This window comes from Nannobrachium achirus (assembly GCF_963921795.1).
Source record: "Nannobrachium achirus genome assembly, chromosome: 13".
Classification (NCBI taxonomy): Eukaryota; Metazoa; Chordata; class Actinopteri; order Myctophiformes; family Myctophidae; genus Nannobrachium; species Nannobrachium achirus.
The window spans coordinates 15,477,972-15,550,060 of NC_137833.1; the positions used below are offsets into that span (position 1 = coordinate 15,477,972).

The 72,089-nt window shown below is 41.9% G+C and overlaps 4 protein-coding genes across 4 annotated transcripts in view; 3 read left to right on the forward strand and 1 right to left on the reverse strand.

Moving 5' to 3' along the window:
- mtrf1l (mitochondrial translational release factor 1-like) overlaps positions 1-2,972 on the forward strand; it is a gene marked incomplete at both ends in the record, with an annotated part of 10,598 nt that extends 7,626 nt beyond the window's left edge. Inside the window, 3 exons of the mRNA XM_080740587.1 lie at positions 963-1,080; positions 1,288-1,424; positions 2,769-2,972. Of these exons, the coding sequence (XP_080596713.1) occupies positions 963-1,080; positions 1,288-1,424; positions 2,769-2,972 (459 nt within the window). The remainder of the gene's footprint in view (positions 1-962; positions 1,081-1,287; positions 1,425-2,768) is intronic.
- A 2,455-nt stretch (positions 2,973-5,427) lies between these two features.
- desi2 (desumoylating isopeptidase 2) lies at positions 5,428-34,955 on the forward strand (the record flags this gene model as incomplete). Its single annotated transcript, XM_080739951.1, has 5 exons — positions 5,428-5,607; positions 23,348-23,420; positions 24,961-25,054; positions 29,320-29,461; positions 34,629-34,955. Exons 1-5 carry the CDS (start codon positions 5,560-5,562, stop codon positions 34,953-34,955), a joined length of 684 nt encoding a protein of 227 aa, XP_080596077.1. The 5' UTR covers positions 5,428-5,559.
- Positions 34,956-42,604: 7,649 nt separating this feature from the next.
- On the reverse strand, positions 42,605-46,312 carry LOC308297172 (adrenocorticotropic hormone receptor; the record flags this gene model as incomplete). Its single annotated transcript, XM_080740588.1, has 2 exons — positions 42,605-43,335; positions 46,132-46,312. The coding sequence occupies 2 exons, from the start codon at positions 46,310-46,312 to the stop codon at positions 42,605-42,607; spliced, it is 912 nt and encodes a 303-aa protein (XP_080596714.1).
- A 17,814-nt stretch (positions 46,313-64,126) lies between these two features.
- The window catches only part of LOC308297173 (high-affinity choline transporter 1-like), a gene marked incomplete at both ends in the record, with an annotated part of 18,366 nt that continues 10,403 nt past the window's right edge, over positions 64,127-72,089 (forward strand). The window contains 3 exons of the mRNA XM_080740589.1: positions 64,127-64,310; positions 65,868-65,981; positions 70,488-70,643. Of these exons, the coding sequence (XP_080596715.1) occupies positions 64,127-64,310; positions 65,868-65,981; positions 70,488-70,643 (454 nt within the window). The remainder of the gene's footprint in view (positions 64,311-65,867; positions 65,982-70,487; positions 70,644-72,089) is intronic.

The following is a 72,089-nucleotide window of genomic DNA, read 5'->3' on the forward strand; positions in this document are numbered from 1 at the left end:
ACTACTCCTTTAACTCACTGAACGCCATAAACGTCTTATACGTCTTTGGACCTCGGTGCCATAAACGTCTTTTACGTCTTTTTAATTAATCAAAAGTTTTATCATTTTTTCATAATTGTAATTTCAAAAAAATCGCTCTAGAAGTTGGCCATATGCCTCCGTGACCTGAGCGATACGGCCGATTTGACTGTAGCACCAGTGTAACACAGTCCGGCGGAAAATCGGTATAGCCGAAGATTGGTTCCGGCCGTTTAAATGTTATCTAAAACGTTCGTTTATACACTTTCCCGTGCATCCCTGACGAACTATAAGTACTCAAAAAACGCAGAAAATTCTCAGGATTCCAGCGGTGCCATCCATTCTTCTCTACCTATCCTTGATCGCGATCGCCAGGGTTCCGAAGTGTGTAGCATGCTAGCTAAAAGGCCTGGCCAAAATGTAAACAACAGGCCCAAACCAAAAAAAAGATGGACGTCTTCTTCCTTCTTCTGTTAGTTGATCAGATAGTAGGAGACCACCCTCTGGTGGTTTTCAAATGGTATTGCACTCCAGATTGCACACAGGGCCCATCACAGCACACACATATGATGATGATCAAGACATCTTACACATGTTCTATTGAAGCCCAAATCTAATGATAGGATATATATATATAAATATACATGTTTTCCTTTGTAAGAGGGGTAGTGTGGCTTTCGATAGAAGCATAGATTTATATATGTAATTTAAGTACAAAATATGATTTTGGCCCCCATAAAAAGGCAAAATTAAGCAAAATGGCTGGCACCAGTTTTGTAGATTTTGAATAAAGGGTGGCATTATTAAGCTGAAAAAGGTTTACCATCAGATTTGATGCAGCCTTTATTTTTAGTCATGGTCTTGGTGAGTGTTGATATTGCTATGCGTGTCTGCAGGAAATGTGGATGTACATTTTTGCTGATCCGTTGACTTTCCCTCCTTAGATCTCTTTCACTATAAACCCTAAAGACCTGAGGATAGAGACCAAAAGGGCCAGTGGAGCTGGAGGCCAACATGTCAACACCACAGACAGCGCAGTGAGAATAGTGCATCTACCTACTGGTAATAGTGTTCAGTACTGTACAAAAATGTTTAACAGGATTGAATAAAACGATAGCCAAATGTATCAAACATGGAAAATGTAATTCAAAATGGTGCTAATTTTGCCAACATGGCAGTGTTGGTATCATCTTGTGAGACAATACATAAATGTATTGATAGAAATGGGAAACTGGTAATGGCAGTTTCTCAAATAATTTGTGTGTGTAGGTGTGGTGTCAGAGTGTCAACAAGAGCGATCACAGATAAAGAACAAGGAAAAAGCCATGAAGATGCTGAGAGCCAAACTCTTTTCCATGAGACTGGAGGAGGAGACCAGCAAACGCTACAATGCACGCAAAGTACAGGTGGGATAAGATACAAACATACCACAAAGTACAGGTGCGATAACATACAAAACAGAGATATGTTTCAGAGCACCACTGGGATAAATCCAGGTATAATGCAAAGCAGTGGCAGCTGGAAGCTGGTAAATTAAATAATCACAGAGGAAGAGAGAGATATGATCAAAGTGCAAAATACATGCACATCCTAGACCGACTAGTTGGGGTACTGTATCAAACAGCTCACTAAGCAGAAAATATAAATCAAATCTGCTTTTAGTGACTTTTTGAACACTAGGCTTCATGAGACGTCTACAATAAAATCTTTGCAAACGAAAGCTACCTGGTGTGCAGATTTATGGGAGATGGGAGAGATAAACCTTATTTATAAATAAGTCTGAAATTCAATTCAAGATTTATTTTACTATATACAGCATGTATTGATCCTATCTAACTGATTCATTTACGGAATGTCTGTCCGCCATCTGTCCGCATGCTGACATCACTGATACTAAACAGTGTAGCCACCATGGTAACAGCCACATGCTGAAACAATGCCTGACATCACTGACTGACATCACAGAACACCATATATGGGCATTAACGGGTGAAACAGTCTGCATGCTGACATCACTGATATTAAACGTGTCGCCACCATGGTAACAGCCGCATACTGAAACGATGCCCAAATAATGTCTGTCTGACATGATGAAATAAGTGACCAAATTTGTAGATGACTGACATTACTGACTGACATCACTACAGTGCCCAAATGTGGAGATCATGACATCACAGACTGGACTTGACACGGAACACCATATATGGGCATAAAAGAGAGCCAGACAGAGATAAGAAATCTCCATATAATGTATGGGCATGAAAGGGACATACAATACGAGCATTGCACAACTGGACGTCAATGGTGACTATTCTGCCCAACGGACACTGGTCTGGGTTCTCCAAAATTACTTCTGAGACCCCTCAGGGACATTCAATCCCATACTGTGCATTCATATACTGTGCACACCCCCGGGCACAGGATTAGTTCATGATAAATTAACAAATGCACCTGTAACCTGACCAAAAAAAGACGAGACTTGAAGCAATAATATTGTCAGAGGAACTCTTCTGAGATCAGGACTACATTGGACACATGTAATCTGGGGGAAAATAAAGGCACCCAATTAAAATATCTTTCGTCAAAGATTTTATCACTTGAAAGCAGACCATTCCTAGTCCTATTTCTGTGGTATGCTACCAATTTAACCAAGTTAATTTTACCGTTCTCAATAGACTATAGTGTTTTAGGAATTCCAAAATACAATACAGTAACACAATTACTGCTTCTTTTACTTGTCCCTTCTCCAGATTGGTACCAAAGCCCGGTCTGAGAAGATACGTACCTACAACTTTGCCCAGGACCGGATCACTGATCACCGTCTGGGGAAAACTGTGCATAACATCAGGGAGTTCCTGATAGGAGAGGAGCTCCTGGAGGAAATGAACTCCTCCCTGGAGGATTTCTCCAATCAGGAGATGCTCATGGACCTCCTTGGAGAAAACGAGTATTGACTGACTGTCAGTTTCGACAAGATAAGATAAACCTTTGGATTATAGACAATGAATAGTCAAGGATCTTTATAGTGCGTCAGGGTGCTTCATCTGTACTGGAAATTTGATGGTTCCAAACGCTGGTACAAACTGGGAAAAGTCCTTGACTTCTCTCTTGAAAGGAGCACTTATTTCAGGAATTATGACCTGCCTTCATTTTACGCAAAGAATTTGTGCGTAAAAGCCTGAAGGAAATGAACGGTTTTCTATGGCAACACATGGAATGGAAGCTTCGTGGTATTTACACTGACCAAAGAAACACGGAAATAACTTATTCTGGTCTTGTCGCAGTACAATAAAATTAAACCATAAGGGGATCCTGAGATTATTTCACTTTCCTATGAAACAACATGGTGGTTGACTCAGGAGAGAAAACATGCTGGTGTGTGTAGTGGTGTAACAAAGGTCATCAGAGTCCATATAGGCTGTTGTGCTAGTTGACAATAATGGGTATGCAGTTTTGACAGGCGTATTAAACACTTTCATCCTTATTGTAGAAAAAGCAGATCTACAAGCTCATAACGGACTATAACATTTGACAAAGAATTTAAAATTGAGCTTATGTGGTTATTAAGTCCACCAGGTGGCATCAAACAGAGAAAGAATCTACATCTCAGAGTCCAATCATCTCACAAGTTGATCTGGACAGTAGATGTAAAAAAAAAAAAAGAAAGAAAAAAAAAAAAGTTAATACAATTCCTAGGTTGGCTGGGGTCCCATATATGACAATGACAACACACTCCCCTCTCGGAAGCCAACTATTTCAAGGGAATATACACATTTCTATTACATTATAAAAGATCAATTACATATAAGTAAATCAACACATTTGTTGATTTATTTTAGTTAGCTGAAATATTTATCTGCTGGGAAAAGTATTTGGCTTGTACGATTGTGTGATGAAAATAAAATCACGCCCATCCCTTCACTTTACTAAACGATGTAGGTCTACTAACAACACTGTTTGAGGGCAAACCAGCCATGTTAATCCATTAACTGCTCGAATAGAGTTAATTAGCTCAAGATAATCTGTATAATAATTCTGCTCAGTGGCCTTGTGGTTAGAGTGTCCGTCCTGAGATTGGGAGGTCGGGGTGGTCATACCAAAGACTCTAAAAATTGGGCCGAATGCCTCCCTGCTTGGCACCTTGTATCAAAGGTTGGATTGGGGTAAGTCCCTGCAACTAGCGTCATGTCCAGAGGGTGTACTTGTACATCAAGCTGCCTCTCACACTACAGAAACAGGAGATAGGCTCCTGCCCAATGGGCCTCATGACTCGGCAAGGTTTACTTAATCTGTGTCCACTTTGCAAGTTGGAGAGGTGGAAAGTCTGGTGGTGCGAGGCTAGTTGGAGAGTAGAGAGAATATGCTTTTGTTTACCTAAAATGTTCATGTAATATACAGATCTATCTAAAATAAATTGTGTAAAAGTTTCTTCTGTAATATAATTCAAAATGTGAAACTTTCATAATTTCTAGATACATTGCGCATGCGGTGAAATATTCAAAACCTTTTTTGTTTTCATAAAAAAGAAAAAGAAAAAAAAAAGAAATATATATATATATGGCATACAGGATACAGCTCATGAATATTAAAAAATCATATCAAAATATTACAATATGCAAGACTACTCAAAACAAGGATTTATAATAGAAATGTATTATCGTGAAGTTTCCGCAGTCAGTGATGATTCGGGGTGCTATGGCATCGCATCGGCATGATTTTTTTTTCTTCACAATATTAAATATATTTTTAGATGGATCTGTATATATATTATATTCAGGTGCAGGCTCAGCAACTTGTTCCAACAAGAGTCCATCCTTCAACTACATATCCCAAGCACCAGTAGTACCAAGGTTGACTAATTGAAAGTGGATTCATCGTGCAGCTCTCCTCGCCCACTCTTCCCCCTCTCTCTCTCCGTCCACAGCAGTTTTCTCTCAACAGTCACATCCATCCTTTGAGCCAAGCGCTATACCGTTAGCCACGGAGGATACATTACTATCAAGTGAGGGAATATTCACACGCAATGAAATATCGGATTGGAAGTCGCTCGGGAAAATGACTTTTCGCCATTTTCGTGCTAATTCCTCAGCGAGAAATACTCACTTTTCATCCCAGGAGTGTCGCTTTCACTTGGAGCTTTGCAGGCTAGGCTAGGCTAGCGAGCCAGTTCATCAGCTGTTCGTTGTTTTTTTGTTTATTTATGTGGGATTTGCTTTCGGACAAGCCGTGTGGATGCTGGACGAACGCGGTAGTAGTGGACTTGTCAAATATAACGGGCGGCTTTTTACGTCTGACCATGTTTATGAACTGTCGAGCTGACCAAGTGCATGTAGTCTTTTCAAGAAACTAGTAGTGAGAGGGGAAAGGTTCTGTATGAAAGAGGAGGGGGCTGTGAGTGAAGACAGAACCGAAGAAGAGGAAGGAGAGCTGCTGTTGTGAGTGTGGAGGAAGGCAAGAAGAGACAGCAAAAGAAGACTTGTTGTGGGACTGTAGTGTAGAAGTCACACCAGAAGAAGAGGCTCATAGAGGAACACCATCCTGATGCCAGTGATGGCAAACGAGCCGATCATTCTAAATGTTTATGACATGGTAAGTTGCCCTGATTCTGAAACATGATTATCTCACGACCGTCATGGATGTGGTTCAACTTGGTGTTGAGCAGTTTAGCTATTTTTTGGTGTACAGTACAGCAAGGGTCTTCAACAGCGCGTCCGGGACCCCTAGGGGGTCCTCAGAGTTCCTACAGGGGGTCCTTCAAATCTTTGTGTGATAAGAACTTTACTTTTTCTTCACTAACCACTTTAACCCCAGTATCCCTATTCTGTGTGGAACATTAGCCAAGAATAGCCTATCTACAAGCTCGAGGCGTTGTGAGCTTGTAGACCTGCTATTCTTGGCAAAGAGGTTTGGTGTAGAGAGAAAAGAAAAGCAGACTAAGTATTGACGGTTCAAGTCATTCAATGTCTAAAAATACACATTAAACCAACATCCTACACTGATGATATTGCTGTCAAACAAATCTAAGCTTTCTCAGAAACAATACGTAGTGGGCGTCCCTGCTTTCTCTCTCAGCTAAGGGGTCCTTGGCCTGAAAACGTTGAAGACCCCTGGTGTACAGCATTTGAAGAATCAACACGGAGGATTTTACTGTGTGGCATCATTCAATATAGAACACACACACACACGCACGCACACACACACACACACACACACACACACACACACACACACACACACGCGCACACACACGCACACACACATATAGATATGAAATATTGTTGTGTTGTGTCGTCGGTGTAGTTTCATTGCCGTATCAGGAGTGGAGCAAAATGACTTGGGAACACTAAGCTTCTATGGCCAAAACAGTGAAGTCAGGTGAACAGAAAACAAACCACTAGTTTAGTCACTGTTCTGCCCAAGAAAGTACACCAGTTCCAGTTTCCACTCAGCAGCACACATGCAGTGCTAGAGACAAACTTTACCTCTGGTTCAGTGTTTTTATGAACCAATTACAATAATGATGTTAAAACCTGTGAAATAATAATAAAGTATATTATTGGATGTGAAACTAAGTCAAAACCAGATTGGCCATGACAGACACCCAGACTTGGCTGTTACAAAGGCCACAGGTTGGCTTTTACATTGGCCAGAGGTTGGATTTGACACATTGTGGTGTCATTTAGTAGTATCGAGGGTATGCGCAAACGACATGCATAAAGTGAATGGCAAATCGAGTGGCAAAGTGAGTTTAACGTTGTTTAATGCAATCAGAGAGGACCTTTCTGTTTGGGTGTATTTTTTGCCACTCAGGTGTTCCCGCATAACTTCCGGGCATGATGATGATGAATTCGCCACGCGCATAACCTCTATTGAGTCAGTTTTCCTGCAATAGTGATTTCTCCATTGATGAATCACTGATTGGTGCCGATTGCTTCATTGCAAACTGGCTTGAGTAACTTTTTACTTGTTGTAATACAGAGTCATTGAGTCAATATTTTTCTGTACTGTAGTAATTATTGCCTAATAAAATCATTTTAGGCATAATTTTAAAGGCTAGACCACACCAATGCAACTACTTTCAACTGCCATTGAGGATAATGGTTGCAAGGAGTTGCATGCAATACTTGACACCTGCAGTGTGATGTCATTAGAGACAACCAACCGTGACTTGACTCACTGCAGTGTCATCATGTTGGTGTGACCTCATTCTGTGGAACAGGACTGAATAGATCTTCATGGGCCTCGAGGAGAATTTGTCTTGTACATTACATACAAGGAGACCCAGCCAGGCATGAAAATTATAGTATGTCTCATTTGATATGCTCATTGACTATAGCTTATATATGTTGAGATGCTGCTGTTGGATATAAGACTGTAAACTAAGTAACTGACAGGATAGGAGAGGCAATAACATGTGATGAGCTGTAAATAGCCATATTTGAACTAACGATTTAAGAGTACACAGTGCAACCCACTGACATTTCTGTTTCTCTCCTGTTCTACTATATCTCGCTCTATCTGTCTGTCTATCTTCTGTCCACCTACTGTCTCTTTCTGTCCATCTGTCTCTCTCTGCTGCTGTAAGTGAACGTCTTGGCAGTCCATTATGATCCCTACCAGAGGAGATGTGTGCACTGTGCTTGTCTGATGGATGAGGAGGGGGAGGGCTGGGGTAAAGAAGAGGGGTGAACTACACATCTGGTCACTTATCCAAGCTGGAGAAACACTCCTCATTTCTTTCTCTCCATGTTTCTTTTCTCTTTCTCTATTCACTTTTGCCAACTTCCTTTCCGTCCTCCCATTCTGTCTAGTCTACCTGTTTTTCACCACCAGCCATCACATTAGTTAATTTAACATTCGTGTTAGTGACAGCTCCTGTCCCGTTTCACTGAATGGCTAAGCCCACATGAGTGTCACTTTTCCATTCTAAAGCATATGTTGCAACACTCACTCACAAGCACATGAAAACATATATATTTTACTCTAATGCTGCTAAAGGAAGATAATGAATCAAAAGCTCAGTTTCAGCCAACAAACATAAAATGCACACATTACTGGAAGGAATGTACTTTTCTACAATTGTGTTTCTTCACACGAGTATTGTATTTTGTGTCTGTCAGTCACTGCATTCTAAAACCATGTGTAAGTGCACCAATATGTGCATGTGACTGAGTTCTTTTAAAAGACCAAAGATGCTGCTTTATTTTATTAATATTTTGGTAATGTTTAGTTAGATGCAAGATTCATGACAGTATTTCTCAAGGGTTTTAGCTTGGCACAAGCTGTATATAATATTTTTTTCAATCCACTCCATTTATAGACATGCTGTCTCTATGTCTATTAGCAGAGAACAGAGGAGGTGTGAGAAGTAGCGGGGCGTTGAGAGAATGAGGAACGGAGACACTGACTTACAGACACAGACAGACTGATTGACTGACTGACTGCTGCAATTGACGCTTCGCTTGAATGGGTTATTAACTCATTCCCCGCCTCCCCCGATAGTCCCGAGAAAATCCCAATGTCGTTCCCCGCCAGGCCCGATAGTCCCGAGAATTTGCTTTTATATAATGTAATGTTTAATTACACTCTCCCCCAGCTCGTGACAATTTTTTATCCTTTTATCTTACAGAGAACCTAAAATATCACACATCAAAGTAAGTGTGTTTGAAAAAAATCAAACCTCGGTTCGAAGTGGAGCGGTGAATTTGAGCAGCTGTACCCTATGTGAGTGAGTGAGTGAGTGTAAACTGTGCCTGTGAGTGAGTGGTGAGTGTGCCTGGCCTGCACAAAACAGCGCCCCTCCTTTAACTAGTGTGTTGTGTGTGGCCACTCAAGGTATTGCCAGACTACGGACGGACGGACACAGCCAGCCAGCCAGCCACATACCCACGGATATACCTGTTCATTGGGAGCGCTTTCACCGCTCCAAAAAGACTGTAATAATGTATAAATTGCAATACAAATGCATATAAATCTCCCCATAACCCACAGTGAACTGGCACAGTGACGCATTTTGCGCACACAAGGCTGGCGGAAAAAAAAGAGAAGAAAAAAAAAGTGTGAGAACAGCTGTGTGTGTGTGTGTGTGTGTGTGTGTGTGTGTGTGTGTGTGTGTGTGTGTGTGTGTGTGTGTGTGTGTGTGTGTGTGTGTGTGTGTGTGTGTGTGTGTGTGTGTGTGTGAACATCTCTTAGCTGGCTGGTGGTCCACGGACCACTGTCTGTTTCAGTGGTCCCCCTGTCCTGATCAGCACAGTGCTATCAGAGTCTCTGATTCAGAGATCTGTCTCTCTCTCTCTCTCTCTCTCTCTCTCTCTCTAGATACAAAATAATTATCGCCAATTCGCCATATAAATGCTTCTAAAACATACCTGAGAATGATGATGGTTGATTAGAATCCACAGGTTATAATCCATATATCCAGGCTATAATATATTGTTTTGTAATGGTCCACAAGCAGCCAAGCAGGCCATTGGCGCCAGGCGGTCCTTTGCAAAGGGGGGTCCCTGGTCGGCTTTCTAACAGGGGGTCCGCGGGCCCAACGCTTCGCTCCGCAGAGCAGTGGGAACACGATAATCAACTCTTACAAAATCAATCAATAAAACTGCCCGATTACATAAAGTTCACGACGCGATCCAGTTGAGTCAGAGACAAGTGAAGTGGTCCCTGGAAGGGGGTCCGTCCTCTCATTACCCTGCCTGGTCTCCAGCCAACACTTCTCACGGACCACCACCAAAACTCCCACGCTCCCCCACCACGCTCCTCCCAAAAAGCAAGAGATCAACTAGTGTCGTTACTAACGAGCAAAGACGCAGAGGAGCTGTTTAGCAGGGCAGTGCAGAGGATTTTTTTAGGGGCAGGGGGAGACATTTTTCCAACATGTCCTAGAATGTGAAAATAGCAGATCTACAAGCTCGACTTTGATTGATTGATTGAAGACTTTATTAGAAGTTTGCATAGGAAAAGGTACAGTTTCATGACGGTACAGTTCACTGGTACAAGGTCTACTAAAAGGAGATCCATGAAAAGACTAAGCTTATTTCCACTGGAAACCATTGAAGTATCTCATATAAAATTGAATGACAAGCTCTCAATGTGTCACAGTCTCAGAGCGATGTGTTGAGCTTGTAGAGCTTGTAGATCTGCTATTTTCACATTCTAGGACATGTTAGAAAAAAGACTCATGCCCCCTTTTATGTCTATTTGTGTGTGTGCACCTGTACAGAGCAAAAGACAACCAGCAGACACACAGAGACAGAGAGAAAGCGCCCCCAAGTGGGGGCTCACAGAAATACTCACAGAAATACTGCAATATAGTATGTGAGTTTTTTGGTCAGATATAGCCAATAAAAATATTTTTCTCTGCATTTTTCTAAACAGAAAATTCTAAAAATAAATCCTATTACATAATTACATTAGTACACTTATCTGATAATGCCTGAAGCCATAAAGACACATCTCAAGTGAGTTATCCACTTGAAAACAGATCATTCACAAAAAGGTCAATAACTCCAATTATTTTGAATTTCCACCTGGATTTTGAAAAAACAAGGGGTTTGAAATGGCCAAAACTCTAGATTGCTACATCGTACATACAAAAAAATATTTTTTGGAGAGACTAGAGGATGTCCTCTTTTAATCCATGCACTGTATGACATTTTCGTGCAAACAGGGAATTTAGGAAAAATGTCTAAATATGAAGAAAATGCTTAAACAAAATGGCAGGGGAGCCTACAGTGAATGTTAAAATGGCGGTCAATGTGTTAAGGAAGACGGGGAGGAGAGAACATGGAGGAGAGAGAGATGGATATGTCCTAGGCCTAGAGCAAAATATAACTTACAATGAATCTTCCTGAAGATCACTGGGAAAACAGTGTGAGAAATGGAGAGGTACAGAGGGAAAGAAAGACAATCAGATACATGCACAGCACAGTCTAGCCTGCAGAGATCAGTGGGTAAAGGAATAGAGGAACAAGAAAACCATTGTTTCTATCTAGCCGCGAGTTAAGTGCCTAGAGAGAAAGGGAGACTAGAGATAGAAATACTAGGATGAATTATTATTCTGCCATGTCCTACTGCTTAAACATATAAGAAAGGCTGAAGAGAGGCTCCTCTTTTCTGCCAGCTTGCTGAGAATAATGGGAGTCGGCAGTTGGGAGGAGTGAGAAATGAAGAGTAGCCACGCACTAGTGGCATAAAGAAGATCCATCCACGCCTGGGTCAGACATTAAAGGAGTAGTCTTCTATCAATTACACACCCTATGTAGCCTTTAAAATTTCTAACGTATATTCTATTATCTAATCTATATTCTATTGCCCGGTCAAGGTTCTCACTAGTGTTGAACCCAAAGCTTTACAGTGTCGGACTTAAGATGCTTCAGTGGATGCTCTGCCCCATATAATAGAAGTGATTGATTTAAATTCATTTCTGTAGGAATGTAATTGATTTAATCGAAAACACCTTTCCTTGATTCTGGTGACTGATATTGTCCATCTGATAATTATGAGAGAGAGAGTTAGTTCATGTTTTCAATGAATCTAACATGGTTAAAATGAAGTTTGAAGTTAAAATGGGTTTATGTAGGAAGGGGGTGTGTCTGATAAAACATAATATTATAGATCTAAATACTGAATCAAGCAACTTAAAAACGGTCTGGGGTGCTCACAAAAGCCTGGGTTGACCTTGAAATGACCCCAAAGGTCAAATATGTTTTCAAAATGAAATATATATATTTAATTTGCTGCAGGACGATATCAACCTAATGATCCTCATGCACTCGCACGAATGTGAACATTTTAACTGGAACACTTTCAGAAGACAGGCATGCAGTCAGCAACTGATTGGAGAAATCAAGAATGAAATCAAAACATTGCACTCAATTGGGACTTGCCGACTGGGCAGGTGTAGACAGGTTTCACTTGCCTACCGTTTTATTTAGTTTTTTTATTGTCCTGGGCAATCAAGCAGTGTGTTAACTCATTCTGAGCCCAGGACATTAACGGATTAGGGGGTCCAGAGTGCCCCCTCCCGGCCCCATTAACGGCCGCTGTCTTATTTTGAAGGCCAGAAGTCTAGACCGGAAGTACTTCCGGTCTGACGTCATCGGATCGTGCGCCGGAACCGATGCGTGTCCACGTGGAGTTGTGTAATGGCCGACCGGGAGCTTTTATAACTGTGTAAAATAAGCGAGCATCTGCCTCCATCCTAGCTTCTAAAGTGTAGTTTTGAGATAATGGACATTAAAGATGAGATCGGCCGTCCACCTCAATGTTATGGGATGACTATTGTGTGCTCGTGGAGCCGTGATGATGACAAATCAGCGCGGATTTCGTCTCCGGAGCGTCGGCCATTGTACTAGGTATTTTTACTCGCCGTTACAGTAATATATTACTTTTCCCGCGACATCGCGTGGATGGCACTATAGATACTCTATTACTTTTCCCGCGACATCGCGGGGTTGGCTTTTAATGAGTTAATAGCAGCCACCCTCGTATATCTGCATTGAGGTAACCTCGCGTCACCAGGCTTTCTCGAGGGAAAGCCTGGTGTTCGTTTACAACGGGCGGTTTGATCCGGTCTAGGGGGAAACCAAACCACAAGCAGAAGAAGATGCGTTGCTTTGTTTTGGTTCTCCCCGTTTGTTTCCCCAATCCCTATTAAAATGGTCAAGTAGCCTCGTGTAGTCTTGCCAGTCGCTACGAGTTGGACTAAAAGATGCATATACCAAACTAATTTTTCAAAAGCAAAACTACTCCGCATCAAGGGGTTTATTAGGTAGGCCCTAAAAGTATGTCCTTGAGCGCAGGGGAATTATTTGGGGTTAAAACTGAATCCAGTTTGATCTTTCCGGCCAAATTGTAGTCCTTTGAGTACTGCAACATGACGTAGAGTGGTTTCCGCTCCCGACCGGATAAAACCCAGAAAAGTGAAGGGATCCCAGTCTAGCATTGAGAAATCAGAGGTGTGATGTCTAACACGCATGTAGTGTTTGACTATTTTACAGGTAATAGCTTTTACACATTTATTTCACATAAATGTCACGTTATTTCAAGAGCAAAACATTTTTGTAAGTTCCTGACAGTGTGTGGGTCCTTGTCTTTGATGTCACTATCAGAGATCTACTTCTGAATATACGCACCTGTCGCCAACCTTTGAGGTGTGTGCATCAGCCTTTTCTTTTTTTAACACATTTATTTCACAAAATACAAACAAAAAGGACTGACGACATAGCAGACTACGTATTCACTCTCTCCCTTCCTCTCATTCGCTCAATCTCTTTACTCCTCTTACACGCACAGCGTTGCACACACACAACATGAGATGACAGCTGTCCATGTCAGTAGACCTTTTCACAACAATGCCGCGTGTCCATAGAACAGGGAGGAAGAATAACAGCACAGACCTGCCTTGAACATTCTGTGTAAAAGGTGTTCGAAACGTATGGAGGGAGAGAAAGAGGTGTTAACTGAGGTTGTGAGAGAGATGGAGATATAGTTCAACAGACAGAAAGAGAGAAAACCCTGCTCTGTAATGCTTTTCTCAGTCCTTTCCGCCTTTATCAGCTATTGATTTGAACATTTGAATGTGTGGGGGAGATGGATTGACTTGCTGGTTAAAATAGTGTGCATATTAAAGGGCCAGTTCACCTCTGGGACAACCAGATCTTATTTTATTGTTGTTTGGGACACGATCAACACAATCCTGAGTTATTCTTTGTGTTCAATCTGTGTTTTGAGATATTTTAGTATTTCAGCATTTTGCATCATATGATGCAAAATGCTCATCATTCATGCTGAAATACTAAAATATCTCAAAACACAGATTGAACACAAAAAATAACTCAGGATTGTGATGATCGTGTCCCAAACAACAATAAAATAAGATCTGGTTGCCCCAGAGGTGAACTGGCCCTTTAACTGTAGTCCTGGGTTTTCACAAGGTGGCATACCCATTTCCCATTCCAGTTCATTGACCCATAGCTTGGTTTGATTGGCTCAGAAGCAGATTTGAAATGGAAACATGTGAAGGCGTCAAACTATAATCATCTATTTCTGAGATCAGTGCAGATCCACAAAAAAATAAATAAGGGGGAGGTGCATGATGGCCGCGGCGTGAATGACAAAGTCGTCAAAATGCTAGTCAAGTGATCTCCAAACTAAAATGCAGTTACAATTTCTAGATAGTAGTAGAGTAGAGTATAGCGGCCACCGCAGATACAATGGTTCACAACCCGAAATAAGCGGCGGTCGAGTTGGAGGCACTTTATTTCATGCCAAAAATAGTGTATTTTGCAGATTGGGTGGGGTGCTGAGAGGTTCACCATAGACTTTCAACAACGCAAAACTACCTTTGGTTTGGTGAGTAGTGAAGTAGTTTTGTTTATTTTGACTGAAGTTGAGCGCTCGTAGGGGCTGAGAAAACGCGGTCTATTCATTTGCCGACGGGTCTGTCAGAGTGTCACTGGAGGTGACGCGATGGACCAGAGCTAGGATTGGCATATACACATTCAGTGAAGGCAGTACAGAACTTTGGGGAAACACCCCAAATATTATGTGCGCTGCGCGCGCCATGTTTCAAAAATCATATATTGGGAGTTTGAAAATAATTTTCAGGCTTTAATCCCTGTCTGCGATACTTTGTTATCTATTTCTGTCTCACATCCGCTCTCTAATATGTATGTATGTCTAGGCTGTGCACGCTTGCTCATACTGTACCTACCGTATACACAGGCAGGTAGACAGGTGGTAAATAGATAATGAAGTGTCATTAAGCAAGGTGGCTTAAACACTCAGAGCTGTCCAGGGAATCCACTTAACTTGGATAGGATCCAAAGAACTGTAAGAAACATTGGGAATTCTGAGCATACTGTAGATACACTTCAGATAGTGCTGTTCATCAGCGTCCAAGCCATAGTTGATTATGATTAGCTCTATTATAATAACTTCAGGTTCTCCAGAAAGAGCTGGCTGAATAGCAGCTGGACCTAATTATAACCATCAACTAGTTGAGTTGTTGCAGGTTCCATTTACAGCACCCCATGGTTTCTTTTTATATTTCAGTTCAGGGGTCTGACCCCTTTGCTGAGAGAGAGATGAAGCAGGGACCCCCAGATTCCATATAGTTGTCAGTGAATTTTGGATTCATGTCAATTTGTGTTATCAGATATTTAACCACTTGAACCATCAATACTTAATTAACTTGACCTTTCACTCTGTACTTAGTGTGCTCTTTTTTTGTAGATCGGCTATTTTTGGCTAAAGTGGACATTAGGGTTCAAGTGGTTAATATGTTTATGTATTTGTGTTGATAAAAACATCAATCAATCAAACCCAGTATGGTAGATTAATTTATTTCCTCTGACACAGACAGTGTCATAAGCTTGGTCAGTTGTGCAGTCACTCAGTGCATTTGGAGCATCTTTAAACATGAGATGTCACCTGATCTGATCTACCCACATTGTCAGGAGATGTCAGAACCAGGCGGCTTGCTCTGTAGAGGCCTTTTAGTCAGCCAACAACGGGGTACGCAGTCAATTAAATAGAGTGCTAAGAAAACAAGTGTGTGTGCAAGGATAGCAGATACACATCAAACCTAGCATCTCGTTACAGTATGTGCATCCTCTTTTAAGAGAGATACCGTACCGTCTATCCATCAATCTATCTAATACTATATTTTGATTTAGTTTGCCCTGCATTTCCACTTAATTTCAATAGTAAGTGGACTAGGGATGGGAGGATAATCAGGGATGGGGCTGGGATCAATTTACCTTTTATTTGCAGAGCTGCAAATCCGGCAAAAGTTTGTGCAGATATATATATCTGCATAAACCTTCTATATTTGGTAAAATGTACTTAAAATATACGTACTTGATACAGTCTTTTTTCACTCTCTATCAAATGTCTTTGCCAAAAAATAGCAGATCTACGAGCTGCAACGCGTTGTGAGCTTGTAGATCTGCTATTTTTTGGCAAATGTGCCGCCCCAGGATAATGGATTTTGATTATTGTGATAATATCGTAAATCGTCATTTCTTTTGTCACAATAATCGTGATATGACATTTTCATATCGTCCCATCCCTAAAGTGGATGGACAGGAAAGGCGTTAGAGAGGCCAACACTTTCTCACCTCTAAAGCGTCATACAACCGACGCGTTGTGAAGTACTGTACTGCGTCGGACGATAGACGCTTTGGGATTTCCTACTGTGTCAAGGGTTGGACGCATTGGGTATGGCCAGTGGTCTAAGAAGAAAGAAAAGAAAAGTAGTTCCAGCCACCCGACGCTACCGCTCACGCCACTATAAACGACGGAGCCGCGCCGTCTCAGGCGCCGATGAACGCAGAGAGACGCCGCCGAGGGAGCGGTAGCGACCGAGTCGCCGCGGCGAACGGTGTGAACGGCGCATGAGCCGACTCAGCGGCGTTACCGAATTATGTGCCGTTATGGACAGAATAGTACATTTTGACCAGGGGACTGCTTCCGCGTCCGAATACGGCTCAAAGAAGGGACTACGTTATCATCCACGTTGTCAAAGATAAAAGCACAAAAAAAAAAGGAATTTCCCAGTCGTCTGCTTAGCTCAGTCGGTAGAGCATGATGACAGCTAAACCAGAGACCCGGGTTCGATTCCCCGTGAGCGGAAAATATTACAGTAAACACATGTCGGCGCATGCGTACTAAGACTCTCCGTTCTCGTCCTCTCCGTTCTCGTCCGACCGTAGGCGCAGTAAACGTTCCAAAGCGTCGCACGGGTGAAGCAGAAAGCGAGTTGGGAACGCGTCGGGAGGGTGACACAAAGGGGGTGAGAACGGGTTGGAGAGGCTGACATGCAGAAAATGGCCTCGGGTCGGATTCGACCCCATGCCAGCTTCAGGAAGGACTTGCCTTATGCAGTCTTACCAGGTGAGCCTCCGGGGCAGCGCTGCTTTTATGCATCTTCTACCACACAGCCACACTGTGCAGTGGATCAATAGTCTATTATACTGACTGCTGTCTTGGTCTCTGTCCCACAGCCTCTTGCTCTGTGTAATTCATTCATGCACACTCTTTTCTGTTCATCTCTCTCGCTGTCTCTCACACACACACACACACACACACACACACACACACACACACACACACACACACACACACACACACACACACACACACACACACACACACACACACAACCTTACCTCCTACATGCTGAGTAGTAGGGTGGTTTTAATGGGCTTTAAGGTAATTAGGGCCTGTTAAGATAAGCTCTTACTTCACAACCAAAGCAGAAGGAGCAGAAGGCGGGGGGGGGGAGAGAAGAGCAACACAAGCAGCTTCTGTTGTGAGAAGCGTAGTGAGCGCTTGTTGGCACCAGACCACCGGCCTCTGTATTGTCTTTATTGACTTATATGGAGTGGTTCCCGCTAATGACAGGATTACTTTTTCCATAGTTTTTTTTTTCTTTCTTCTTAGACACAACAGACCTGACATGGAGCCATGGACACCCAGTGTGCACACTGCTGCTTGACCTTTTCACATGATTTCTACTGTGTTAACTGACACGCTAGAGCGGCACCCACTGTGAGTGCAGACTGTGCAGTGGGTAACACGTATCAGAAAAATCCTCGTGGCAATGTTACCACCTAAGCTTATGCTAAGAGTATGCTTTTGGATTCAGTTAGTGTGTGTGTGTGTGTGTGTGTGTGTGTGTGTGTGTGTGTGTGTGTGTGTGTGTGTGTGTGTGTGTGTGTGTGTGTGTGTGTGTGTGTGTGTGTGTGTGTGTGTGTGTGTGTGTGTGTGTGTGTGTGTGTGTGGTTCACTCGCTAGAGTAGCTTGCATATAAATCAGGGTTTAATTGCTGTTTGACAGGGTAATTGGGAGATTATAAAGGGGGACTACCCCTTCCCCATCCAAAGCATGCATGCACGCATGTACATTCAAGCTAATGTAATGATCAAAAGAAAAGGAATATCCGTCCTGAACCAATGAATCTTGCTAAGCTCTAACCTACTTTTGCAACGTTTGAATCAGTCACAGGCGTCTGCCAGTTGTCTCATATGCGTCTGTTTCCTGTTGCACAAGACAAATTTACAGTCAGTGCGTGACTGAATATACAGTTAGTTTCTGTACCGCGTTTAGAATTGGCATACACTGCAGTTGCAGTCAGAGTTGCTGTTTCAAATTCAATGAAATTGGTCAAACTAGAAGCTATGAAGGATGTTTAGACAGGATTCTCAAGTCTACAAATCCAAGTTGTTCACTGCTGCACAATGATATCATGTAAAATTGGCAGTTCTACAAGCTCACAGCGAAGGCTATTTTCAAAAATAATGATTTATCTAACTATTAATTTAGCGAATGTCTGTCCATCCGCCGTCTGACCGTCTGTCTGCATGCTGACATCAGTGATACTAAACCGTGTTGCCACCATGGTAACAGCCGCATGCTGAAACAATGCCCAAATTTGGAGATCAGCATGCTGACATCATCCATGGTAACAGCCGCTTGCTGAAACAATGCCCAAATCTGGAGATGAGCATGCTGACATTACTGATATTAAACAGTGTCGCCACCATGGTAACAGCCGCATGCTGAAACAATGCCCAAATTTGGAGATGAGCTTGCTGACATCACTGATAATAAACAGTCTCGCCACCATGGCTGTCTGTCTGCATGCTGCTGACGTCATACTCTGACATCATAGTACTGACATCATAGACTGATACAACGGGTATTGCACAACTGGACGTCAATGGTGACTGTCCTGTCCAACAGGCACCGGTCTGGGTTCTCCAACATTACTTCTGAGACACCTACATTCAATCCCTCATATACTGTGAGTGTGCATACCCCCCCGGCACAGGACTATTGTTTTATATGTTTCTTAGAAAAGCAGCTTCCTATGAAATCCCTTTTGTGATTTGTTACTTCCTCCTTCAGGCATGAGCAGTTGCTAGCAGACAGGATTAGCAAAGAGGATGAGAAGTGACTGGTGTACTTAGCTGACCTTACCTCTCGTAGAACACTTATGTCAGACATAAAGACTCCACACAGCTACGTATTGATCACCCAGAGGTGCAACACACAGTGCCTGATCAAAATGCCTGAAGTGTAGTCATGCAAAAACCCCACTATCTTTGAATATGAATCATGAATAATTGGACGCAGCTCTATCACTTTTAACACATGCCAATTGCTTGTAACATTAGTGGTCTGATCTTAGAATCTGAAGCATGTTCTACAGTTCTACTTCATTGTTAGTCTCTCTTTATGAGAGCACTGTTTAAAATGTCTCAAGTACCAATGCACACATGTTGCACATTAGAGTTGTCCATCCCTGATAAATCTGTACTTAGCCAGACAGAAAAGACGCAACTGTAGTTCACGACATGTATCTAGCTTGCACCAACCATCCTGACTCTCACTCTGCATTAGTCTGGGTAGAGACTAGAGAGACACATTCAGAGGAAATTACAGTGCGGCACTCACCAATAATAACATTCTTTATTTAAAGTTTTCAATCAATTTAAGATAATTGGAGATCATTTGCAATGCAGATCTGTAATGATTCTACCGTTTATATCCTGGGATATCACCAGTATCAGCGCAGATCTATCTATTTGCACAACAACAGATTGGAGGCAAATGTTTTTTACAAGCAGCTCTGCTGTTATTTTCTGTTTGCTACCAGGGTACAGTGTGGCTTGTAATGTGAAGTGTTTGGCTGCTTCCATGGAATTCAGTTGGGAATTCTTATAGCCTTTATTTATCTAAGGTATGCTGCTGATCTAAGAATTTGCTGAGCATGCATGGAGTTTCAGCAAGGTTTTTCTGAAACAGTCAACACTCATTCTCACCTGGGAGCCACACAGTACAGACATACATTGTCAGGTACTGTTGACCACTGAGAGGCTCCACTGGAGCATTTAGTTTTACTTTTTTGGGGCGGTGAAAGCTCTGCCAATAGACAGGTATGTCTGTGGCTGGCTGGCTGGCTGGCCGTTTCCGTAGCCTGGCAATACCTTGAGTGGCCACACACAACACACAAGTTAAAGGAGGGGCGCTGTTGTGCACACACACACACACACACACACACACACACACACACACACACACACACACACACACACACACACACACACACACACATGCACACAGATCTAGAACACACATAATGTAAAAACATAGATCTAGAACACAGAATCAAAAACATAGATCTAGAACACAGAATCAAAAACATAGATATAGAACACATAGAATCAAAAACATAGATCTAGAACACATAGAATCAAAAACATAGCTCTAGAACACATAGAATCAAAAACATAGATCTAGAACACATAGAATCAAAAACATAGATCTAGAACACAGAATCAAAAACAGATCTAGAACACATATAATCAAATCTAGAACACATAGAATCAAAAACATAGATCTATAACACATAGAATCAAAAACATAGATCTAGAACACGTAGAATCAAAAACAGATCTAAAACACAGAATCAAAAACAGATCTAGAACACATAGCGCTTCTAGGGCACTATTGTGCAGACTAGACACACACACACACACACACACACACACACACACACACACACACACACACACACACACACACACACACACACACACACACACAGGGTATAGCTGCTCAGATTCACCGCTCCACTTCGAACCGAGGTTTGATTTTTTAATTTTAAACAGGCCTTGCTTTGCGGCAAATCATTACGATAGAGTTTGAGTAGTACTTGTTTTCTTTAGAGTTGTTCCGATATCGATTACGAGCATCTGAAAAACTGCCGATACTGCCTAAAATCCTGGTATCGGCAAGTATGGCAGTCTTTGACATTCCGATACCGCGTCATTTATCACGTGATGATATTTCATTTACAGTAATATTTTGAATGTTTCAGTTGATGTTGCACGACTGTTTTATACTCTTAACCTGGACCCCACTTTGAGAACCACTGTCAGAACAACTGTCAATGGACAGATTATTTTTAAAATGACACACAGTGACTGACTGGTATCAGATCGGTACTTGCACTCGGTATCGACCGATACGCAAGTTATGGGTAGTGGAATTGGTCTTGGGAAGGAAAAAATGGTATTGGTACATCTCTCTCTAATTGTCTTCCCTGCTGTTTTTCTCCTGACAGTCCAGGGAATTAAACCAGCCATGTGGAGGTCACAACACCCTGTCTGAATCCTTACAGCTAAGACACTGTTTGAGCCCAGTGCTGCTTTTCAAATGCTGAACAGTAATTCCTGGAATGTAATTGAATTAGCTGTGATTTTTATGTGTTAGCTGCTTAAAACAAACAACCCTATATGGTCTGACTATGCAGTCCTGTAATGAGATGCTCTGCTTACAGAGACACAGGCCATGGCTTGTCTATTCTACTTTAAATGAATATCGAGTTAAATGTATAACAAAAGAAAATAAACGAATATCTTATAGATTATATAATATTATGATATTGTATATTGCCCACAATTGCCCAGCCCTACACACCCTGTCCATTTCCCATCAATGCAATGAATGAACTCTTCCCAGCAACAACCTGGCCAATAGCACCGCTGCTTCCAAACACACAATGCTGAATGGTGATAAACGCACTACACAGAGAAGATGGAACCTAATGACAGAGATCAATGCAGCTCTGATAAATTATTTATTTTCTGTGTGTGTGTGTGTGTGTGTGTGTGTGTGTGTGTGTGTGTGTGTGTGTGTGTGTGTGTGTGTGTGTGTGTGTGTGTGTGTGTGTGTGTGTGTGTGTGTGTGTGTGTGTGTGTGTGTGTGTGTGTGTGTGTGTGTGTGAGATCAGTGAGCATGTATAGGCTTATAGTTACATATCATGTTACAGGCAGGCTCACAGGGAGACAGAGATGAGAAGACACAGTTGTTATCCGCCGAGTTGTGATTGTTGTGAGGTCACCTTCCTGTTAAATCTACAGTACATGTTTGTTTTAGATGAGATTGGATTAGTTTAGATTAGATAAGACCTTATTAAAACCTCGAGGGAGAAATTGTCTGCAATGGTTACGTTATCAGGTGACAACTGACAACAACTAACAACGGCACCAAAGTGCCAAATTAGTTATGTTATATTATTCATATTATTGTACTTGTATTGATTTGCTACTCTATGCTATTTTTCTTGTTGCCAGGAATTTTACTCTTAAAGTGGCTAATGCAGGAGTCTTCAATGTTTTCAGGCCAGGGACCCCTTAGCTGAGAGAGAGATGAAGCAGGGACCCCCACTACATAAAATAAATTGTGTTGCAGATTTAAAATGTTCATGGATTTCTTATACAGCTTAGACTTGTTTGACAGCACTATCATCTATTGGATTAATATATTCAACCACTGGAACTGTCAATACCTACTAGTCTACTCTTCTTTTCCCTCTACACCAAACCTCTGTGCCAAAATGTAGACGATCTGCTATTTTTTGGCTAATGTTCCACTAAGAATAGGGATGCAAGGGTTCAAGTGATTAATGTAAAAAACATGATCCAATCACACAGATTTGGCGGTCCCCCTGTAGTAATTCTGAGGACCCCCTAGTCTTGAGCCTGCACACAGAAAAGGAAATGAGTGACAAATAGAAAACCCATCAAGTTAATAAGTTATGTACATGTACAACCACAGATACAATCTGTCATCATCATCTTTCTTCCTTTTTTGCAGTTTTCTTTTATTGTTGTGTGTGTGTGTGTGTGTGTTTATGTGTGTGCGTGTCCTATTGTCCTAATAATATCGGTATACCGGTAAGACATCCTAAGGGCAAAAATCAACCTCACCCTAAAGGGCGAGGTCGCGTACATGGGCGTGTTCACGCATCCGCCATTCCGCCTGTGTGACGGCAGACTGCTGGGCGAGCGCTGGCACTTTGGCGTAGGATCAACTTTGACCAAAACAAATGCACAGACCTGGTTGGTTGGTTTATGAGGACAAAATGTGTCCATATCTTCATAATATGGGCATAAAAGGGACAAGCACGGAATTAATTTGCAAGTGTGACTATTGATCTCCATATATGGGCATAAAAGGGATATGATGTCAGACGTCATAGGTCTACGTCTACGATGTCAGACAAGGACAGAATTTGCAAAATCATTTTGATATCAGAACAGGTCACCTATATCCTTCTGCTGAGCTTGGATGAGCTGTCACGCACTGTGACGCACGCACAAGTTCTGCAGGTTTTTATAGTAAATGCAACCTACGGTCGCAACAACATGGCTACAGATGGAGTTCTGCTTCATACTTAATCAATTCTCAATGCCCCCTCTATCCCTTTCCTGTCGTTTCTTCCCTAAATCTACCTCTCTCTCCCCCCCAACAGTATTGGGTCAATGAGTTTACCACCGCTCTGGGCATCGGAGTCTTTCACTCAGGAATCGAGATCTATGGCAGAGGTAAGGTTCTGTTTATTCTACTCTGATCTATCACTAGTGGTGGTAGGGCTGTCACGATTATGACATTTTACATATAAAATAATTGCGATTAATGATTTAATTGTGTTTTTGTCGTTGACAATTACTTTTCTGTTTGGCTTTTAAGTTGCACATGGTAGATATGACACATAAGACATAACCTATATATACAAAGAAACTACTGACATATTTAACAACTTTATACTTAAAAAAGAACATTGAAAGTGGAAATAGCCGATCTACAAGCTCACAACGCGGCGACGCATTGTGATCTTGTAGATCTGCCATTTCCACTATTTTTGACTTTTTTTTTTACTTTAAAAAAATATATATACCGGTAAACATTTTTCAACATGGAAATTATTATGAAAAATAATCGCGATTATGTCAAATAATCGTGATTATGTCAAATAATCGCGATTATGTCAAATAATTGCGATTAGAGGCACAGCGAATACAATTCCCGGCACTGGCGGGTGCCTCGATGCTGCCGCGGCAGGTGCTGGCCGTTACCTAACCCTAACTATAACCCTAACCTTAACCTCAGTAAAACTATGCGCTGACGGTCCTACCTGCCGGTCCGTGCGGCAGCTGCCGGTCTGTGCGTCGGCTGCCGGTCCTACCTGCTGGTCTGTGCGGCGGCCGCCGGTCCCACCTGCCGGTGCGTGCGTTCGAACTGCCGGTCCTGTTCTGTGCCTGTCGCGGCAATTCCGCGGCAGACGCCGGTGCCGGGAAGTGTATTCGCTCTTTCTGGACGATTATGTAATAATTGTGACAGCCCTAATTGGTGGTGCCAGCTGAATTCTCAAACCTCAATGCACCTTTCTTTATTTGACAAGTTTCACTTCCAACATCAGCCAGCCACTAAATGAAAATACAATAAATTATACTTAACACAATATGACTGCTGGCTGAAAGTGTATAGCTGTCCTGAATTCAATAATTGAGAATAACTGCTTAATCATCAGGCAATGGATTATGTATGAATAAATGTATGAATTAATTGATTCAATTTGGCCCCAAAATACTTATATATCCCTCCAATTACACATGTTGAATGTGAAGAGTAGGACCCAGGTGCTACTTCCGCCCGATGGGGGCTCCCCTCTGGCAGGTGAGCCAGGAGTGGTACAATAGCTCAACAGAAATGTGTGGGGAGGATTTGGGAGAAAATAATTGTCAAAAAAATAAATAATCTTTATATTACATCAGAGTAAGTGATCTACTTCCGGGTCATCACCAGTATGTATCGCTAACTTAATACCAAACCACTTGGCCAAGATGTACTATTATGTACTAAATATAGCTTAAAAATTCAAACACCCATGTCACCTTTGCAAGATGTCATTTCCAAACCTCTGTATACAGTTGTATTTGACCATTACACACCACGCTGCCGCAACATGGCGGTGAGGGCCGCTCAGCGGCCTGAACTCTAGACTTTTGGGACGCAAACTTCTAGTATGATACACTTATACATCGTAAAATTGTTCCCATATGTCCATGTGTACATTGTGTTCAGAGTTTGCCTATGGAGGACACCCGTACCCATTCTCAGGGATCTTTGAGATTACACCAGGCGATGCCACAGAACTCGGGGACACCTTCAAATTCAAGTGAGTGTTCCAAGTGACTTACTGCAAATCACACACTTAATTATACTGTTAGTGCATGTGTGAGTATGCATTGTGGACAGATCACACCCTGTGAGTGCACGTGTGAGTATGTGGACAGCAGGCAGTGAGTCAGTGAAGCCAGTGAGTCATTCCATTTGACAAATTCTGAGTCAGAAGACTATAAAAAGGTTTAATGTAAGTGTTCTGTGTTTCGTAAATTGTAACTTCCTGTTGATCATCCCAACCCATTGTCCCTTTCATCTCACGTCTCTCTGCACCTCCGCTGAAAATATCAGCTGCCTCATGGCATGCCTCCTGGCAGAGACCTCTCCTGAGAGCACTTTGCTATAGGAATTATCTCCGGAAGGCTGAGAGGCAGAGAATATGTTGTTTTTTGGCCCTGACCGATCAGTGTTCTATTTACCATGCATGCAGCTAGTAGGCCAAGGATGTCACTTAGACCAGCGGTTCTCAAAAGTAGCAGCTTCGCCCCCAACAAGAAGTAGCAGAAGAGAGGGGGAGCACAAGCCATTGAAGCCAACAACACACACCTTCTCAAGCCCTTGTACTGTAAGCTTAGCAGAGGCTTAGACTTTTACTGTTCATAAACGATTTCCTAGGATTATGTTTAATATCAGCGGATGGGACAAATTCATGGACCACTAGTCCATTTGGTTCCATCTGTACCCTTGCGGTGTTAATTTCGATTGCGACGCGACCGCCTTGCTCGAAGGAAAACCAGTCCGTTCCGCTCGGAGTGGGGAGTTCATTCCAGACAGACAGACAACCATACCAGTTAACGCGAGTTGGATCACGAAATTCTTGTTGAAACAATAGTACTTTAACAATAAGTTAAAGTACTACTAGCAACATATTCTGGCAAATGCTTATGGGGGTTGGTAGGCTACAAATAAATGGTCAATTTAGATAATTTGTATTCTGGGGTCGCCAAAAAATCCCTCCTATGGGGTTGTGGCTAGAAAATGTTTTGAGAACCCCTTAGCATATGGGTATTGGGATAAATATATCCCTGGCCTATGGGATATATTTTATAGATACCTATGGTATAAAATACAATTAAAGAACACATGCAACAGAGCGCACGCTGGCCTAGCGGTCCAGGGGCATAGGCCACATAGGCTCTGATGCCTGACAGCGTGTTGCGGGTTCGAGTCCTGATCCCGACGACATTTGCTGCATGTCATTCCCCATATCTCCCTGTTTCCTGTCTACCTACTGCACTATCAATAAAGACAGAAAAGCCCACACAAATATCTTTAAACAAGAAACAGAAGAACACATGTAATGTGTTCTTTGAGTCACCTCCAAAAGCATTTTCATTCTGCCCATAGGGTCATCACAAATGTGAAACGTTGCAGTATGTCATATAAATGCTATTTCCCCCTTACAGCATCTTTGGGGGGTTGGCAACCCAGCCTGGCTCTGTGGAGCGCCCCTCTCTAGTTGTACATTGCTTTATGTGTTGATCTTATGTGCTGCTCTCATGGCCAGGTGTCCCTTGGACAAAGATTCCTTGGGACAGATATTCAGTTGAATTATAATCTGTATTTGTAAAACTGTTGTAGTCTGTTATTTAGTCAGTGAGTCATACAGCTTGTACACTACAGTCAGAGTGTGTGTGTGTGTGTGTGTGTGTGTGTGTGTGTGTGTGTGTGTGTGTGTGTGTGTGTGTGTGTGTGTGTGTGTGTGTGTGTGTGTGTGTGTGTGTGTGTGTGTGTGTGTGTGTGTGTGTGTGTGTGTGTGTGTGTGTGTGTGTGTGTGTGTGTGTGTGTGTGTGTGTGGTATGCGTGTGACAGAGGTTCTGTGCTGCTGTGTATTATTTCTGCTCTAGTTGATCCACCCATAGCTCAGCAGAAACTGTGGTGCATGCACACACACACACACACACACACACACACACACACACACACACACACACACACACACACACACACACACACTTGTGCTCTTTCCAAGTAAGTCAGTGGAGCATAAATGTGGATGCTCCAAGACAAATAGCTGTATTGTCCACTCTCTGTCAAATGGATCGGCTCCAGCAGTCCTGTGATCAGCAGTCTGACATGCTGTATTTCTCTCATGGTATGAACATCAACATATCAGTGCTCAGCATGCACAGAAATATTATGACCATGAAATGGACTGACCACGTGAATCCAGGACTGCCCCACTTGGACTTGTAAAAAAATCACACCCGTGTGAAGTGGAGCTGTGTGTGTGTGTGTGTGTGTGTGTGTGTGTGTGTGTGTGTGTGTGTGTGTGTGTGTGTGTGTGTGTGTGTGTGTGTGTGTGTGTGTGTGTGTGTGTGTGTGTGTGTGTGTGTGTGTGTGTGTGTGTGTGTGTGTGTGTGTGTGTGTGTGTGTGTGTGTGGATCATGTGTACCGATTTTTGTGACATTTGAAGAAAATATGTAGGAAAAGGAGCAAAAAGTGTGTTTTGGAGAAAATTCAAGATGGCGGAAAATCTATCATGGCGCAAATGGGCGCCACGCCCATTTGCGGGGAGATGGGGAGATGCGTCATGACCCAAGGAATCCAGGGAAAAAATATTTTTAATTTTCCGACCTACGGTTCAAGAGTTACAGGCCAAAACGTAAAGTGGGGTGTTATGGCGCCACCATGCGGCCAAATGACACAATTATTTTTTATTTAATCCTTGAAATCATTATGAACCTCCTCTCCAAGTCTTGAAACTCTAGCCCCTATGGTTTGCGAGAGACAAATAATTGAATGTGAGTTTTTGCAATTCCCATTATAAGTCAATGGGGAAAATTAATTCACTAATAAATTAATATCAATTAAACTATAGAACCTTTCTCTTAGAAAAGTAATAGCCCACGATTCCCGAGTAAGCCGGTCGATTTGACATATGGCGCGAGTGTGTGGTGGCAAAACTGTGGGACTAGTGGCGTGCCGAAGTTTAGGAAGTTCAGGCTACATACACACACACACACAGACAGACAGACAGACAGACCCACACGGCCACGTATAGGGAGCCTGTGCTTCACACAGCTCCAAAAACGAAATGCATAGCAACAGTAGGAATGTCATGATCGTAGAGTGGTGTCACACGTGAGATCAAAATTGCGACCGTAGGAATATGGTCAATCACCCTTTCATCTCTTATACCAGGGGTCTTCAACGTTTTCAGGCCAAGGACCCCTTAGTTGAGAGCAGGGGTGTAGTTGGCTGGATTATTCACGAAGCTTTCCCGGAAGAAAAAGATTCCATGATTGGCCGCTAGTTGCGCTGTTTTCCCCCCGCGAGGTACCAAAAAGATTTTTTCTGCACTGGACCCCATTCATTTTCCTCTTTGATTTTCTAACCTTAATATCGTCATAAATACTTTATGGTTCCTGTCGCTAGTGAAAAACTGCCTTTCAATTACCATTATATGCATTTTGTGCAAATATGGTCCCATTTATGTTAAAATTGATGATAAAGTTGTGGGGGGCGTGGCCAACTAAACTGATACCAGCCGGCTGTGTTCTTCTTCGTGTGCTGTATTTCGGGAGGCTTCGTGTGCTGTATTTCGGGAGGCTCCGACCACATTCTCCCATGTATCCCTGCGGTTGCACGTGACCGTTGGCAGCCAGTAGCATTCCTTATGATTCCTGGGGTACCATTCAAACAATGATGGCGACACCCATACAAGGGACAAAAAAGTGTCATTTTCGCCGCATAGAAACCAATGGCTTCGCATCGTCCATATATTTTTTACAGTCTATGGTTGAGAGATGAAGCAGGAACCCCCCACAACCTGCTCATAGATTCCATATAGTTTCATCGTTTGACAGCACAATCATCAGTGTATTTTGGATTCATGTAAATTTGTGCTTTCAGATATTTAACCACTTGAACAGTAAATACTTAATAAACTTGACCTTTCACTCTGTACTTAGTCTCTTTTAGTCTCTTTCACTCTGTACTTAGTCTCTCTCTTTTCCCCCTCTAGACCAAAGCTCTTTGCCGAAAATAGCCGATCTACAAGCTCACAACGCCTCGCAGCGCGAGGCGTTGTGAGCTTGTAGATCTGCTATTTTTGGCTAAAGTTCTCAGAATATGCACACTAGGGTTCAAGTGGTTAATATAAAAAAGAAGAAAAAAAGTTTCTATCACACAAACATTTGGAGGGCCCCCTGTGGTAACTCTGAGGACCCCCTAGGGGTCCCGGACACCCTGTTGAAGACCCCCTGTCTTATACCTCTCTAACCATGTGCCTGTCTTTCTACCTCCCTCTCTCCACAGAGAAGCCATTGTGCTGGGCAGCACAGATTTCACAGAGGAGGACGTGGAGAGGATCGTAGAGGAGATGGGGAAGGAGTACAAAGGCAACGCCTACCACCTCATGCACAAAAACTGCAACCACTTCTCCTCGGCCCTGTCAGAGGTGCGGCATGTGCATACACACTCCACCACGATGGCTTTCATGCTCGTCGCGTGTCGCCTGCCACCATTCACTTACGCTTTATTTTGAAGAGCCCCGGAAGCTCCTTGCGTGTGCACGTGTGTGTACGCTGACGATCCAGGAAGGAGAACAGTTTATTTACAAACGGACGTGAAAACTTAAATCCTAACCGGGGCCGACCATCACGGTATAGTGTCGCCGTGAAAATAAGCGGATCCTTGGTGTTATTTGCACCTTATTCAGAGATAAAGCCGTTTTTATGTTTCAGTTTAGAATAGGAGTCAATGGATAATGGTCGCTCTCCGTTGCTTCTGGCTGCGTTGCGTCATGAGTCATGACGTATGCAGTTTTTTCTTTCACCAGCACCCGTAGCAAGCGTCTGAGATGCAGGTTACCATGGAAATCTTATCTCGTCTGTGAACGAGTTTGGCTACCGGGGCAGCCAAATTGTTAATGTGCAACAGGCTGTTTGAATTTTAGCCATTGACTGCCAAATGGATTTAGTTTTTGGCTGTTTGACAGCCAACAACAGTACATAACAGATGTATTTGTCATTTTACTTCACTCAACCACAACCACACTTTCCAATTGTGAACAAGAGGACATTCTGAGTGGCTTATTCAAATCATCATTTGAACTATTTTCATCACCCACAAATATTTTATAGCACTTGAATAACAAAATCATCATGTCAGACGTCATAGACTTCATAGGTCTACGCTCAGCAGAAGGATATAGATGACCTGTTCTGACATCAAAATGATGTTGCAAATGAATTCCGTCCTTGTCTGACATCGTAGACCTATGAAGAATAGGCCTTTAAGGTACACTAGGCATCAGCCCTGTCTGGACGCAGGAACGATGCCAGTTATGCAATACCAGTTGTACCCATTGTCAGAGTACTTATGCCTAACAGGAAATGGGGAAAGAGGTGGGGAGTGACATGCAGCAAATGCCGTCGGGATCGGGACTCGAACCCACGACACGCTGTCAGGGTACTTTAGAGCAGTACGGTAAACAGCAAACATTTTTGCTGCTATAATATGAAGGGGGCTTAAGGGCTTTGAGTAATGAGCTTGGAGTCTTAGCATCTGGCACAGACACCAGGATTAAGACGACACAAGCCCAGACTGTAATATGTTTTACCAAATAGCTATCGATATTGTGGGGATGACTTACTTTTAAATCATGCCTGTATACAGTATACTAACCTAGTGGGTAAAGGAAAACAATTAAATGGCTAGAACAGTTTGGTAATTTGGGGCAATTACATCACTTTACTGTAAGGCAGACTTTTAAAACCAGAAAAGAATAACATTTCTATGTCAATATAGTTTGCCAAGCCCTAGCCCAGAAACTGAGAGCCAGCACACATGCACACACGCACACAACTAGATTATAGGCCCTAAGGGGTTGCTGGGGAGAGAAGGTCATGCAGAGAACATGAAGGCTAGGGCTGCACGATTTTGGGAAAATATCTAATTGTGATTTTTCTGACTAATATTACGATTTTATTCGCGATATTTATATATTTATTTTAAGGTTGGATAAGTGATAGTTTTTTGGTTAAAACAAAATGTTTTTTTTTGTTTTGTTAAAAGGTTGATATAATACATTATTTAACCAAATAAAATCACTTCACTACCTTAAGTCAAGCTTCCGAAATTTGGCAATCATGCAAATGGTTTGATTCAGTTCAGTTATATTTTCAAAAGATTCCCTTGTATTTTGCTTATTAGCAACGTTTTTATATTCAGAAAGATCTCAGTAATGGTATTGTCTGCCTCTCACTATTGTCAAGGAAGAAAGTACCGTATGTCGCTGCCTTGCTTTCATCAAGGCAAAAAAATGCACCCTAAGACACACCATAAGTTTCACATGTGTGCAGGGGACGGAGGAGGGGAGCCACCTTCACACAGAAATCACTTTTGCGATTATTATGCACCTTTGCGATTTGCTAATTGCGTGGTTCCAAATCACGATTTAATTGTGCAGCCCTAATGAAGGCCCTTTTTTCCCAAACTCGGTGTGGCTTCTGGGTACTGAACAGGTCAAATAATACAAATAAAGATCTATACATAATATACAGATAGCAGGTACAGCATGTACATGATATTTAAAACATTAGCAGCATCATTCATATGCAGGCGTGTGTGCATGTTCTTCTAGCGTCCCTATTTTGGGTGTTTCTTTATTGACACTTTTCTTTCTATTCCATACCCGCTTGTGTTGATTGACGTGTACATGGATTACATCACCACTTGCGTCTTTGTCCAAATAGCAATGAGATGGAGCGGGCACGTCAAACTGGTGCGTGATTTGCAGTTGCCAGGGCAACACCGGACAGTCATGGCAAAAAAAGCTTGGAGTTTGGAAGCAGTGTGTGAGAGCACAGTCAGTGCTGATAGAATGTTGCACAAGGGACTAGGCACTATACTCTTTATCTCTCTGGAAGGGGAAATTGTGCAGGAATGTATTATCACCCACAATCTAAGATCGTCATATCACCCACTCCTACTTGCACCCTAATATATAGTCAAGCATACACAGACAAAGATAGAGCTCAGTAGGCACATGCTGACATTCACCAACACATCATAGACACAAAAACAAGCGAGCATATATAAACCTACACACTAAAACACAAAACGTACATGTCTTTATAAACATAAACACAGACTCAAACGGTCTCATTTGCTCTCTCACGCACGCACACACGCATGCACATACTGTACACACACACACACACAAACATAGGCGTGCATGCGCGCAGACAGGAAACCTTAGGTGGTTGTGCCCGCAGGGCTGGGACATCATGTTTACTCATGTAACCTCTCAGACATGCAGCGTTTGAGCATGAGAGAGAGAGAGAGAGAGGGGGCAGCTGGAGGACAGGATAGTGAGTGGGATACAGAGAGAGGTAGGATAAAGGGAAAGAAGGATGGGGAATGAATAGGAAGGATGTATATGTGAAGAGGCCGCTTGAAAGATTTAAGATAGTGTGTGTGTGTGTGTGTGTGTGTGTGTGTGTGTGTGTGTGTGTGTGTGTGTGTGTGTGTGTGTGTGTGTGTGTGTGTGTGTGTGTGTGTGTGTGTGTGTGTGGGTGCGTGCGGGTGCGTGCGGGTGCGTGTGTGTGTTGAATGGGAGGGGGTCTCATGTTTATTTATGTCTGATAGATCAAGCATGGCGGCTAATTCCCCAGAGAGAGAGCTGTGTTTGATGTGTGTGTGCTCTGATGATGCTTTTTACTGTCTGAAATTAGCATAGTATGCTAGACATGCACAATAAATATATTATCATGCCTACATTTTGTTTGACATTGACAATGTGTGACTTTGCTCAAATGTTCCTCTGTTCTTCTCTCCTCTACTTTACTTTATTAGAATACTTTCCACCATTACACAAAAAAAACGTTATTTTCCATCTCTTCATTTTCTTCCCTTTCCATGCCTCCTCTCTTCTTTTCCTTCCTCCTTCTCTATTTTCTCTCCTCCTCTGAACTGCATTTTATTGATTCTGAATCGACATGCAAATCCACTTATTCAATCCGAAGCCCTTTGAAACCTTTGGGTAAATTGAGCTCAGACTCGAGTGAGGACTGCTTTCTGTTGCTACTATTTCTCTTTGCAAGAATCTGTACAGCTTTTAAATGAATTAAATTAAAAAATGTAAATGTGACTTCAGATTTCGGGTGATTAGCTAACGATTAGCTAAGAGATGAGTTTGACTTGACTGGAATGTGAACAATTTGCTTATACCCTCTCCCTCCTTTTCATTTAAGTAAGCGGTTATGTAATACGTGATTAAAATGTGTTTGTGGTTGTAAGTGAACATGCTGGCGCCCGGGTCTCTTAGTCTGTGCTCTTATATCTGAAGGAGGCAGTAAGATGATTCAGTTTAACCGGCTGAGGGATCAAAGACCAGGGTTCTTGGAAGTCCCTTGTACCATAATGGCTTTAATAGCATTGTCTGGTTGTCTGGAGGTAAACACCACTGATGGTTCCACTACTAGACCACTAGCCTTGGCTTCCACAGAAGAAGGCATCTGCTGCCTGGACCTGCATGCATGGAGGAGAGGTGAAATAAGGGGAGAATCAGGCAGGCATTGAGAAAGAAAGATTGAGAAAATGACTACAGTATTGCTGTCTGTAAGACACAAATGAGAAAAACGTAGAGAAAGGAGAGAGGCTGAAAGATGAGAGATGAATGATGATCTGACAGATATCTGACACCAGCCAGATTAGAGTGAAAGGTCACGAAAGGACTCTGATGGAAGGACTCGCGGAATGGATGGAAGGAAAGTGGATGGATTGTTTGTGGATGATTGAAAAGTTATTAGGAACCATAGATGGATAAGTGGATAGATGAATGACTATTGTATGAATGAATAAATAATGCATGGAAGAGCAAATGTCAATACAAATGGTCAATGGCATTCCGCTCTTCTCATCTCAAAGATCCATTCCAATGAATTAGTTTTATAATCTTGTGTTATCTTTTACAGGTAATATATGACTAAAGCCCCTTAAGAAAATATCTTAAAATGTAATACCTAGTTATTTGAATGGCATATGAATTAATTAGCGTCATGTCAGTTGATCTGTTCATCAGTCAGTGAGGTAGGTCATTGTAGATACTCAGAAAGATGCCTCCAGTATTCCTTTTGAGTGGATGGTCTAAATAATGGATATCTGATAAAAAAAAATGACTTGCCACAGACAGATGAAGCGGTCAATAACATACAGTACTGTCTGTGAAAATGCACCTTAAGTTCTGTGTAGTTTCTTTTTAACAACTTCAAGTCTTGGTATAAAACATAGGCATATCATTTTATAATCAACTTTTATTTTAAATGCATTGTTTTATTTCTCCTTCAGCCAAGTTAGGTTTTGGTCAGGAGGGGGCGCCAGAACATTGGGCCAGAGAAAACTACACTAACATAATATAAATATAAATAATATTAATATTTCATCATAAAACTAAAATAATCAAAACATAGGCTATATCTTTGGACTGGATATTGAAGTCACTTAGGAGAGATCCCTTTCTCCCCTGTTGTGATTGATGACTCAAGCTCGACCTGGGTAACTCCACCTATCTGGACTTTAAGGCAGATTCAATCATTTCCCTCTACTTCCCCTCTCACCAGATCCTGTGCGGCAGGGAGGTCCCGCGCTGGGTGAACCGGCTGGCCTACTTCAGCTCCTGCGTGCCCTTCCTGCAGAGCTGCCTGCCCAAGGAGTGGCTCACGCCGGCCGCGCTGCAGTCCAGCGTCAGCCAGGAGCTCCACCACGGAGCGGCGGGCAACGGGGCCGGAGGGGCAGGAGAGCTGGAGGAAGGGGAGGACCCGGCGGCCGCCATGTCGCCCTGCTCCTCTCCGCCTCCTTTTCCTCCCTCCTCCTCTTCCTCCAGCCCTTCCTCCTCGTCGCTCCTGCCCCGCCACCAGCCTCCTCATCGCTACCAGCCCAGACGGTAGGGGGGGGGCATCTGCGCGGGAGCGTTCGGGGTCGGGGTGGGTCAGGGACAGGACAATCGACATATCCCGACATCAGCCATGTGTGTCTTTGAGAAGACATTGAGCCCACTTGCCTGCTTGGCGGGTGGCGGGGGCTTCTTTGGATGAGATGCAGGCTGAATTGGGGTGGGTATTTGATTTGTAGGGTACTGGAGAGTGACTTTGTGGATTTAAACAGTGTTTATTTTAATCTGCCCCTTGGGAGGTGTCATGTTGGCTTTCTAGTTGGTAGAGTAGTTCGGTTCTGTCAACGGAAAGCCACAGGTTTGAACCCTGGGAAACAGATTCTGTCCAAGTGTCCTAACTGTCCTTCGCTGGTTCATTTCATTGTGCATCTCTCTGTATAGCAGGGGCAGATGAATGCATAACATCTTTAGAATAAGACTGAGCATGGGTGTGCTGGTCTGTAGCAGGGGAGTGCAATCCTAAACGGGACAAAGAAGCTTACCTTTCACACCTGAAGCTGACAAAAGAGGGGATGAGGAGGTCGTGATCAACATGGACCAACAATTCTGTGGTCATACTGTAGTAAACAACCGTATTTGCAGCAATTTATTTCTTGAGACGCATATGGTGAGCATGAATATGTCTGGCTCGGAGGGGGGGCTTTGTCTTTTCTCCAAGCTGTTTATACATGGAGGGAATATTGGAAAGCCTCCCCTAATCACAGAGCTGCTCCTACTTCCCAGAGCTTCTCCCACAGCTCTCAACTCAAGGGCCTCTCTTCCTCCTGCCCTCAATCTAAGGCTGTGTTTGACAAGGAGTTCCATAATCTACACAACTAACATGCAACTGACAAAACAAAACCATAAAGCCTGATTCATATTTTACGGCGGCATTACGTTGTCGCATCGCTCGCGTGTCGAAGGTATTTTTTTGATGCACGACACCGTTATGCGATGGACCATAAATTAGGCTTAAAGGAGTAGTTCACCCAAAAGAATTACTTTTTTTACACATCCCATAAATACTTGAATTCATGGAGAGTTTTTAGTTTTTGTCGTCCTCCTGAGCCAATAATCAGGAGTCTCCTACCAGAAACTTAGCTGGTCATCAAATTATTGGCTCAGGAATGCGACAAAAACAAGGCCTCCGTTAATCCAAGGCTTCACTGGGTGTGTAATTGATAGACAATAAGTAAATGTTTGGGAGAAGTACTCCTTTAAGACCCAGGGGATGCTCCCAACTGTTGCCATGACAACTCAGTGGGATTCCTTAGTGAGACAGCTTGGTGCTATAAACTGAAACCGCTTACCTGAGACCCCAAGCCCCAAAAACCACGATTCACAGAACATTAAGGCAACGTGAATGGGAAACGCAGCTCGGACAAGGGCAGAAGGTACGGTTTCCCAAACAGTGGTTCGGGACCCATTTGTGTTTTTTTTTATGGGTAATTATAAGTAATGATTTATTTATTTTTCCAAAAAGTTAAAAACAAATCCATTAATTAGAGGGGGACACTTTCTTTTTTGTAGATATTGTCACTAGTTACGGTCCTGGGGAGACCACAAAGTTTGGGAAGCACTGCCTTCACGCAACAGTGTCCAAACTTTGTCTATTTGTTCCTGTCTGACCCAAGAACAGAGGTCGACCTAAATTCTGTGATACAAGCAGGCTGGTTTTTATTTACCGTGTATACAACACCTTGGGCTGTTGCGCTATTAAGAACTGTTGGTTCTTCCATGATCACATGGGTTGTTAACTTGAACACAGCTGGTTTATTTTTGTCAGTTTTTCAGTGGTTTGCTCGCAGCAGGTGTCCGTCTCCTCCAACGTGCCTCCTCTTTTTGAGGCGGTGCATTTTGACTATGCTGCCTGTAAGTTGAACGTGTCTCCGATTTTGCCTTGACGTGGCTACAGAGGAGACGGGCACCCTCTGATCAAACAATACAACCAATGCACATAGCATTTCCAATAGTTAAGTCATTAAATAATTCTAGGTCTAAATGGGTTGGTCATGTGAAGCCAACTGTATTAGCTATCCTTCTTCATACATCTATAATCATACAGGTTTCACATGCTTCTATGCACATACTGTACACACACACACACACACACACACACACACACACACACACACACACACACACACACACACACACACACACACACACAGCGACATAATTGCATACACATAAAAGCAATGGCAATGTGAAGAACATGCACGCACAATCACACACAGTACTATACTCGGATGCCTTCAGACAAATGGAACAGTATAAGAAGATGTGCATTCTTAAAGGAAGCACATTCACACCTTAAAACAGTGAAAACTGCCCCCCTGTCCCTCCTTAGGAGACCAGCCTCCTACCAGCTACCATAGTCCAGCCTGCGAAACATCAATGTTTTTTTGTTTGTTTGTTTTTTCATCTGTGTGACTTGTTTGGGACAGCACATTTCTGTTATTATGGAGCAAAATCTATGCCAATAACAATACATAGCATTTTTATCCAGTGTGCTAAATATCCAATAAAACCATGTATTACGAAGTTACCTTTTTTTTTTCTTTTTTTTTTTTATATAGAGGATTAAAGCTACAATCTGGGAGTTCTGCTCGTTGTCGTCTTCTCTTGTGTGGCAAGAGACTGGAGATTATCTCCACCTGTTCAGAATGGCAGGTGTTCTTGCTCTGTTTGTGTGTTATGTTTGTGAGTGTGTAGCTAATCTCGCAAACTACTGCACCGTTGAGCATAATTTATTTTGTACACATGGCAGTAGGGCAAGGAACCTGTGTGTGTGTGTGTGTGTGTGTGTGTGTGTGTGTGTGTGTGTGTGTGTGTGTGTGTGTGTGTGTGTGTGTGTGTGTGTGTGTGTGTGTGTGTGTGTGTGTGTGTGTGTGTGTGTGTGTGTGTGTGTGTGTGTGTGTGTGTGTGTGTGTGTGTGTGTGTGTTCGAATTCATAATCTCTCACCAACTGTCCCTCCAGGCTATGGAGTGGAACTAGCCAATCAGGTGCAAGCTGTCTGTCCCAGGGAGCGTGCGTAATCCGATACCACTGTTTTACAATTCATCAGAGAGAGAGACAAACACAGACCACGTGCACCGCACGACACTCAGAGATCATGGGCACCGATGACACACGCACAGTCGCACACATGGAGAGACTGGTACCTACGACGTGCAGTCGTCCACGACTAAAATGATTAGTCTAAAACAGGGGTCTTCAACAGGGGGTCCGGGACCCATAGGGGGTCCTCAGACTTACTACAGGGGGGCCGCCAAAACCTTGTGTGATAGAATAATTATTTAAAATGAACAATAACTTGAACCCTCGCATCCCAATTCCGAGGAGAACTTTAACCAAAAATAGCAGATCTACAAGCTTTCAACGCCTCGCAGTGCGAGGCGTTGAGAGCTTGTAGATCAGCTATTTTCGGCACATAGGTTTGGTGTAGAGGTAAAAAAAAAAAGAGCAGACCAAGTACATAGTGAAAGGTGAAGTTTACAAGATATAAATGATTTAAGTGGTTAAATGTCTGAAAATACACATTAAAATGAATCCAACATAGACTGATGACAGTGCTGTCAAACAAGTCTATGAATCTATCTATGACATCGATGAAAATCTGCATCACACATATAGAGGGGGTCCCTGCTTCATCTCTCTCTGGCCCTAGCCTGAAAATGTTTAAGACCCCTGGTCTAAAATGAATGAAACGCTCAAGAAACAGCCCAAACTGAGCACAAGGCCAAAGACTCTTAAAGCCATTTGGAAATGCTTGATAAAATCCACTTTAAAATGCTGCAAAACATAGATATTTTGTGACAATTCATCCTAGAGTAATGATGCGTCATGTGCGCACACACCAGACCCTGGGAGGGGGAGAGACGCACTTTGACGTTACCGCATCAGACAGCGTACCTCCTGGTAGCTGATCTTGCTGTGAACAAGAACATTTTGTAACATTGCTACATGCAATAATATCATCTCTGACATCTATTGCTGCTATGACAAACCATACACTCAAATACTCAAAGCAGCTATCATAGGCATCAACAGCTTTATGCTCCAATATTACGAAACCACATTATCAACACATACACCCGTGTCTAGGACAGATTCTAATCGATGTAGGCCAGGCCATGACCTACTGAGTCATTTTACCCACACAATGTTTACTGTAAGTGCATGCGTCCAACAAGGAGCATGCTTTTTTGGTTGACGCAATGCCACATGTCATCACTACCAGTGTGACATTCTTACACGTCCCTGAGTAGGTGGTCAAAATGACGTGTTACTCATCTGCAGTTGGCTTCCACCTGTCCAGCAGCGCAAATGGCGTCAACTGCAGTGATTACATTACACTTTAAAATAGCATATAGGATTGTGTAAATGTTGCGATATGACGGTAGGCTCACAGTAAGCTCCTAGCACTATCTCTAGAACCTGGAGAGGTGCGATCCAACAGAGTGGTCACAGAGAGCATGGAGAGTGTTTCCGACCATGGCAAATGTGACAGTGTGACAGCCCATTCCCACTTGGCCAGATAAACAGATAAAAGATATCTGTCACAGATATTTTGTGTCTGTATCTTACCATCCACTTGAATGGAGACAGATATTTTGTATCTGTTTATCTGGTCCAGTGGGAATGGGCCTTTACTGTTATATGCTACCTTAAAGAAGGATCAAATGTTAATTAACTACAATAAATCCCTGATTTGAGCTTTAATACAATTTATTTTGTGCTGTTAATCAGTAAATACATTTGGTGTCATGTAAAATGCGACCTTGTAAAATGGAACAAACTCCGTCATATGAAAGAAATCTGTGAGAAAAAGAACGTGTGCTGTCCCAACTTCAATGTGTGTGTATGAGAGAGAGGGAGAGTTTGAGAAAATGGCACACACCCTTTTTAAGTTAATCCTTTATTTTTTCTTTAACCTCATTGGCTTAACATCTTGCCACACTGCTATGGCTATACCTTTTCTCTTTTTTGTCCTGTTCTTTTTTTGTTGTTGACAAAACTAAGAAGGTGTTAAAATGATGTCCTTTTTTATCCCTTGTTGATCTGGATTCTGGCCTTTTCCTGTTTTGTATATATATAATATAAACTCAGGACTCCAAAATGCTTTGTTATATAAATAGTTTTTATTGTCTTTTCCAGACACACACCCTTGTTTTGTTGTTTTCTTTGTTGCTCTCTTTCCTAATGCAGTAGTCCTTTTCCCAGAATGCACATTGGCAGTGCATTTTTGTACTCCTGACTTTGATAAAGGAAAGAAAAAAAGAAAGCATTTGTTTACAACTTGTATGTATGTTTATATGCGAGCATGTTTCTCTTTGTTTGAGATTTCTGTGTGTTTGCATGCGCGTGTGCGCATAGGCTTGTATTTTATGACAACCAAGAAGCTGCCATCTGGTCCAACCTCCCCTCCCTACCACACACACACACACACACACACACACACACACACACACACACACACACACACACACACACACACACACACACACACACACACACACACAGTAACAGTTATACATGCTGTACTGCACTCATACTGTCTAAAGAAATCCCATTCTTCCATCAACTTTATACTTACTTATGGATATTTGCAATGCACTCATCTTGGTTAAATAGTGGTAGCCTTGAGGCTGATATCACGCTTGTGCCTGGAATGCTACCAGTCTAATACCCTGATGTGGTAGGGAAAGTCCGGGAAACACCTCGACTAACCGGACGCCATTCGGGAGGAATGTTGGAATTACACACTGCGAACTTGAACTCTGTAAAAAGGCACATTTTGACACCGACGTCAAAGTAAAACTCAACATTTCTTATTTATTTTGCGGCACACCCACGAGGTGTGAAATCTGAAATGTCCATGATGAGCCATCTTCCGGATACTGGAAAAAGTTTTGACAGCCGCTAACTTTTCTGTTCTAAAACAAATCCAGCTGTCTGGGAAAAAATAGTGAGTGACTGGTGGATTTCCTTCGCCACACACGTTACAGTACACATACAGTGTGTACACACACACACACACACACACACACACACACACACACACACACACACACACACACACACACACACACAGTACATACTCTTACAGCTGATGTCAACCCCTCACCATGTGGTGGCTGTGCCTGATGATTTTTACTGTACCCGCTCACTGAGCTCTGCACTGTTTTCTTCTGCCGTTTGTCTGTCACCAAAAACAGACAGACATGAGGGAGGAGGGCCAGGTTTCCCAGAGTTCTCATGGCTTCTGGTTGTTCTGAACTTAAGGGGGAGTTTCAAAAGTCGATGGAATACGATGTAGTACAAATATAGTAATTGCTTATTTTTGCTAAAACAAAAATATTGCACAGATTTAGCTGTTTTACTTCTGGGAGAAAACAACAGGACACAGAATAAGAACATCCTGAGCTGTGATAGACTGGGAAACCTTGGCCTTACATCCCTTCTTAACCCTGGAAAACTGACTTCAGATGTTTCAAAACCTTTTGTTAGAGCCTTCAGTGAAGCTGAACAGATTTGTATCCTGTTTTAAAGTCATTAAAGAAAAAAATATATGGTTTACAACATTATTTTGTGTGTCATGGTTATTTATTTTATCCTAGTTTTAGTTTTAAACATGGGGAAAGGAAACCGGTTGAATGAATATGATCAAGCAGGATACAGATTTGTATCCTGTTTTAAAGTCATTAAAGAAAAATATATGGTTTACAACAATAGCTTGTGTCATGGTTATTTATTTTATCCTAGTTTTTGTTTTTAACCTCTGGAAATGAAACTGGCAGAATGAATGAATATGCACAAGAAGAAGAAAATGTATGATTTATATCTTTTATGCTCACATAATTACACCACCAGTGTTGGGGAGACCAAAATTGCACACGTCTAACAGTTGGATTTTTTTAAAGATTTGTTTTTGGGCTTTTTGCCTTTTTATTGATAGGACAGTAGACTGACAGGAAATGGGGGAGAGACAGGGAGGGACATGTGGCAAATGTCGGCCGGATCGGGAATCGAACCGGCGACGCCGACAGGCATTGATGCCGAAATGGCAATGCCTCTATGGTATGCGCCTAGGCCACCAGACGCCCCAGTTGGAATCTTTTATAGGTGATCAGGGGTGTCACACCAAATTCTGGGCCCTGGGTACTTTAACTATTGAAAAATAGCAGATATACAAGCTCACAGCGCAGCACTGAGTGCCACGCTGCAAGCTTGTAGATCTGCTATTTTTGAGAAAATGTGTGCAAGTCTTTGAATATTTCAAATCCTTCAAAGGTTTTTTGAAAGACCTATGTTTCTTTGTCAGTGGTGCTCAAACCTTTTCATTTGAAGGACCCCCAAAATGATATGTATTTGGCCACAGACCCCCATCTCAAAATATTTATTTCCAGGAACCCCCCCTGAAACAAAATTTGAGTTAACAAATGTTCACTTAAAAAATACATATATTCAAAGATTTGCACACATTTTCACGACTTTTCAAGAATCTACAAGCTCGCAGCGCAGCAATCGGTGCCACACTGAGCTGTGTATGTCTGCTATTTTTCAATAGCTAAAGTATAAAATAATTAAGGCCCCTCCACCTTGGGCCCTAGTAACTCAGTCCCACTCCCCCCCCCCCCTTGTGACACCCCTGTAGGTGATTAGAGCCTTGTCTCAACAGTCTCAGACACCGTGTCCACAGTGGGCTCCGGGGCCTCTGCTGCAGCTCTCTTCTTACAACAAGGTAATGCTTCCAGTAGCGCCCTGGGTCCTTGACTCATAAATAAATAGAGGAAGGGGTCCACCAGAGGGCTGAGGTAGAGCAATAGGTGAGAAACTAGTCCCAGGTAGCGTACCTCCTCTTGAAAAGATAACGACTCCAGCAGCACACTCAGGATGAAGGGGAGGTATAGCAGGGTGTAGTTGGTGCATATGATCATCAGTCCCAGTGCCATACGCTTCCTCTCCACCGTCCGGGGGGTGGACTGAGGGCAGCAGTGCAGTGCCCTCCAGGAGTCCAGGGCAAAGAACAGTAGGAACGGGAACGGGGCGAGCAGGGCCACGGCGAACCAGAAGTAGTAGTGGAGCATGGCGAGGGCCAGCACGGCAAAGGGAACGCCCCAGATAGCCATGGAAACGATGGCATTCCTCTTGAGTGTGGTGAAGCAGCCCTGGCACTGCGGCCAAGCCACCAGCAGATGGCGCTCCTGGGCTATGCACGTCATGAAGGTGACGTTGGACACAATGCCGAAGAAGAAGAGCAGTTGGGTTGTCATGTCACCAGAGTCCTTGGACAGTAGGACACTGGTGGAGGCCACCTCGGGCCTCCCAAAGAAACTCAGGACATCAGATACCAGCAGGCTGATGATGTAGATGGGCACCTTGTTCTGACCTTATGTGGAAAACAAATGTATTCAGTCATTTACGTTCAAGCATACATTCTATGCTCAGGGTTCCCACGGTCATGAAATTCCTGGAAATATTTTGACATTAGATTTTTTTTTTTTCAGTACTGGAAAAGTTTGGGAATTGATCAAGGGTCCTGGAAGGTCCTGGAAAAAATAGCTATGCATTGTCTTTGGTTATTGATTTTGTTAATACCTCAGAAATTACAAATTAAACAAGGTGAAAATAGCCAAGGTGAAAATGCTATTTTCACAATAGAAACGTGTTATACAAAATTCCTCAACTCTTAGTGCTCGTCAGGGTGCCGGGTCCCCAGTTAAAATATGATTATTTCGGGGGTTACAGCCTGAAAAGGTTGAGAACCACTGGCATACACTACCTGTCTGTGGGCATTGCGCATAGGAGTAAGCGACTTGTTATTGAGTTGAATTATTGTTATATAGTCCTGGAAATTGGGTTAAATATTCTGGAAAGGTTTTGGAAATTAATTGGTAAAAATGTGTGGGAACCCTGTATGCTCATTTTGCAATCTTGTTTACAAAACACAGGATGTGATGTATGTAGATGTGCTTTGTACAATCACATACTGTAGCGTATACGAGAGTGTTATCTTGGTGAGGAATGATGGCCACAAGGGAGTTAGGGGGTTGTAAATGCGTCATCAGTATTTCCTTTGGTTCTTAGGATGTTTCCACCTTTGACCTGATACACCCTCCCTAAAGGCGCCAGCTATAGGCTGATCAGACCTGAGCTTGTGTCCCTCGCCCAATTAATCATGGGGGAGTTGCCTTGATGTTGAGTGGCAGACATCCCAAGGGACTATACATGGCAGCGTTGGCAGAGGTGTCCTTTTTCCCTGAGTCAAGCCTAAGCTGACTACCGGTACATACCTCCTGTCCTGCTACTCCAGGGCCCATGGGGTCTTTCTTCGTCATAAATAGCCGCAGCAAACATACATTTAATGCTAATTTTGGAATAAGTTGATCATTATAATTTGGGCAGGGGTGAAAAGGAGTTAGTTGTAAAAGCTACTTTTGGATTCTCAAGTCAATACAATTCAAAGGAGCTTCATTGGCATGAGAAAACATACGTTTACATTGCTCTAATAACAGTTGAAAATGTGGAACATAATTACTGTATACAGTCGGAGGGGGTATAGCATTGCTATGTCACATGTTTCTCATGTACTTCTATACTACTTACTGTATATTGGTAATTCTACTTTGCACTTTGAAGCTGTTTTGAAAAGTGCTATACAAATAGGGTTAGTTCATTATTACTTTCACTTAAAGGACAACTTTGTTTTTTTTACAACAAGGGTTCATATTTTAGATGGTCATTAGAGAAAAGAAAAGATGAGTGTTAAAATGTTTTCATTTACTTCTTTCTATTGTTTTAGTGATTTTAACGATTTTGATTTGCATTGCAAGTGGCTAAATATGGACACAATAAGTCCATTCCCAAGATGCACCGCAATCTTTCATGGGCGGATGTGACTTATGGGGACTGGTGTAAATAGTAACACAGAAATTGCTGGCTTATCGTGTCTAAAAATACATATTTAGCCACTTGTACGCATGCCCCCACCCACTGAAATCAAAATACAAAAATCGCTAAAACAATAGAAAGCAGTAAATGAAAACACTCATCTTTTCTTTTCTCTAATTACAAAAAGTATAGTAGCCAATAACTTTTTGAAAGGCAAGAATTATGGAGTTGGATATGCTGAATGCCATATATAGTACATAAGGTTGATTTAGGATATTCTTATAAACTTTAAGAAAAGATGGTCACCACTTTGGAGATTTGATCATATGTATTCATATTGATACAAACATGACATGTTAAGTGATCAAATGGGAGGGCTATGAACGTTATTGAGATTTTCAAGTGGGCCCTGATCCAGAAAAGGTTTAGGACCTCTAACTTTGTACTTATTTGTTCATTCTACTTGAGAAGGTTTGAATCACCTCCTTCTAATTGAGTAATATTTAAAGTCATGTAATTGCACTTCTGCCTGAGTAGAAAGGTCTTTGTTCTTGTTCCAGGTTCTTGTCATCCTTCCAGCCCTGTCGCCCAAAGCTTTGTAATTGTTCGTTGTTTGATTCTGTTTAATTAACACTGACAGAAGCCAAGCCATTTTGAGTTATGTAGTAGGCTACTTTATTCCTGCGTCATTCATTCAGGTAATGCGACCACTAAGCAGCACACAACCACACATACGAGCAATGTATGTGTGCTTACTGGGATCTAATCTTGCTTCTGAAGTGTTTGGCAGCCTGGCGTACAAGTACACCCTCTGGAGAGCCTAACAATAGAACACACCTTATGACCCTAACGACAAGGCTAGCATTTCCTAAACATACAAAAACAAACTGATGTTAAGTTACATGATGATGATTTTTCTATACTGGGTACTGTGTTAAGGTTTGATGGCTCCAATAGTTCATTAAACCTTTTTGAATTTTATTATTCAAACAAAAATGACAATTTGACACACACACACACACACACACACACACACACACACACACACACACACACACACACACACACACACAAATATGTGTATCAGATATGCTATTTAATTTATCTTGGAAATAATCAATTTTTAAAGGAGCATAATACTAGAAAAGGGGAATGATTTGTCAATCTATATAATTTTAGAACCCTGCAGTATTGAGTCAAGGATTATGAATTATATGAACTCTATATATGAACACACACACACACACACACACACACACACACACACACACACACACACAGAGAGAAAATGTACCTTTAACTAGATTCTTCATGACGTAGATAGCCAACCCGATGGCGGGCAGACCTATGCTGAAGGTCAGCCAACCAATCACCTTGGCAACATGGTCTAAAGGGGGCGTGGTCGTGTTGGTTGTGTTGTTGTTGTTGAAGAAAGTGACAGCTGATATCACTGTGTTGATGTCAATGACTGCCATACAGGTGTCCCAGTGGTTGAGATTAGTGTTGAGATTAAACAATTGTTCAGCCGAGGAGAGCTATTGCTTAGGATGATGTTATTAATATGAGTGTACAGAAAGAGCCACAGTACACGCAAAGGGAATACATTTGAAATAATATATCGATTTAGTTGTAGGCTACCTTAAGTATATGGCAGGTATCCAGTGTCATTTGGAATAAGAATGATACACCACCAGTCTCCATGCAGATTTGGTCACGTTGAACGTTTTTGGAAATGATCAGCCCACAATGTCTAAAGTCTTTGCGCACATATTTTGTGTATTTACGGCATCATGGGTTCCAAAACTTCCAAATGTTGTCTTTTCCCATTTCAACCGCTCCCCTGTCAATCCTGCCACTGAGCATTAAAGAAGGAAAAGAATAATCAATCAAAACAGTACTTGAAAGAAAGTTGCTCCTGTATCATTCAACTCTTCATGAAAATCATTGCTGTAGTGTCCACAGGATTGGGCATCATAACTGTTTGTCAACAGGTCACATTTGCTTGTAAACCACCTAAACAACAGGACCCCGGAAAAAATGCCTCCCATTCCACCCCACATTTTTAGATGAGCTCCCTTCTTGCACAATACAAGTCCTCCAGCATGCTCCCGGTCTGCAGCTTTAAATCAAGGGGCCACCGGAGCGATTGTGGAATCTTCATCAACAGCTTCCAACATTCCCCGAATCAGTCTGACCGCCTGGCTTGTTCCAATTGATGTATTTGTGTAGTCATCTGTCAAATTCGTCCATCGCTGTTCCCTTCATCCTAGGTTTTACAGATGCAACCTGCCATCAGACAGGTTGCGAGATGAGTTTCGAGTGCTCTGTAAATATGTCAATGCCATATGCAAAGTGCCAACATAGGCTTATCTAGATGTCAATACATGTAATTAGTCCTAGACAGTGTGTGTCGGTCGGCCTATCAACTCACATTTGCATCAAATAGGCTTCTGTGGGCTTCTGTGCAACTGACTGTGCAAACCTCGTAACTCCACTCTCTGTCATGTTTTTGTTTCATGTTCTTCTTGGGCGAGTTTCATGACCCTGCTTGGGCCCATGAAACATTAATTTATTGTGCAGTTATAAATGAGGAAATAAGCAATATTTTCAAGATTTTTCTCATTTCCTGATGCATATACTTTTCAGACTTTCAGTCTCAAGTGGATGTTTATTTATGGAGTTGTTTATAGCAGCTGTATTAGAAGTTAGACGTGTATTTTCTTATCTGCACAGAACTGGCTGATAAGGGTTGACTGGGGCCTTTGTTTCTGTGTTCTGCATGGATCAAACACTGTGTTGATTATGAAACATAAAGAGAGCATTTGCATTGAAGTCCACAGTTCAGTGTTCATGTGGATTTGCTGAATGTATAGGCTCTTCCTTGGAGTGCGTAACGACATTGAAACCATGTGCATACACTTTCTAATTATTTTGTTATTATTTTATTTGTGTATGTTACACTGTATCCTTGTTGTGAAAATCATTAAGCAAAATCTCTCTAATTTGTTTATTTCACCAAGGCTCTGATACGATGTAAGAAGACTAGCTCAGTTTATATGGCTGACTTAGTAGAGGCCCTAGGAGGGGTCCACGCGCACCCCCCTTATTCTTTTTTCTAGTTTGGATTTTTGGCATCCTTAGGACCTCTAATATTGAGATTTTGATGATCCCAAGAAAAAAAATGGTCCCAAGTGTGTTTTTTTCAATGTTTTATTACCCCTATGACCTCCAGGATTGTTGACTGGAACCCCGGCGAGACTGTCTTTCGGAGTCTGTAGCTCGCTCAAATTTAGACGCACTCCAAAGATAACGATATCATTTGATTCTAGACAACCTCAGGTTTCCAACGGGACCAATTTCGTCATGCTGCCATGTCGGGAAGGGGGCTAAATAGCTAAAGATTTAAAGTTAGACAATATTTCGGTGAGGGAAAAAACACCATCACCATTTTCCAAATGGTCCCTTCAGCTGTCACATCAATATTTCTGAATGGAAATGTGTCACATGGATACCTACAAGCCTCGCCTGTGCAGACATACCCAATGTATGTCAATTTCATGCAGTTTGGGGCAAGGATCATGCAGTTTTGTGCATGCAATACAAATATGTAATTTCCGCCTATTATACAAGTGAGACCACTTTACTGTATATATAGCTGTATGAGACCACTGTATTGTATCTATAGCTGTATGAGATCACCGTACTCCATCTATAGCTGCATGAGACCACTGTACTACATCTAGAGACCACTGTACTGTATCTAGACAACTGTACTGCATCTATAGCTGTATGAGACCACTGTACTGTATATATAGCTGCTTAAGGTCACTGTCCTGCATGTAGACCACTTCACGGCATATATAGACCACTGTACTGAAACAATAAACCACTATATGGCATATATAGACCATTGTACCGCCACATAAATTGACCACTGTACTGTATCTATAGTCCACTATAGTGCACTATACTCAAGCCAATTCAAAATGTATTTAAAAAACACATTTAACATGACCAGGTCTCCCAAAGTGCTGTACAGGTTAAAACAAAACATAACAATGCAATATAAATAGACATTATAGCATAAATACCTATGGAATACAAACAAAAACAAAACATTAGCACCAGTAAAGGAAATAAATAGACTGCCATGCTTAGCTGTCACTAAAGGACCAAAGGCTCTGTAGTACAGTGGTCTATAGATGTAGCACAGTGGTCCACAAATGCACTGAGGGGTCTATAGATGCACTGCAGTGGCCTACAGGTGTGCTACAGTGGTCTACAGATGTGCTACAGTGGGCTATAGATGCACTGCAGTTGTCTACAGGTATGCTACAGTGGTCTACAGATCACAACATGGTCTGCAGATGCACTGCAGTGGTCTACAGGTGTGCTACAGTGGTCTGCAGATCACAACATGGTCTGTAGATGCACTGCAGTGGTCTACAGGTATGCTACAGTGGGCTATATATGCACTGCAGTGGTCTACAGGTGTGCTACAATGGTCTACAGATCACAACATGGTCTGTAGATGCACTGCAGTTGTCTACATATGTGTTACAGTGGTCTACAGATGTGCTACAGTGGACTGTAGATGCACTACAGTGGTCGGTAGATGCACTAGAGCATCTACAGACCACTGTAGTGCGTCTATAGACCACTGCTGTGATCTCTACACCACTGTACTGCATCTACAGACCACTCTAGTACATCTACCGACCACTGTAGTACATCTATAGACCACTGTAGCACATCTGTAGACCACTGTAGCACACTCGTAGACCACTGCAGTGCATGTATAGACCACTGTAGCACCCCTGTAGACCACTGCACTGCATGTATAGACCACTATAGCACATCTGTAGACCACTGTAGCACATAAGTAGATGAATGCAGTGCATCTACAGACCAGCTGTTGTGATGTGTAGACCACTGTAGCACACCTGTAGACCACTGCAGTGCATTTATAGACCACTGTAGCACACCTGTAGACCACTGCAATGTATCTATAGCCCACTGTAGCATACCTGTAGACCACTGCAGTGCATGTATAGACCACTGTAGCACCCCTGTAGACCACTGCAGTGCATCTAGAGACCACTATAGCACATCTGTAGACCACTGTAGCACATATGTAGACAACTGCAGTGCATCTACAGACCACTGTTGTGATCTGTGGACCACTGTAGCACACCTGTAGACCACTGCAGGGCATCTATAGCCCAGTAGCACACCTGTAGACCACTGTATCACATCTGTAGACCACTGTAGCACATCTGTAGACCACTGTGCTACAGCTATACACCACTGTACTACAGAGCCTTTGGTCCTTCAGTCTATTTGTTTCCTTTACTGGTGCTAATGTTTTGTTTTTGTTTGTATTCCATAGGTATTTATGCAATAATGTCTATTTATATTGCATTGTTATGTTTTGTTTTAACCTGTACAGCACTTTGGGAGACCTGGTCATGTTAAATGTGTTTTTTAAATACATTTTGAGTTGGCTTGAGTTGAGATGCAGTATAGTGGACTATAGATACAGTACAGTGGTCAATGTATGTGACGGTACAATGGTCTATATATGCCATATAGTGGTTTATTGTTTCAGTACAGTGGTCTATTTATGCCGTGCAGTGGTCTACATGCAGGACAGTGACCTCATCCAGCTATACATACAGTACAGTGGTCTCATACAGCTATAGATGCAGTACAGTTGTCTAGATACAGTACAGTGGTCTCTAGATGTAGTACAGTGGTCTCATGCAGCTATAGATGGAGTACGGTGATCTCATACAGCTATAGATACAATACAGTGGTCTCATACAGCTATATATACAGTAAAGTGGTCTCATTTGTATAATAGGCGGAAATTACATATTTGTACTGCATGCACAAAACTGCATGATCCTTGCCCCAAACTGCATGAAATTGACATAAATTGGGTATGACTGTACAGGCGAGGCTTGTAGGTATCCATTCAGAAATATTGATGTGACAGCTGAAGGGACCATTTGGAAAATGGTGATGGTGTTTTTTTCCCTCACCGAAATGTTGTCTAACTTTAAATCTTTAGCTATTTAGCCCCCTTCCAGCATGGCAGCATGACGAAATTGGTCCCGTTGGAAACCTGAGGTTGTCTAGAATCAAATGATATCGTTATCTTTGGAGTGCGTCTAATAAATTTGAGCGAGCTACAGACTCCGAAAGACAGTTGCGCCGGGATTCCAGTCAACAATCCCGGAGGTGTCATAGGGGTAATAAAACATTGAAAAAAACACACTTGGGACCATTTTTTTTCTTGGGATCATCAAAATCTCAATATTAGAGGTCCTAAGGATGCCAAAAATCCAAACTAGAAAAAAAAATAAGGGGGGTGCGCGTGGACCCCTCCTAGGGCCTCTACTAACTCCAAGGCAGACTCAGTCACAAACTGCACATGCCAGGGGGACTTTATGAATAAATAAGTGGTTGAAAGTGCTACACGTTTTCAAGGGTCTTTTAGTTTCAGCAGCAGCTCATTGGTTAGCACTTTTGCTGACTGTGAGGTCGGGGTTCAATCCCTGGCCGAGTCATACGGTATCAAAGGCTATATAAATGTGGTATCCATGGGGTCCCTGCTGCTACAGCATACTAACTAGCATTATGTCCAGGGGGTGTACTTGAACATCAAGCTGCCTCACACTATGGAAACAGGAGATGACCTATGTGCCACATGACATGGCTCCTCAAGGCTGCTTACTTACTTCAGTTTTAGCAAGGCTTTTCTGAATGGAAATTTCCATACAGTAGCTTGCATACTGTATGGGGAATAACCTGGAGTTACTTCCTCCCATTTGTAGCAATTATTTGTTTTGTTTACTCATCGTTTATGCGTTTCTGGATTACATGTTCCAAATAACGTCATTCATTGTTACTTAACCATTGTTTGTTACAGTCAATTTAGGCTGCTGTCTCTGGAGCAGGGACTTATTTTGGAGCAGGAACTATGGTCCAGAAACCCAACTAGGTTCCTGCAGTTGAAAAGGGGATAATAAAGGCATAAATACTGTAAATGGGAAAGTATTGTATTGTATTTTGCTAATTGATCTTAATCTATTTGTCTAATTCAAAGGTGTAAGCGGATATGCTATATCATTTAACCCAACCTTACCCTATTATTTATCCAGTAAACCTTTGTCTTTCCGGTCTTGGCAGTGCTGTTAATATTTAAGATAGCCATTAAGGAAGTGCTTTAAGGAAGTACTTTACACTGTATTTACATTCTTCTGGTCCCCATAATGACCACCACAGCTTGCACAACACAGCTGGGGGGTTGCCGCGCATTTAGTGAACGTGACAATGTCTGCTCCTGTATCTATTTGAGGGACTTGACCCGGAAAAACCTTCAAATGTAGGTTTAATACTATACCTCAGTGGTGTAGTGTTTAAACCTTGAACAAAGCATGATTTATTTAATGATTGCCTGGGATAGAATTCTGATACCGCCTTTCCCTCACCTACTTTGTCTCCATCTCAGCTTTCATTCTGTCTGTCGCAAAGAAAAAAGAAAAAGAAATATGAAGGGAGGCGTGTCTGGCTGTGAGGTAGACTCACCTGGTAAAACAAAAGCCTCTTTCATGGTTGAGGATAGTTGTGTAGTATTGAGCACCCATCCACAGTACAGCTGTGTGACTGTATATAAATTGCCCTATAATATTGAATTAACACACCAGATTAAGCAATTAATATGGCATTAAGCATGTTTCTTTTCATAAATTTCTGCTGTCATTCACAACCCAAGTAATTAATAGGCTTTGAGGGGACCTTGAAAACACTGGAGCACCCCATGGCACTTTATTTTCTATCTTGAGAGGTGTTGAGTTCAGAGCTTGTTTCTGGCTTATACAGCTGGCCTGTAGCCAGCACAATGACACATTATGTATGATCACAGAGTTTCCGTGAAGTGGCCGAGGGTTTTTCGCTTTGTCGTTTATGACAATGGATGGATGGATGGGGTGCCCGCTGGCCTACCGGTCCAGGCGCATATCACATAGGCTCAGTGTAGCCTGACAGCGTGTCGCTGATTCAAGTCCCGATCCCGACTACCTTCGCTGTGTGTCACTCCCCATCTCTTTCCCCAATTCCTGTCAGTCTACTGTCCTGTCAATAAAAGCCATAAAAAAACATATCTTTAAAAGAAAAATATATAGAATATGGATGGATGTTGATGACACGTGGACAGGAAGGATGCTCTCCTGTGTTATCAGTGCCGCTGCTTCTTCCACCAGCTCTGCCTGAGTTCAAGCTCATTTTCATGTTGAGGTCTGCCAATTGTGGAGGGTTATTTACTGAACTCACACTCACAATAGACAACAAAAAGTAGTTTGTGAATTCATAATGTCAAGTGCAGAGAATGGGCAGGAACGTGAACTTGGGATGAGAGAGTCTGGTTGCAGTCGAGCAAGTTTACGACAATGACAAATTAGCTCACCAGTGTGTGTGATTTAAGACAATTGAGAGTTCAAAGTGATGTCGGTCTAAGATATTCTGGGCTTCTGCTATTTCTCACCTTATCAGAATCACTATTAAAAATAAGAAATTGACATACTGTATAGTTCACTTTAAAATTGTTTGCATTATTGCTTTTAAGCAATGATAGATGTTGATTCATTACACGCTTATCTACAGCATGTTGCGCAGATTAGTTTGTTGACCATCAGAGATATTATAATTGCCTTTCACATTGACAGCATTCTAATAGTACAACCAGCTAGCCTCTCTTTCGGTTGTGTGTGTGTGTATGTGTGTGTGTGTGTGTGTGTGTGTGTGTGTGCGTGCGTGCGTGCGTGCGTGTGTGTGTGTGTGTGTGTGTGTGTGTGTGTGTGTGTGTGTGTGTGTGTGTGTGTGTGTGTGTGTGGAAGTGTGTGTGTGTGTGTGTGTGGAAGTGAAAACACCCTGACTCATTCCCAGCACACACACACGCACACACACACACACACACACACACACACACACACACACACACACACACACACACACACACGCACACACACACACACACACACACACACACACACACACACACACACACAACCGAAAGAGAGGCTAGCTTCCCCAACTGACCGATGTTTGATTTGCATGCTTAATTTGCCCCCCCCAAAGAAAACATGGTTGATTTGTTGCTGACAATGTTTAGGCCATGGGTACACAACGTTTCGGCCATAGTTGGCCTTCATCACCCGATGAAGGCCAACTATGGCCGAAACGTTGTGTACCCTGTAATGACAGTGTTTTAAAAATAAACAAAACACTTAGGGGCAAAGCTGTAGAGCGGACTGACTTTTCATAGTGTCATCATTTTGTGTCCAGCTCCAGCAAGGAACTGGATGTGAGCAACCCACTTGTTTTGAACTATTTTGAAAGAGTAACCAGCGGCGGCTCCAGAGAATTGTGACTGGGGGGGCTATGGGGGAGCTGGCTTTTTTAGAGCTGGGGCTAATGAATTTCGTCAACAAACAATAATGAATAATACTAGTTTACGACAAACGAGATTCTCTCGCTTAGGGTATGGATAACTGAACAGACCAGATCTATGGCAGATGCCAGATCCAAATCTGTGGACTGTAGGTGATCGGATAGGGTTTTTGTGAGGCTGAAGATGCTTTCCAGCATAAAAAGTATGATTTCCCCCTGGAGCAACCCCTGAGAGTAACCAATGCTGTCAGTGTCTTAATGCATTCATCCATATGCAGCATAACTGTGAGGTTTTTACAGAAAGAAGTAATAGTCTAGGACCTGACAAAGACATGTATGCACTTAATTTAGGAGAGAATATCTCAACTGTTCTAGGCTAATATGACCCCAAGGAACAACTTAAGAACTGTGAGAAATTCTTGATCCGGGACGAAATACCTGAAAATTACCACGCCTTTTTATAAATTACCACAACTTCCAACATATGGCTCTATCTTCTAAACCGTTGGAGCTTTTCTGACGTGCTCGAAAATTTTCAGAATAACAATGTTTATGGGGACATATACATTTTTCATATTTTCAGAATACCAATGTTTATGGGGACATAAACCTTTTTCATATTTTCAGAATACCAATGTTTATGGGGACATAAACATTCGTAACACAGTATACAGATTCCTTATGAAGGTGAACTGGTTGGTCCACCGACCATTCCATGCCCAGCAATGGGTGGTGCCACATGTTGCCCCTAGAGAAAATACCTTTGGACATGTGAAGGTATAGTAGAGGCCATACCATCAGATGGAGAAGGCAGTCATCTCATGTTCAGAATAGATATATGACAGCAATTGCAATCTGATCCAAGGCTCTCCTCAAGTCCATGTGCATTCTTAAAATGTTCATCTGTGATCACACTCTGAAGCACTGGCTCAGCCATCAACTGCAGAGCATGCACATTCTGAAGGAACTTCTTTCTCATTCAACTTCTTGGCAAAAACATCTGACAGGTCACCAGAAAGCCCACTTTCAGCTAATAGTAAACCTATACTGTATTTAAATTATCAAGGCATGCATAGCAGGAAAAGGTTACACATTTATGAATTGTGGTTATAATCTGTAGCCGACAGCAATTAATTAATAATAGCTTTAACAATGTAATAATGATTTAAAACATGATACTTCATTCAGCTGACCATGTTTATTAATTTTGGTGGAATAATTGTGTTCTATAGTTGTATTTATTTAATTGGGTTAAAGTACTCAATTCCAATGAAAGAGTTAATATTCATTCATTTGGAATCAAAAACATCGAACATGCCACATGTATGAATACATCTTGGAGAAAATAAATGTTATGGTTTTGATTGAGTATTTTTGCATGTAATTTCATAACCCTATTTTGTGGGAAATAAAGATAGGTGGCCTGAAAGGTTTAATATGCAACCATCTGAAAGGAAATATCTACAGTTTTACTAATAAAGATTGTATGAAGCAAATTTGATTTGATGCTCAAGAAGCATATAAGACCAAGGTACAGAAGAAAAAAAAAAAAAGAATAAATGTTGAGATACACGCCATCTCAGAAAACGTGTAGCTCTAACGATTAGAAGATAGAGCCATGTTGAAAGTTGTGGTCATTTTTAAAATCACACCCGTGTGAAGTGGAGCTGTGTGTGTGTGTGTGTGTGTGTGTGTGTGTGTGTGTGTGTGTGTGTGTGTGTGTGTGTGTGTGTGGATCATGTGTACCGATTTTTGTGACATTTGAAGAAAATATGTAGGAAAAGGAGCAAAAAGTTTGTTTTGGAGAAAATTCAAGATGGCGGAAAATCTATCATGGCGCAAATGGGCGTGGCCTATATGGGGAGATGCGTCATGACCCAAGGAATCCAGGGAAAAAATATTTTTAATTTTCCGACCTACGGTTCAAGAGTTACAGGCCAAAACGTAAAGTGGGGTGTTATGGCGCCACCATGCGGCCAAATGACACAATTATTTTTTATTTAATCCTTGAAATCATTATGAACCTCCTCTCCAAGTCTTGAAACTCTAGCCCCTATGGTTTGCGAGAGACAAATAATTGAATGTGAGTTTTTGCGATTCCCATTATAAGTCAATGGGGAAAATTAATTCACTAATAAATTAATATCAATTAAACTATAGAACCTTTCTCTTAGAAAAGTAATAGCCCACGATTCCCGAGTAAGGCGGTCGATTTGACATATGGCGCGAGTGTGTGGTGGCAAAACTGTGGGACTAGTGGCGTGCCGAAGTTTAGGAAGTTCAGGCTACATACACACAGACACACACACAGACAGACAGACAGACACACACACAGACCCACACAGCCACGTATAGGGAGCCTGTGCTTCACACAGCTCCAAAAAGGCGTGGTCATTTTCGGGTATTTCGTCCCGGATAGAGAATTTCTCACAGTTCTTAAGTTGTTCCTTGGGGTCATATTAGCCAAGAACAGTTGAGATATTCTCTCCTAAATGAAGTGCATACATATCTTAGCCAGGTCCTCTACTATAAGGGACATTCCCAATCTTCACTATACTGCAAGCCAAATGTTTAGTATTTTGACCTTTATGTAGTAGTAGTAGGTGAATCCCATTGAGACACAGATGTATTTTACAAGGGAACCCTTTAGGGAAGCAGGTGCAGCTGTACAACGTGTACAAAAGTGAGTATGCCATTTCCGGGGCACTCTGAAAGCTGGGAGGGTCAGAGTTCATAGGTCACTGTAGTATTGAAAGTTTGAAACAAAGAGCTCCTTCTGATCAATACTCTCCCTCACCAAGGAAGAATGGAGGGAGGATTAGAGGTTGATCAGTACCAACCCCCACTGGAGGTAGTGCTGTCACAGCAAACTCCTCCTCAGGCTCCTCAGCCTTCGGACTTTAATTGTGTTTGTCAAATTGGACATTTATTATTAGTGTGACTTTAATTGTGTTTGTCAAATTGGACATTTATTATTAGTGTGACTTTAATTGTGTTTGTCAAATTGGACTAGGGCATTCACCAAATATTCGAATATTCGATTATCAAAGCCACTATTCGACGTTGTTCACCGAAGTCGAATATTCGCTTTTTTTTCTTCTTTTTTTTATTGTTTTCTCTTTAACAAATATATAGTTTATAAAACTTGGCTAGATAGGAAGTCATAAGAATGAGTTGTCAATGCCCCTGGTGGATGAATTTGTTAATGCTCTATACCAGGGCTTCTCAAACCTTTGTAGGCCGTGACCCCCAAAATAAACATATTTGAACTGGAGACTCCCACCCTTACAAGCACTTGGAATTGTAGGTATTAAATTTAATGTGACTCGGTTCCACAGATAAATATTGTGACACAACGCCTCGCCTCTTGCTTAGTTAATATTTGACAGTTTGGCCAGTCCTGTAGAATATTCGACTATTCGAATACTTTGAGGTCGAATAATTCAAATACTAAAAATCACTATTCGTGAATGCCCTAAATTGGACATTTATTATTAGTGTGGTTGTGGCAACCAGACTATTGTTCTTGTCCATATTTATTTCACCTATAAAGTAAACCTTTTTTCTGTAAACTTTTATTTCACCCAGAGTGAACCTTTTTTCTGATAACTTTTCTGTATCCCCAAAAGTCAATTGAGGTCAGAGGACGTTTTCTGAATAACCTTTTCTGATTGGACAATATAATGTCCAATCAGACAGGATTGGTCATGCTTCACGTAACATCCCAATATGTAATTGGTAAGACAGAATACATTTATTGACTCGCATCAGTGCAACCACACTTGCAATTTCCCAGACTTGCAGCTTTCTATAGTTTCGCTTGTGTTCTTGCTTTAGGCGTTTAGTTATGGTTTCCCGGTCATTTAGCTCTGTAGCTCTTTGTTCGGTGTATTCAGTATAGTGTTACTAGGTCTTGTATTTCTGTTAGTCTATTCTTTGCCCTGGTGTTTCTTGTGCATCTTATTTTGCTGTAATGTTATTGTGCCTTCTTGTCTACGCTGTATTGTCAATTTGTCACCTCCCACTCTGATTATTGGTTGTTCACCAGCGTCAGTCTCATCCAGTCCTGTGTTGATTGTAATTTGAGTTCACCTGTGTCTAGTTCGGTCTATAAACCCTTTTGTTTCCATGTGTTTTCGTCGGCCTGTAAAACTCTCTTAGAAGTGAGTACCTGAGAAGCTTTCTGTTCTCTGTGTTGGTGCATACCTGTCCTGTTTAGAGATGATGTTTAGTTTAATAGTCCGGGAGCCAAAGGCATTTTTAGCTGAACCTGGTTTTGCCAGTAAAGGTTTTTTCCTCAACTGATTCTTGTAGCTTGGGGTCACCTCTCAAGAAGAGGGTGCCCAGTGTAATCCGGGGGCAGACCTCCATTCAGAAACACCCCCACTTAGAAACATCCCCATTCAGAAATACCCCCACTGAGGTTAGGGTTAGGGTTTAGGTTAGGTTTAGGTGCCACCTCCATTTAGAATAATGGAAGTCAATCTTCTGAATGGCAATGTTTCTGAATGGAGATTTTAGTTATTAACCCCGGCTTAATGCCCGAAACACACCTACACAAAAAAGCTTTGAGTTTCATGCAAAATACTTTATCAAAATCCATCAAATTTGCTTTCTACATGCATTTTAGATATTAGCCCCTCCATGCCTGATAACTCCCAAATCATAGATGTTATGCCCAATAATAAGTGAAATGTATCAAATCTGATTTCTACAATGTTTATTAGTGAAACTGTAGCATATTTCCTTTCACATGGTTGCATATTAACCCTTTCAGGCCATCTATCTTGATTTCCCACAACAATTGGGCTATGATATTACATGCAAAAATACTTAATCAAAACCTTATTAAATAAATACAACTATAGAACAAAATTATAGCACCCAAATTAATAAACAGTCAGCTGAATAAAGTAGCATGTTTTAAATCCCACAACCTAATTAGAATCACCCCAAAAAATAGTGTGTATGCTGGTTGGTCCCTTGGTCCATCTGTAACTCCACGTTCAGCAGTTGCTCAATTGTCTAAAAAACATAATACAAAAATCAATAACGCATGTACCTTGCCCAACATCAACTTTATCACCTTCAGATGTGTCTCTACTTCTCATAATCCCCAAATGTTTAAAATATTTCCCCAAATTTGGCCTGTAGGCGGCTGTCCTGTGATGCGATTTACATCACAAATGGGCGTCACCAAGCAGCGCACTCCCAGTCCGGGGGCAGTTCCAGAGAGAGCAACATCACAGTCTGTCTGCTTCACACCAAGGGGGACTAACAGGCACACACACAAAGGGGCCAGGCCCCCGCAGGGGGCTGTAGGCTAGTCATTATTAAATCTTTACAGCTATGAATATTATTTAATTGCTGTAGGCTACAGATTATAACCACAATTCATCAGGGGTTGACGCTAAGGTCTCAGAGGCACTTGCCCGTCGGGCAAGTACAGATCATTTTCTACTTGCCCAAAGGTCAAACCCACTTACCTGAAAAGTAAATCGTCCATTAGAAAATGATAAGTAAATTGTAACACTTAGATAAAAATACCCATAGTTATGATTGAATATGACTATGGGTTCACACCTATTTTATATTTTTAAGTGTAGCAACAGTGAAAACAGCACATATGCTTTTATTTTACATTCCACAGACCAGAAGACAGAGTGCTCTGGCCACGTTCAGGTGTTTAGACAGATATTTCATACTGTGTTTATAGACGATTGCGTCCCGTCTTAAATGAGCACTTGCCCAGTCGGGCAACCTGAAAGCAAACTCCACCTGCCCGAAGGTTTTATTTACCAAGCCGTAGTGTCAATGCCTGTTCATACATGTGTCTTTTTACTACTATGCATTCCTTGTAAAAAAAAACTAGACCAGGTCAACCTGGTTGTGCCAGACCCCCTGTCTGTCATCATCATTTATGACATCATGCCTTTTGTAGGCATGTCATCATCATGTCATCATCATATATACCCTTTATATAGAAAAGGGACAGACCGACATTTGCTTATGTAGGTCTACCCATTTCATGGGTCTGGCAATCAAACCTCGGTTCGAAGTGAAGCGGTGAACTTTTATTCTATGTGTTCTAGAGTTATGAACTCTGTGATCTATACATTCTTTATATTCTGAATTAATTAATGATTTTATCTGGAGGGCCGAATTGTCATGTGAAGCTTGACCAATCCTCAAAGTATCCAATCATCAGACCGGGACGGACACTACACACGTACGTACGTACGTACGTACGTACGTACGTACGTACGGACGGACGGACGGACAGACGGACGGTACAGATAAAACCTGTTCAAATCTGAACTGAAATGGCCATATATGGACATGGGACACACATTTTGCTTTTTGAAAAAGCCTATTCATTCTGGACTGATATTCTGGACGTACGGGACAGAAAAAACCTGTTCATTCTGGACTGGAGTGACCATATATGGACATGAGGTGACATACATTTTGTTTTTGAAAAAGCCTGTTCATTCTGGACTGAGATGACCATATATTGGACATGAAACACACATTTTGTTTTTGAAAAAACCTGTTCATTCTGGACTGAAATGACCATATATGGGCGTGGGACACACAAAGCCACTCATTGGAAGCGGTTTTCACCGCTTCAAAAAATAACACACACACACACGTTCAACTATTAGCTAAAAGTGGTCTGACTGCCTCCACACCATTATAATGTTATTTTGACCATACAACCTAATTATTGAATGTCAGTCTCCAGGTTTTTTTCAGAATATGTATGGCACTGATTTACTATGACACTATACGGCACATTTGAGTCCACTAGGACAGCAAATGTTTTCTTTTCGAGGACCCCCATAACTCTGAGAGTGTACAAATGGAACTAAATGGATTTGGTTCCATTTGTACACTCTCAGAGTTATGTTAGGTAATGGTAATTTAGGGCAATAGCTCTTTATGAGTTTATGTACTCATTTTGTATGTCCATGGCTAAAATAGAATTTGGACAAAATGTCCACCACAAGCCTGCATGGCGAGGCGATGACCCCTGCCCCCACGGTTCCTGGAAAATACCTTTGAGTTGAACTGCCTGCTCTGTCGTCCTGTAGGCCTACTTTGGTCCTGTTTTACACTCACAAACAACTTTGTGGATAGTTGGGAATCGTAATGTTCCCACTTCCCAGTTTGATCCTCGGCTCCCCCATGGGTTGGTGTCAAAAGTGTCCTTAAGCAAGACACTAACTGCTCCTGATGAGCCTGTTGGTGCCATGCATGGTGTCCTCTGCCATTTGTGTATGAATGGGTGTGTGAATGCATGTAATGTAAAGCTCTTTGGGTTAAAGGCACAATAAATGCACCATTTGCCATACCCCCCCTCGGAAGGATGGGTGAATGGGGGTTGATCTATACCAAATCCCCCTGGAAGGATGGATGAATGGGGGTTGATTAGTAGCTACCAACCCCCCCATGGGGGCTGGTCATTAGCAAACATCCCATGGAAGAATGGAGGGATGATCAGCACCAAACCAGACAGTGTTGGAAGCAGTACTGAAATTGTACTTGAGAAAAATAACTAATAGATAGGCATAGGCATAAAAATACTTGCAGTACCAAAACTGGTCTGACTTTTAATAGCCAAAGTTGGTATATGGAGGTCACATCCCCATAGTTTGTAAATCTAAATCTGCAAAGTAAGTTTCTTAAATCTGGACCAGTTTGCTGTGATGTATTATTGTAAGGCTATTTACTTAACATAGCTCACTCTTGACAGGAGGGATCAATATGGATTGACAGCTATTTATTGTGTGACTGGACTGAGACCATGTAATTAAATAAATGGCCTCTGCTCATTGAACCGACTCAGGGAAAAAAGCAGCTTATTTGATAATGGAATAGCAGCAATTTCTCAATAAAATGGATATTGTTATCTGGCTAACTCAAATGTTTTACTCAAGTAAAAGTATCAATGCCACAATATATTTAAAGAAAAAACTCTGCTAAAAGTAAAAGGCCTGTGTTCAAAAAGTACAAAAATGTTTGAAAATAGCAGATCTTCAAGCTCAATGTGTTGCGACTTAGGTCGGCTATCTTAAAATGATAGAAATGTATTTAGGACTTAAGTGGTTAATGTATTTTTGTAATAAGCAAAATCTACAAAGTAGACATGGCCCAACACCACACCACTCCACACCGCCTACTTGTGACAGGTTCTCCACTAGGACCTGGGTAGAGTAGAGTGGTGTGAAAGTGGTACTAAAAAGTATCCACTCCAGAGTAGGTCTGAGCTAGGCCAAACATTTCATAATGACCGATCACTCAATTACTTTTCATTTTTAGACCACCAAGATATAGTTGTAATGCATGATAATAGATTATATTGTGTTATAATCACAGTTATAATACATTATAGTGTATTATAATTAGGATGGTTGTAATATAGTTTAACAATTTATATTGTATTATAATCACAGTTAAAGGGGTACATTTGTTGTTTCTTACTGATAGGGGTACTTTTGTGTAATGGAAAATGTAGATATTTTGATGTGGTGTGGTGTGGTGTGGAGTGGTGTTAGTGTCGTGCCGTGCCGTGTAGTGTGGTGCTAAAGCTGCAGTCGAAAAGGGGCTTAATATTTGTCACTAAAATGTAGTGGAGTAGAAGTAAAAGCATTGGAAATTTGAAATACTCAAGTAAAAGTAGCCGACAGTACTTGAGTATGTAGCCTACATGTAGACTAGCCTACTTAGTTACTTTAGTTTAGACCACTGGTGTTAGCAACTGTTAACGTATCTATGCGGAAACCAAAGCGTGAACGAATATGTAACACATGTTACATTTGTGTAAAATGTAACACGTTGTAACCAAACGGGCCTCTTTACGCGGGTCCATTTGTTCACGCTCAGTGTTAAAGCATAGCCGCCGGCCGGTTCCTCGTGATTAGCAGACGCAGAGGCTTCCATTCCAGCAGCATCTCATTCATTATCCATCCTTAGGTGGCGTATCACCTGTTCCTGTGCTCTGCTGCTACCGCTGCTCCTCCTCCTCCTCTCAGTCTCATCCACAGACCAGATCCAGTGCAGCCTTATGGAATTCAATAGGCCACCATGCATTTTCGGTGACCTAGATTAACAGCTGCACGGGCCGGTGTTAATCTACGGAACATCCGGATTAAAAACAAGAATTCGCCCTTGAGGCCAGCCAAGGACGACCGGGACTGAGAGGAGAACCGTCCCGAGGCAATGGCGCGTCTGTGAACCGGCTATATATAACCCCATCGCTGCGTCGGAAAATGCCTTTTATTCTTGGCTTATGTCAACGGCGGCGGCGGTGACGACCTGCTACTTGCGAATGAAACGGTCTTGTGTTTCACCAACGGGCGCGTCACGTTCAAGCAGAGCATTAATGCCCGGGCCACCGCTAGCACCGGCCGTTTTACAAATCCTGGCTATGCGCCAAACAGAGGAGAGGCTACTGAATTGATTGGTGCACAATTCATTCATCTCATCTGGTAGTCTAGGCTACTGTGCGGCTCCCTGGATTCCGAGGATCCCCCCTGCGAAGACAAATAGGAGGGTGGTCGAAAAGAAAAGGATTGAGTAGCCGAGGTGTGGTCTATTAATCTACTGCCTGCGGGCACAGCCGCAGTCTTTGCTCTCTCTCTGCTCGCAGCAGCGAAGGTTAGTGACTCAGACGACGGAATGCGACAACGTCAACGTGGTGTGTAGTCAGACAGACAGAGAGAGAGAGAGAGAGCATTGCCACACTGTACAGTCAGCCCGCTCACTGCCGCTGAGCTGCCGAGAAGGACATTTCATTCAAGTCAAGAAGAGAGATAAAGGCTTATTCATCCATCATGGCTCTGAACGTCCCGGGAGTGGTGGTGATGTTGCTCTTCTACCTGCTGGTCCTCGGAACCGGCATCTGGGCATCGTTCAAGTCCAAGAGGGAGGCGAAGAAGACCAAGGGCGACGAGACGGAGATGGCTCTGCTGGGCAACCGGGGCATCAGCCTGGTGGTGGGCATTTTTACCATGACCGGTAAGTGGTGGATGGAATGCGTGGTATGGGTATGAATGGAATCGAGGTCGTTTAGGTATATACCGGTTTTGGTTAGAAATACCAGGAGATCATCAGAAAAGCCGGTTATCCACTCACCTATGCCTTTTTCCCGTTATCACGGATCTCTGACATATTACCACTTTTGTGTTGGAGGCTACATAGGCTATTTGTTTAGAAACTACAGACCTTCAATAATCATTCCAAGACAAAGAGACCTATTTTCTCTCACGTTGACGGCAATTAGTGAAGAGAGAGAGCTAGCATGAATCAAGTGATCAACGCGGTATTCATGCTTTTCAACTGCATTTCCTACTTTCTCTTTCCTCTGTGAGTGTCTGTGCACGCTCACGTGTACGCGCAAAACCTTGCGTCCCCATTTGCTAAGCAAATTAAAGTACAGTGCCATCAATCCCATCATACGCGCGCGCGGGCGCGCGCACACACACACACACACACACACACACACACACACACACACACACACACACACACGCACACACACACACACGTACACGTGACTATTAAGTGTCCTGTTTGAAATTCTTGTCCCATTTGACCACACATAGGTCTACCTTTTGGTAAAATGGGATACAGTAGTCTACTTTTTCTTCTTTAAAAGAAGAAGAAAAAATAACGGTATCCATAAAATATGTCTATTAAAAGACTCCATGGAACATTTCATTTTTTTTTTGTTTAGCACCCTTATTATGAGAAAAGTGAAATTCAATATGTCACATGTAGCACTTAACCAGTGATTGGCCTGACCTGACGTCCTTCAAGGTTTTTGCCACACACTTCCTGATTCCTACAGACCAATCAAAGCTATTGTTTTACGTTGGCAGTGTTGCAGCAACAATTCATTTCCAGTGGCTGCTGCTGATATTTAAAGAGCACAGGGCCTCAAGCCCTCAACACTCATTTATAGACCTATATCCTATTTTATCTCATATCCTCCTGGTTCACCTGACATCACCCCAACCCGTGAATGTGCATAAGCCTATTATTAGTTGCTCATTGTATGTGATAGTAGGCTACCACCCATTTGGATTCACCTCTTTATCTTAAACCACTGAGCAGAGATTCATGTAAAATGCAGAGGACAATTGAGATAAATAGGCTACACATAGGCTTAGCCTATAGCATGTTAAAGTCAACATTTGGAAGGTGTTTCTTGTGTTGTTGTTTTCTTAATACGTTACATTATTAATGTTTTTATTATATCTGATTGTATTTTGGCAAATATGAGTGTTAGATAAGAGTGATCGCTATCTCATGCCCAAGCAGGTGCCAACCATTTTTAATCTGCTCATATGGGGTTATGTAAGTTTGCTGTCTCTGTTAGTGTGTTTTGGTATGTGAATGTGACCCTGTGTGTGTGTGTGTGTGTGTGTGTGTGTGTGTGTGTGTGTGTGTGTGTGTGTGTGTGTGTGTGTGTGTGTGTGTGTGTGTGTGTGCGCGTGCGTGCGTGCGTGTGCATGTGCTCGTGTGTGTGTGTGTGTGTGTGTGCGTGTGCGTGTGCATGCGCTCATTTTACAGCTACCTGGGTTGGAGGAGGATTCATAGTTGGCACAACGGAGGCAGTGTACAATCCCTCCATGGGACTGGTCTGGGCAGTCATGCCACTCTCAGCAACCATGTGTTTTATTATTGGTATGGCTCTATTTTTATCTACCTTAACACATATAAATAATTGTTGTTGATTTATTAATATGTTATGTTGGGTGCATTCTTTTCTTTCCCTTTTTAAACTTTCTTGCAAATAAATAAATTAGATTAGAAATACAAATTAAAATAACTTGTGGTCCTATCTCTCTTAAGGGGTAGAAAATAACGAAATAATTTAATCAAAATAAACTAGATTAGAAATCAAATTAAAAATATAGCTGCAAGCAGCGATAAAGTGGCCAAGCCAGAAAAAGTAGGAAACAAAGAAAAAGCAGCAGAAAAAAGCAGCAAAGGCAAGAAAAGTGGGAAAAGAAAAACTAGAAGCAGTGTTCTTCCGAGAACAGGTCTCCGGCAGGTCAGGTAGGTTTCTTTGGCCTCCTGGTGGCTCTATAATTGGCCAAAGTGAAAAGGGTGCCACGCGTTCTTTGGCCTTTCACGGCAATCGGACGCTGCATGCAGGATTTGAGGCATTTTATTCCAAAAATGTGTTTTGCTAAAGTTGACCCGCTGGTGGTGCTATAACAGGCCAATGTGAGAAGGGTGGCATCTGTTCCTTGGCCTAGTGGGAATTTGTGTCCAAAATGTCACACACACAGCAGGCTGCGTTCATGATTTGAGGCATTTTATTCAAAAAGGAGCAATCCTGCAAACTTTGGAATCCAATGTTAGTGAATTAGATAGAATATGATATCAGACAAATCCGTCAAGATTACATCAGAGATACTGTGTACTGATTTGTGTGATTTATGGATAAAATCTGAAGGAGTAATATCCAAGAATGTGTTTTACATACTGTAAGTCGGCCTTCTGGTGGCAGATGTGAAAAATACTTTAACCACTACACTAGACAGCTACAGGTATTATGTCAATCATGTTTGTTTAAAAAAAGAAAAAAGTTCTATGTAGGCTGAGTGTCTTCGATTAAACAATGATTTAATCGCCAAGTGCCACGGTATTTTTATTTTTTTTAGGCTTGGGGTAAAAGTAATCTGAGTATTTCAGAAATGTTCAAGTAACCGTATTTTCTTTGACTCAGAACAGACAAATTACAGCCACGTTCATCAGTGCAATCAATTGCACAACGGCCAGGTGGAGAAGGGCTCGTTTTAAACATGAACATGATCTGGAGTTAGATTAAGATAAATACAGTTTTCGTGAATTTCATAACACTGGCCTCCATAGGGAAACCGGACTTCTCTCGTGGCAGCCCCATAAAGTAAGCTAAGGTTCCCTTATCAAACGTGTCAACATCAAAGAGTTTGACGTGTGCACACACCGTGGGCATCCAGAGTGTTAACATCAACTCAAGCCCAGGTGGGATTTGAACACACAACCTTCAACATATTAGGCGTACGCACTAACCCCTACACTATAGCAGCCACACATAATTGACCAGTCATGTTTACAAAAAAAAGTTCCATGTAATGTACTTGACACTGAATGCCTTTTATTAAACAATTTAATAGCAGAGTGCTATTTAATGATTTTTGTATATTTTGGAGGCTCAGAATAAAAGTAATCTGAGTAAATGTAAGCAAGTGTTTCTGGAATTTTCCTGCAATCTTATTTTCTTTCAAAATTATATAGCGCCCCCCTTTGGCCAATTGGGGTAAGATTGGTTTCAGTGATATTTACACTTACCCTCTACAGTCTACAGTATTTCATCATGAAAATGTGACTTTGCATGTATGTTTTAGAGGCAGAAAAATTATTTCCATAAAACTGCTATATTCATTGAATTATTGAAAAATGTTTCAATTTAAAAATAATCCGATCTGACAGATCTTTAGATATTGTTCCAAAGTTCATGTAAAAAAGATTCCGTGCACGTGATGCGAAAATTCCAGGATAAAAGCGGGTTTAAGCGTTTTACAAACTGCTCAAAATGGCGGAAAATCTAAGGGCGGAGCTTACTTAACAAAGACACAGATGTCTTCCGCTTGAGTCAAGGCACACGTTTAAGCAAGTTGCATGTCTTCAAACGAAACGAGGCATGACTTATGCCCGTTTAAAGTTTGAATTTTCAAATACTACGTATAGCGCCCCCCTTTGGCCAATTGGAATAGGATTGGTTTCAGTGATATTTGGACTAACCCTCTACATCTTTGCCAAATGCCATGAATGTGTGACTTTGCATGTATGATTTAGAGGCAGAAGAATAATTTGCATAAAACTGCAATATTCATTGAATTATTAAAAAATTATATTTCACTTAAAAAATAAATCCGCAGAGACAGATCTTTAGATATTGGTCCAAAGTTCATGTAAAAAAGGTTTTGTGAACATGACGCGAAAATACCAGGAAGAGTTCGATTTTTACTGTTTTTCATATAATTCAAAATGGTGGGAGAACTAAAGATCAGAGGGCAAAAGTCAGAGTGTAAAAGTTGTTCGGCATGAGGACACGCATAAGTGTATACAGGTTTCATGGCTGTACCTGAAACAGAGCATGAGCTATACCTGTTCAAAGTTTGCACTTTCAAAGGCTTCCTACAGCGCCACCCTTTGGCCGATTGTTGCGAGCTTCGTGTTTTAGCCATTTGGCATAGTCCTCTACCATACTGCCGATTTTCGTAAAAAGCGACTGCACGGTCTAGCCACTAGAGAAAAAGTGGCGGAAGAATAATAATAATGAGAAAGTCCAATATCAATGAGTGGCCTTTGCCACTGCGTGGCTTGGCCACTAATAACTTGTGGTCCTATCTCTTAAGGGGTAGAAAATAACAAAATAGTTTTCAAGGACAGAACCTGTGCAGCAAGCTGTGGATTAGACTTCTTCATGAACGAAACATCTCACTCCATGGTAGATCTTTGTCAGACGGTCAATGAAAAAGTACCAGTTCAGTCCTCCCATATACAGACTCGTCACCTACTATATGATGTCACTCCATGAGTGGATGCAGCTGCACTGACAATGGTGCACAAAGGTGCAATCAGTAGTTATTACTGCATGAGGTATACAGGCTATTATTGTACAAAATAGAATATATATATATATATTTGTGTGTGTCTTTTATTTTCTTGGTTCAAAACCTTTGGAGACATGGTTTGTACAATAAATGTGTTTAAGTAATAACTTCTTCTCCTGAGCAATATATCATCAGTGTTCACTCCCCTTCTTGGTATCTTGCCATTGTTTATACCTAGTACCTAGGAGCTACCTCAAAGATGATACACCGTGCTGTAATTCTGTAAAGTGCCGGGCAACTGAACTGGGTTAATGTGGCCTCCGTATGTTGGTACTATGTTCACGCTTTCCTAAAATAGAAACATGGCACCAAAAATGCTAGGGTTAGCACTGTATTCTATTCGCCGGGCATCTGAGTGGGTGAGTATACAGCATTCGCCAGGGTTATCCAATCTTTACATACATGCAAACAGAAACCTGAGTAATTTGACTCTTGTGCAAATGTAACGCAATGGATAAATGAACACTGAGGATTTTATTGTGTACTCTACTGTATGCAAACTGTACAGAGGGGTAATTCTGGAAAAATCTACCAATTTACAAGCGATTTACAATAAGCAGGTAATACATCAATATAATAAGCAAGCAATATAATGCCAATGGCATGACACTAGGCTACTTAAACTAAGGATAGATCTTGCTTTTGGAATGGAATGCTGTACATTTCCCCCCTTGACTTATCGATCAGATGATTAGTTATGAAATATGTTGTTGCCATTGCTCTTATGAATCTTTAAATCATATTTTTTAATCTGAATAAGAAACAACCAAAATGTAAACATAATATGTAGAGTAGCCCCAAAAACCTATAGCTAGATGTGTGCTTTGTTATGTGTCCAGATCACCGGCATGCATTCCAGTTTAATGTGAATGAAAAAAACAGGGTGGTCTCATATTACCTCAATGAATGTTCAGCGGCATGAATGAATGGTACATCTTCACATGTGCCAGGTGGCCCCCCAAGCAAAAGCACAAGTAGATAAACAGGACCATCCACATACAGGAGGCCCTTAATATCAGACACACTGTAGCGGACTGTATACCAAATACTATGGACTGTTGTTAACAGCAGAGCATTTTATCTACAGTGTTTCACCCAAACACAAGCACACACTTACAACATAACCTTGACACGTCTGGACCCTTTGTACAGTATTATCATCAGAGTTCATTTAAAGCGTATGCTACAAATGTACCTTTTACAGTTGCATTTGTACACTCAGTTAAATGAACACCATAGTGTAGCTATTGGCGGGCGATTGGGCTAAAATGGGAATAATTCTTAACACACATTATACAGTATTATTTTACCTAATAAATGTATGCCCTGCTATGTTGCACTGGTATGACTCTAAACTGTAAATGTTGCTATAATAATTTCATTTTCTGTTCTGGGTTTGAAGTGAACTTTGAATGCCATGTGCAAAAAACAAAACAAAAATGCCGGAATGACCAATAAACAGTCCAAATATAACGTATAATAAGCATGTCTCAAATAAGTCTATATCTGCTTTGTGTTTGAGGTGGACTTTTCTTTGCCCAGCCGATGAGAGACAGGAAATACGTCACCATGATGGACCCTTTCCAGATCAAGTATGGAAAAGTACCGACAGCCGCTCTGTCACTGGCCGCACTCGCATCAGAAATTATGTGGGTGGCAGGAACACTTATAGGCTTAGGTAAGGATGTGACTATCAGTAAGCGCAACACAGATTGTATGCGGTTGTGTGTGTTGGCATGGGTTTGTGTGTGTGTATGGGTGTGTGCAGTCCAGCAGTGTTCGGCCTCTGTGTGCTTGCCTGAGTGTGTGAGAGAGAGTGAGAGACAGTGCGTGTGGGCACTACAACTGTATGTGCCTGTCTGTTTTTGTTATATAAAAGTGTGTGGGCATGGGTTTGTACATGTGATGCATCGTATCATATGATATAATACTATGCTTATATGTTGAGCTTTGAGTGTAATGTTACCTTTTGTCTAATCGTATGATTAGTTTGAAATGAAATTCCCCCCGGCTGTAACAAGAACGACTGGATAATATAGGCTTAAACCAGGGTTACACTTCTATGCATGGATGTGATAATCCTTGCTATCATGAAACACCCCTTGCGTGCATGTGTGTCATCTGGCTGCAGTATACTTTATGATATCGGCAGCATGGGCTTGAAGGCGGTTTATCTGTAGAGCACTTATAAACAACATGGCAATTCTAGTGCTTTACACAAAATACAATTACATCTATGAAAGACTTATGAATTATGAATCAATATGAATATGTTGAAATAAAACAGAAAAATATGAGAATAAAATTACAGTGCACAAAAGAAACTCAGTCAACGGCAACATAAAAGTCTTTAGCTTTGATTTAAAAATAACTTCAACTGAGAATTGTTTCTTGGAGTTTGTTCCAGATATGTGGTGCATACAAACTGAATGCTCACTGTTATAGTAGTCAAGTCTACTGAAGATGAAAGTTTTTCCCAAACCAAACATACTTTACATAATCTTTAAGTCGTTAATATATTCAGGGGATAGAAGGCTGACATTGTAAAAGTATGTATCTGGCTCTACTACTACTACTACTTCAAGATGTCTGACTTGGGTTGTAGTTTTTAACCATACTGTATTATAAAGTATCTCTTTATATTATGTCCTAAATATCATGGATTTTTTTTTATTTCAACCCTTTTTCTTACCAGAGACTACCTTCACCTCAGCGGGTTAAATGTAACTTCAGAATGGTGTAGTCTAAAATCACCACCAGAATATATACTGTATTTTTGTACCTGAAATTGCCAACAAATCTTGTAAATTGAAAGCAATTTCAGGTCAAATGTGAAATTCTGTCCGATAAGATGTTGCCAGGCAACAAGTAGGCCTACTGCTATGGAAAGTGGCCAGTTTCCATTTACAGGATTAGGAGAGTTCACCCCTGGTTTTGCTGCGTTTTTCTTTTCTTTTTAGGTAATAGGATTTGGCCTCAACAGTTTCAGTCAGTGAGGTTTACAAGACGTCAGTTTGTGAAGTGTTGTCAGCGTTATTGCGTGGGAGACATAGGCTCTCTTTCCCCTCTCTCCCTCTCTCTTTCTGATTGAGCTCTGGTCTGACATTACACACAACAGACATCT